Genomic DNA, 72089 nt, shown 5'->3' on the forward strand with positions numbered 1-72089 from the left:
CTCGTTATAATTGCTAACTTAAATGATTTTACGTGCTCCGACCAATTATATTGCAATCGCTTTCATTCGAAGTCATCCCTCGGCATGTGGCACCCTCAAGCGGCAGTTCTGCTACGTACACGATAATTTCTTGTAGTAATCCTGGATATTTATTAGTACCTTAAGATGAAAAGGCAAAGCCTTCATCGGCGCGACGCTACTTTGACGACATTAAATTTTATTGTATTTGCCTTAATGTAAAATACATTGGCGGCAAGGGGATATCTACAGCTGCTTTATATCAATACCACACAATTCCAAACATACACCTACCATTTGAAACATATAATGAATGCCGTGATCGGTTTTGTAATACTACATCTTAACCGCTTGAATTAAAGAAAAATGGTTCATTAAAAAAATCTGCAGGTGTGAGAAGATATGAGCATTTTCTGTAAATCCCTCACGACAAGTGTGGCTATTGTCACATGCAGCAAATTTTACATTTGTGAACACCGTTACCGTTATGTGAACATTTTTATACTCTCGCAACAAAAGTTGCTAAGAGAGTATTATAGTTTTGTTCACATAACGGTTGGTTGTAAGTCATAAAACTAAACGAGTTAGATATAGAGTTATATATATCAAAATGATCAGGGTGACGAGTAAAGTTCAAATCCGGATGTCTGTCTGTCCGTCCTGTAACTGTAACACACAAAATGGCAATAACTGAAAACACATAAAGTGCTATAACTAAGCCATAAATTAAGCTATTGAAGTAAAAATTTTACAATTTCATAACTTCCCATATCGAATATGTATACCGAATATTTGAGTCAAATTGTTTGTTATAATAATAAAATTAAATAAATAAATTGCGAGAGTACAAATTTTCGGTGACACCCGAACTTGGACCGTCCTTACTTGTTTTATTATACTCTCGCAACAAAAGTTGCTAAAGAGAGTATTATAGTTTTGTCCACATAACGGTTGTTTGTAAGTCCTAAAACTAAAGGAGTTAGATATAGGGTTATATATACCAAAGTAATCAGGGTGACGAGTAAAGTTCAAATCCGGATGTCTGTCTGTCCGTCCGTCTGTCCGTCCGTGCAAGCTGTAACTTGAGTAAAAATTGAGATATCTTAATGAAACTTGGAACACGTATTCCTTGGCACCATAAGAAGGTTAAGTTCGAAAATGGGCGGAATCGGACCACTGCCACGCCCACAAAACGGCGATAACCAAAAACACATAAAGAGCATAACTAAGCCATAAATAAAGTTATGAAAATAAAATTTGGAACATAGGATCGCATTAGAGAGGGGCACATTTGAATGTAATTTTTTTGGAAAAGTGGGTGTGACCCCGCCCCCAAATAGGTTTTTTGTATATATCTTGAAAACCAATAAAGCTATATAAACCAAACTTTCTGCAGTCGTTTCTTTTAGCCCTTTCCTTATACAGTCCAAAAATTAAAGAAATCGGATAATAACCACGCCCACCTCCCATACAAAGGTTAGGTTGAAAATGTCTAAAAGTGCGTTAACTCACTAACGAGAAACGTCAGAAACACCAAATTTTACATAAGAAATGGCAGAAGGAAGCTGCACTGACATTTTTTTACAAAATGGAAAATGGGCGTGGCGTCGCCCATTTATGGGTCAAAAACCATATATCAGGAACTACTCGACAGATTCGAATGAAATTCGGTTATAATATTTTCTTGGCACCCTGATGACACGTGTGGTAAATGGATGAAATCGGTTCACAACTACGCCTACTTCCCATATAACTCAATTTTAAATCCTTCTGATTCTTTCACTTTATAATGTATACATAAGGAACCAATAAAGATAGCGAAATAAAACTTTACACAAATACTGTATTTGAGCTGTGACATCACTTGTGGAAAAATTGTCAAAATCGGACCACGACTTTTCAAGGCCCCTGATATCAAACATGAAGAACTCAGTGCCTAAGGGTAATTTTACACAGAAAATATAGGTAAGTCCCTCAGATATTTTAATGTAATTCATTCCCTCTGAATTTTTTCTTATAACAGTTTCTCTGTGTACCTGAAATGGGTCATAACTTCCCCCAGATCCCATATACCTAATTATAAGTAATATTAAATTAAGGGAGCGTATAGTCCTCGATACATTGTATCTTGGTGGTGAAAACGAGTGAAATCGGTTTAGGAATTACCTCAGTTCTCATATACTATTTATGATGATTTTCGTTATTCTATTGAACTTTATACCGAATATATGGGTCGAATTGTGTTGTCTTTATAAAATTACATCAATTAATTGCGAGAGTATAAAATGCTCGGTTGCACCCGAACTTAGCCTTTCCTTACTTGTTTTAATTATTTTTATGACAACTGATGGTTTTTGTTATGTGAAGAAAATATGTATATCATTTCTTACAGATTCATTATAAAAGGTACCAGATTTTATTTAATACATTTAATTTTACATAAGTATTTGAGTAATAACACTTGCTAATATCGACTATCCAAAAAATGAAGTTGCTTTCTTGTGTGTTCTCAAAAAATAATTTGTTAAATCAATAAAATGACTTATAAGCAAGCATATATATATATATATATATAAATATACATATAAATCACCACAAACCCGTTGAAGGAGTATGTGGCACCATATTGTCTACAACACCATTTAATAGTCAATTCGATAATGGTTGTAGAAAGTGAATATTATTACTGGCCCATCAACACACAACCCTGGACAGTAGACTGCGACGAATTAAACACATTACACAATTGGAAATAATGCCACAGCGTTGAGTTGTAAATTTGTTGCTATTATTTATAACATTAAATTGCTACTTCAACAATTCATACAAAATTGATGGTGCTTTGGTCTTTGTCAGGCAACAATCGACGGCGCCCACACATAAACAATTGTGTATAAAAAGAGGGCTATGTAGACAAATTACTACAAATATGTATGTATTTCTGAATGTCCACCTGTTCCCATATATGTTTATGTATTATCTCCTTTGCACGCAATCTCACACCTCGGAAGGCTTTCCTGTCCACATATGTATGTATGTATGTACAGTAAAATCTCTTTATTCACGGGGTATATGTTCCATAAATATGCCGCGAATACAGAAACCGTGAATACGGGATGGTAATTTATATGGCATTATAGGAGATATGTTCCTATTTGACAAAAAAAAAAACAAATAGGTATATAAAAAATGATTTAATTGAAGTTCTTGAACATTTCAACTAATTATCTTAAGGCTTAGGCAATGGTTTAAAGAATTTTGTAATTTTTTCTTGGTTAGCAGTTTTCAAAAGCTCCTTCAATTCAGACTGATACGCAGCAGTCGCATTAGCAATTTGTCTCTTAAAAATTTGACTTCGTTCCATAGACGGATCAATGTTCATAAAGAAATCGCAGAGCTCATTTGCCATTCTTAAACCTTCACTAAGATTTTTCAAATTGAGATTTTAAGATTTTTCAAATTTTCACGTTTCCAGTGCTTGTTGAAGCCTCTTCTTCAATAGGTTGTGTTCAGTTCCATGTGAGCCCCTTCTATATGGAAATATTACCAAAAGTTAAAAAATATTGCTATTATATTATATTTTACTTTTTTATTAGTCCATTCGACAAGAATATTGGGTTGGATACCTATTGGAATAATTTTATTATTATGTATGTGCTTATTAGATCCGCGAATAAAAAAATTTTTAGTCGCGAATATAGAAATTGGGTCTCATTTTTTTAATCCGCGAATAAAGGAAGCGCGTATAAGGAGCTTTTACTGTATATACAATTAGAGGTAAACTATCCGTCAGTGTATTTAACGCATTCAAAGTGGAGCTGGAGTTCGGGTGTATGTTTAGATAGAGATCTTTTTAGGACCTATGAACGTTTTTATGAAAATATATTTGAACGTATCGTACCACTTATGGCTATTCAACCCGAGATTCGAACATTCCGATATGTTGAATCGAAGCCCGTTATCCGATTTATGGTATATATAAGCTAGAGCCGCGATCCTCTTCATATTCGGTCTCTGGGCTAAAAAAAGTCTAAAAGGTTCTAACGCTTTATGAATTATGTACTCTAAACTATCTTGAAGTCGGGACAATGTGCACTTTTAAAAATTATGTCTTGAGTTTCGCAACTTAATTGGTTACTTAGTTTCTGAGTTGGTTACTATTTTTCATGTAAGTTTCATATAAAACTTAAGTAAGTAATAAGTTTTTTTACAGTTGATATTTCATATCACTATAAACATCACCGACAAACCTTCTATTTTAGATTATTATTGCTCCAAAGACCACAAAACAATCTCACAAGCCAATGCAATGCTTTTTACTAACAATTTCTTTTACTGGCCATCAGTCCCTATGACTGATTAGCGCTACTCAATTCTAATACCTGCATGTAGGAGTGAGAAGACAGAAGGTGTCGACTTGGGTGGAAGGAATGTTGAAACATTATTCAAGACATTGATAGTCATCAATTGCAGTTTATACGTTTACACAACGCTAACCTACCTTGGGATTTTTCTTTCGGCTATCGATGATTCTCCTCCGCCTTCACAATCTGGTTGTGTGCTGAGAGTGAGCACATATTTAGTAGTATATGTACCTACACATCTTGTAAAGCATAGTTGGCAATGTGAGGACACTTGTAGACTACAGTATGGCACTGCCAGTTTGGAGCTTCTATTAGGCAAATAACTTTTAGGTGTATCCCATATTATTTATTCTTTTTCCTATCCCTATCAGGAGTGCCGACAACACCAACGCATTTCGTAATAAATACTTTTCACTACCACGGAATTACATACATAGCCAAATTCAATGTGCAGCTTCAAATGAGATTTTCTTCGCCTCAGCTATGCAGTGGGTATTTATTATCACGTATGACTTTTCCGCGTCCGTCGGTTAGTCAGGTTGTGGGCCAGAGTGCTGACGTACATTACCATGGTCGGCTTGTTTTGGATTGTGCTGTGAGCAGTCACTTCTTTAAATGTTGAATCTTCTTAACCGTTGCTTAGCCAGAAGTTGTTAACCATATTAAAGTGTTCAGTGATTAATTACACGCATCCAAGATTAATTGAAATCAATCAAAATTGAAGTTGACTAATGGCAAAGCGTTGGCATGGTATGAACATACACCCATCTCACTGCTGTTCACTGCATGTACTACTCAATATTTCTTAGTGTTGTAGCCACACATTCCTACATCTTATGAAATTTATGTATCTAGCCAAAGACAATTATGTTTCACCGTTTCCTAAAAGGTCAAAAGAGATAACTGTAATTGGCGGCATTATTACTTACACTTTTTTCCCTGTTTACCAACATCAGAGAACATTAGCGTAAGTCACACCGATATAATTGAATATCGTAAACACACTTACTCGGCTTTCTTTCTACATCTGTGACCATTTTAATTGCGTTAACCTGCTTCATGTCCCACTAATCTGACTAATATACAGGAATATCCCGCAAATTGCATGGATTTGCCCTCAAATGTGCTATTCAAAACGTCAACATCAAAAATATCAAAACAGCGATCCAATTTGGTAGTCAACCACAAAGCATCCGCCCTTTGATGAGGCCGCAAACAGGCAAATTAAATCAGATATACAGATTACACCCAGCTTCGCCGTCTTCTTCGCTCGATTAGCGTGGCTTAAGTTGTATTGTTTAATTGTCAATAGACATCGAATTGTTTGCCGCATATACATAAATAGCATGAAAGCCAATAATTTGCAGTCGACTGCGTAAGCGGTGATGTCTCCTCACCACCCTTTAACCGTCACATCCACTCATTGCCTCAAACATTACCACTAATCCCACCGGATATGCTCAATCAAAGTTCCGTGTGGTTCAGTGATACAAGTTGAACAAAGCGAGGGAAGTAAGGTTGAACTTGCCAACACTGGGGGTGGTTTGTTATTGGCAATGTGAAACACGTTTCATTTATCATTTCTTGCCGCAAAACGGCGTGCTGACACAATAACTTGGCTCCAAGCAACCCTCCCAGGACCTGTTTGTTGCGCACCGCCTTCGAAGTCAGGCCAATAAACCGCGATTGCGTGCACAAATTAAACCGAACGTCAACATACCTGCCAACCAGCAAACATACACATCCACATATATGATAATATATTTGTACTGAGGTGAGTTTATTGTAGTATGAGCATTTGTGTAGCCGGATACGTTATTAAAATTACGTAATTATAATTAACCACACATGTGAGATGGTTAAGTCCTCCAACCACTACGTTGTTTTTGTGTATTGCCGGAATGAATGAAGCAGAATGCTACAGTGAAAGTGAAATCGCAAGAATGGGTTATTGCCCATTGCGTAACCGGTGTAATGATTTGCGCCACAGGGGAATAATACATAGACTCCTTCAAAGTTGATAATTGATATGCGTTACTGTGTTGAGGGCTAGTCGCCTGGCTTTGAACACATTGTATGTGGAACAGATTTCAAAAGTAACTGTCATACGACTCTTAAGTATACGATATCAGAGATTAATCTAGTCGGAGAAATTTAGTTAAAGAATTCGGCATATTACAGATCGCATGAGGCTAAAATTTTTCTGTTTATAACAAACATTTTTTTACTTTACGTGCATTTTACTCGTTTACCTTTGGTTTAGATTGTCTCTTAACGTCATAAATTTCCCCCCTCTTTAGGTATTTGAGTTGTATTAGAAAAAAATCTGTGCATAAGCCGCAGATCAAGTGTAGAATGAAACGTAGGAAAACAAATGCAAATGAGGGAAATCAGTTTGAAGTAGATTTAGTCGACGTAATGAGATCTTCCACCAAATATAATATATGGTAATGGAGATTCTTTGAATTAAATATTCCAACGTTTGTATGTATGTACATAACATAACATAACATGAGAATAACGAAGTAGAAAGAATCTCCACAGTGAGTAAATTAAAATGTTGAAAGCTAGCAGTTCGGTCCGCTTCCATGAGCGCCAAACGCCCATGGAAAACGCGTAGCGGCACATGATGCATACAACTTATGGCCACGATCGATATATGTAAAACATAAATCAGTGAGATCGTTTGAATGACATACAAAAGCGGAATTGGCGGAAGATCACAACACTTTGATGGTGTGCAACAACAGTTCCCTTCAACGGTTCATCAGCCAACGTTGATAGCGACTTCAACAATTGCAGTGCGGTGGCAGTAGCACTGACAGCCCATGGCTGCAAATGTGTCACATGTGCTTTCCTTTCTGTCTGCTCGATCCAGCGATATATAAAAATATATACATATTTCAATGCTTTCCAAGTTTAAACTCGTCCGTACTTTCCCATGCTGAACGAGCAACGAGTGCTTCGTCCGTTGTGTTGATATTTCCATTAAAATGCTATTTCGCTGAGGTTCCGTAAATCACGTTCTTGTCTAATTTCAGAAAATGCTCACCATCCACTCAAATTCTTGGCATACTTCTCAAGTCAATGGAATTGCCAGCAGTTTTGCGCTTATTGCATCGAAAGAGACGGTTCTTGTACATATTTGTGCATGTAAGTGTAAGTTATGTATATATGTACATACAAATGTAGTAGGAAACATGTGCATATTGACTTATTTATGTAAGTGTATATCGAATTAAGAGCAAGTGAATGGCTTTGTTGCTCATCAGTATTCAAAGAACAATATAAAGATTGGATGTTTTCTCCCGTTAATATTGCAGAAATTATTAAGTTAAGCTATTCTCAACGTAAAGCCTTTATTCATTAATTTATATTGTAACAATACTTTTTTTTAATCCCTTGCAGTAATCTGGTGAATGTCTTATTTATATACTTTTACATTCTTCAACGTCTGGATCGATTGACACTTTAAATTGTTGTTGTTGTAAATTTATTGCCAAGTGAAGTGGAAAATACATATGAATTTGATATTTCTTAACCGAGAAATGAATACATTGAATGCTCACAGTCTATAAGAAGCAATTGCTATATAGAATATAATTCGCATTTAGACAATTGCAAAATGCATATTGTTGTTGCTCCATCCAGCTTTAGCAAAAATATTGTAATTGCAATGAATGATTGCTATGATTCCACCAAAGTATTCACAAAACACCAAACACGCTGCACAATTTTCATATTATCATAATTAATACAATTCAACAATCAGCGTACAAATTGACAAACATGAGCCATTCTTTCCGTGCCCCCATTAACCAGTCTCCACATTTTCTCCGCCAGTTGTGTTTAAAATGACAGAACATGCTGCCGTTGCTTTTCCATGTAAAGTACTCGTGTTCATTCACTCAACTTTTTAATAGGTTCAGACAACGGAAAATGGGTCGAAACTTGACCTCGCCAATAGAGAAAAGGCGACCTCGAAAAAATAAATTTCAGTGTGTATGTGAGAGTTCGTACATACACAAGATGTACGGGTGCTACTAGATCCTCTTTAATAACATCTTAGAAAACCAAATATTTCAAAAATAAATATTTTTGTTTACTTTTCGGATTCAGTGTTCAATTTTGTTGTACTCTCATACCGCCGATATCTGCTAATCGCCCAGTGACACTTGCGGCGTTGTTTGCCTGCTGCTGACACTCCCTACTAACAACTAATTATTGCTATAATCTGACATGAGCCACTTTGGCCACCGTTGCATCCGCGGCGTTGTGATGCATGCACGTGGGTTATGGGGTGTAGTTGTGGGCTCTTCACAATATTTCATTAGTTGCATGATGATCTCCTTCATAAATACATGTGTTGTTGTTCTCGCTGTTGTTGCACAGCCACCTTCACTGTGCGCACGGAAGCACAAACTGATGGATGCATATACTTACATACATACATACGTATTTCTCCTAATAACAACTTAGTTGATGCAAGCCCCAGTTGCCGTGTGATTAATGCAGGATTTCTATGCGTTGCTTGTTTCTAATTTGTTGCAATGCAATATCCAGCAATCATCACGTACTATTGTCATAATTATCGCTTAATATACGCATTTTATCATCCAGTATTGTACAAGTAGAGCTGCCAGCACACCCAGTTGCTGTCTGTATGCCATGTTTGCCCGGACTTGTCAACTTTTGATTTGCGATTGTCAACATGTGTGAGTATACACAGCATATACATATAAATACGTATATATGTGCTTAAATAGGCGTGTTTTGGGGACTGCCAGTACGACTCTCTGAGGCTGCGACACTAAAGGAAGAAAGTTAAAATGCATTACTTATCGCTGTAACATTTGCAGATATTCACATTCCCCTCCTTTTGTTCATGTTTGCGTAAATATCAAATTAATAATTGAAGTGGGAGGAGCTGTGGGGTATTTGAATTTCATAAGCTCCACCTTCCAAAAATTTCTTATTTAAATAATGTCTTAATTTTGTGAGCCAACATGTACAACACATTTTTGTCCATATATCTAGTTATAAGTGGATCAGTTACACTAAGATTATCAGCAAAGTATGGAAATATAAGATAATAAAAAATAGTTATTACGATTTCCTTGCATTGGCAACTCATATTTGTACTCTCAATTGTTTCGCACTTCCATTTTTAATTAATGTCCACAAAATGGTTTAAGTTTAAATATAATTAATATACTATTACTATAATTAATATACTTAAATACTGAGTTAACTAATTACATAGATATAAACTTAAATTTGATCTCTGAGCAAGAAAACCGGAGAAAACTAGACTATCATATGGCTTAGTAACCTATGTAATAAACAATGCCCCATATATGGCGCTGGATAAGTTAATATCACTTCCGATATGGGACAGTCTGTTTACAACACCACCTAATTATGAGTATTAAATTTATATTCAAATTTTTTTATAATATACACTGAAACCTCACATACACCTACTTGTTTAATACATATTTCACTTTAAGAAAACAATGGAACTAAGGAATGAAACCAGCTTAATACTTGATCGAAAGCCTGGAACATTGGTACGAGGATGAATAAAAGTATGAAGCACATTTGAGGAATGATGAATGAAATAAAAGGTATTAATGATAAGACGCTCATTAAAATTTCAATGCTTTTGAATTAAAACATGGATTAAAGCTTGTAATCATTGCAATTGTAATGAATTGGAACCGAGCTATATAAATATTATTTAATTATTTTGTAATGGTTTACTTATTAGAGGATATTATCTAAACATCTGTATGTATATAAAATATTATCAAATTTATTAAATAAAAAAATTATTGCCGATTGTTGTATGGTTGTGCCGTAGATACTAACGACATAAGTTTTCAATAAATCACACCAAGTCTTCATTAGATTTTTCCATTTCTTCACCTGTCTATTATTGTCCACGCAGGATTCTTGCTAAAATCTAAAAAAAGAAAATAAAATGAAAAAATGATAAAATGAAATCTAAAACTAATACAATTTACAATTTAAAAATATATAGCAGCTTTCCTTTTCTCAATTTTTCTCCACTTTAATACACAAAAACTTTCAGTTTTCAATTGAAATGCCATATGGCCTTTATAATTATTTCGCACTGGCGCAAAATGAAATAACGGTATTCATCCGTTATTGTGAACAAACATCAACAAAAATCTCGAGGAAAAATCGAATAAGCACAACTAATAAATTACAAAACAAAATTTTAATCTAAGTATGCCATTGTATTTGATTTTTAAAGAAAATGTGATTGCCTTTATAATTATTTCGCATGGTGTATTTGATATGAACTGTAAAACGATAGACCGATTTTTATCGAGTTTATCGTACGACTAGAAAACGACTTACTAATACATATGTTGCAATTGCATAATGGACTGTGTTCATTTGCATTAATGGTCGAACTGTTTAGTCAACTATGCACTACAATATCTATGTACATATGTATTAGTTATTTAAGCATTTTAATATATAGAAATATGTGAATATGCACATATACATATATATGTATATACATAGACACAAAGCGTAAATACAGCCCGCTCATTTCATGAATTTAAGGCCCACATATGTATATATGTACGCATGTGTGACTTTGTTGGAGCGACTGGACGCCGGGCTCATTGGCAATTCGGTGAAAATACATATAAACACAATTTGTGTGCGCATGTCAAGAGGTCAAATAGAATACGAAAGCATTACCCCACTTAACGCTGGCAACGAGTGACAAAAGCACTCCCAGCGAGCGACGACATCGCCCAACTTAATTTATGAGCTGTCAATAGTCGAAACCATAAGCGCATATGTGGACTAACAGACAATATGGCGTTTTGTTCATTTTCACGGGGCATGAATAAAACATATCATCATATACTAGTACGTTCACAGATATATTATGATGACTTAGGACGCTTATAGATATACTCGTATTGAACCGATTCCCGGATTTATATACACATTTACGATAAGCAGCGGTTTGTCTTTTTATTAATATCTCGAGAGTTTCTTCAAATAATTATCGAACATATATCTATTATTTACATACATATGAATTACGATAAACGAAATTGCGACCATGTTTGCATATAAGCGGTGTAATTATTCATATTCAAGCTCCAAGCCAAGGTTAATCAAGCCATTGTCCACAAGTCGAAGATCAAAGCCTAGGATCAAACGCACCTCGCTCGTCCGTCGCTCATCCCTATATGTATATAATACACAATCTTAAAAGAAATGTCAAATGCAAATTCATGTTTTGAGATGTAAAAGTAGCCACTGGTCTGACCTTTTGAACGTAAAAATATTTCAAAGAATAAAATCAAATTAACCTCAATCCTTGACTGTCATCTAAGAGTTCACATTCGCACTGAAGCTGTGAGGGATTTATTGTGATTTTCCACCCCAAGCGCGCATGTGCAGGGCATACATATGGTAATGTGTAGCATTTGCTTACCTAGAAAGAGTGGTCAGCGTTGGTCAGCCTGCAGCTGGCTTTTTGTACGCATACTGGTTGCATTTTATAAATCACCCAAAGAAAGTGGAATTAATTGCCAAGCAAAGACAGTTTTCTTATGATTTTCCGCTTGATTTCTGAAATTTTACACTATTTATAGGAATTTTGTGCGAAGGAACTTTTTGTGGGGTGATTTTATGGTTTTTACTTTTTCGTAGCGCACCTTCTTGTTCACGATTTTGTCATATAAATCCGCATCTGCATACCATGCCCTGGATTGTGTTTGCATTTTGGTCAGCGTGAGAAAATGTCGGTTGTTTGAGCTAATTTTGCTAGTTTTTCAAATCTTTTGTGCAGACCGAGGCTTAATCTACTTTTAATGAAGTGTAGCGATTTGTGGTAAGCAAATTTGTGTTTGTGTTTCTACTCGATAACTATTGTACCATAGAGCACTTCCTGAGGAAAATGCAAGTAGTTATTACATTTGAATCCAAAATATCGGAACATCATAGTTTACATCTACGCTTAAATAGAATTTTTTCTCTTCCAGCTCAGTTAAATCAAAAACACTTTGCATCAATGGAGCAAATCAGACAACAGACAGCAGCTATTAGTCACAGTACTGTATATAGGTATATATATTTGGCGTAGGAACCGCTTACGCGATTATAGCCGAATCCACCAGAGCGCGCCATTCATCTCTTCGTTTAGCAGTTTGGCGCCATTTGGAAATTCCAAATGCTATTAGGTCACTTTCCACCTGGTCCCTCCAACGGAGTGGAGGCCTTCCCCTTCCTTGGCTTCCTCCGCCTCCGGCGGGTACTGCATCGAACACTTTCAGAGCTGGAGTGTTTTCGTCCATTCGGACAACATGACCTAGCCAGCGTAGCCGCTGTCTTTTTATTCGCTGAACTATGTCAATGTCGTCGTATAAATCGTACAGCTCATCATTCCATCGTGTGCGGCATTCGCCGTTGCCAATGTTCAGAGGTTCATAAATCTTCCGCAAAACCTTTCTCTTGAAAACCATGCTTCTGCGCCAAACATCAGGGCAGGAATAATGAGCGACTTGTAGAGTTTACTTTTTAATTGCCTACTCAAAGTAGCACCTGTTGGCAAGATTGGTTCTGCCTGGGATTTCGAGGCTGACACTATTGGTGTTGTTAACGCTGGTTCCCAAATAGACCAAACTATCTAAGACTTCAAAGTTATGTTTGTCAACAGTGACGTGGGAGTCAAGACGCGAGTGCGCTGACTGGTACATATAAAACGCAAAAGTTGCAGCACTACTATTGAGATATATATATTTTTTTGGATTAATCACCCACTATGATGAAGTACTAGTGATTGTGGACACCACTTGGGTATAAGTATGTACATATGTATGTAGGTAAATGTTATCCATTCCTCTTTTTGTGCAAATGCAGCTGATATCTAAGGCTAATATATGTGAAAACAGTTTCCTTTGCATATACAATACAATGCCGCTCCTCCAAAGCACAAACCATGACAAATTTTTAAATTCATAACATTTTAAAAATAAAAGAGGAATGCTAAATGAGAACATCTAAAAACTTTGCACCCACTGTCTAACAATTGTATACGGAGTCTGAAAGATACAAATAAAGAAGAAAATAGAAAAGGGATTAAGCTCACCAATATGGGAGCATATACAAACTACAACAACACCTATAACCATCAGTTTAACCAGCATGACATGACCAGGTTCATGTGGTTCTGGACTTTGGCTTTTTAGCACTTATTCATATTGTGATTGCCTAGCTCCTCCTAACTCCCTAGTTTCATTTTTACATAGAAGTGTGCGCAAGAGCAAGGATGCAGCTAACACTACGAATAGGATGCTACAAACAGCAACAATAATAACACATGCGGTGAGCATGAAACTAACTTTAGAAGAGTGTACTCCATGGATATGCAGAAAGAAGTTGTTGAACAGTGCACTACTGGAAAGTTGACCGCGTTCAAGGATTCTCAGAATGAGTGTTCATGAGTATTACTTTTTATAAAATAGTGGATTGTGAATATCACTATGAATTTTATTGTCAATAAGTATCAGTTAGAGCGACGTTATGGTAACTTATTTGTTATACTGTTTTTTGAGTTGTGCTATATACTGAAAAACATTTGATATTAAATACGTTTCAAAGTGTAGTTAAGTTTCCAACATATGTACTAAAAATATGAAAGTGGTAACACAGCTGAAATAGTCCTTAATACGACAATGAGATTCAAAGTGTGAAAACGGAAACCAAAATTCATTAAGACATTATTAAGTAGTGCAATAATAACTTGCCCTCAACCAAGACATTCGAACAACACATGCAATCGGTTGTTATTGTCGGAGAGTCGGTACTAGTAAGTGAAGGAAGTGGTGGTGTCATAACCGCCCACAATAATGGCGTCCAAATATCTTCCGGTGAGTGAGTAGATGAGAGGTGTGCTTGGTTCGGTGACTGCCTTCAACGTTCATGAAGTGCAAAAAGCCGCTCAAATAGGGTTGTCAGTATTTAACCCGGAAGGGTGGAGGTGCAACGCATACATAAGAATGAACTCTGCTCACCGACGAGCAGAACCTCGACAACGACTATTGAGTCAGAAATAAAAGCATCAACCGAAGTAAAGCATATACACCCGATGGGTTGGTGCGTCTCCAAAGATGCTAAGAGCGCTGTGATTAGTTCCATTTAAAATAAAAGCACAAAGGCAATAACAATGCTCATCAAACATAGACAGAAAAACGAGCAATGTTAAGTTGGGCAACTCGATTCAAACAAACGAAACGCTTGTCGACGCAATTACAACAATACAAAAAACAGCATTGGATGCTTTATGGGATATTGGCTGCCGTCGGGTTCACAAAAAGATTATGCTCCAGCAATTGGAGCAAAAGAGATATCTAATGGTCCGGTAAACATAATTCGACAACGAATTCCTATACATCGGAGGTGGACAATAAGTGCTTGAGAATGAATGAAATAGAATAGAAGTGAGAGCGAGAGAGAAAAGGTGAAATGTGTATGGCCAATAAGGGCGTACGCTCAATGCACTAACATACTCAAGTAAATGCAGTTGAGTTTCCCAAAAGAGAAACTCAACGAAAGATTATAATGAGAAATTGGCAAGCGCAAAAGTGCTACATATGCGGGTTCTCAATTTAATATTTTGAGTGAGTTTTTCAGCCATCACAGAATACCAATTGGAATATCGTTCAAATAAGAAAAGTCTGATAGCAATTCCAATAGGAAAATGAATGGAATTAATATGGTATGGCTTGGCGTATGCGTTGAATTATTGAGGTTGCTGGCATAGTATGAAAATTGTAAACCCCATTGCTCTTTTGACATGCAGCAAAACTGATCCCTGTCTGTATGGGTTAGCAGATATTAGTACCTCTTTTCGTTATCGTGTCTTACGGCATCGGAACGAGGAGGAGCTCTGCGCAAAGTGAACCAAAGGTGGGAGAGAGAGCTGGCGGTTCAATAAATGAAAAAAATAAACTTTTAATCAACCAACCCTGTCCACGACACTTACTCGTTTATCATCCAATTGTATGTCCATTCGTCCTAGCGCTACGACTTAACGGTAAAAATCATCCAATACGATTAAATGGGTTCAGCGCTGACTCAGTGAAAATATTCTGACTTTTTACTTGGAGCGAGTGGCACTTTTCGTCCACTAAAAGAAGCGCAGCCATACAGTAAATATGTAAAATGTGACATTTTGCAATGTAGAGCAAAGTGTTATTACCAGTATTTGCCCTCTGAGCTGTCAATTGGACTCGAAAACGGCTTGCATTTCTGAAAGTTATAAACATATAACTGGCTACATATACAGTGATCCCCGCTTAAGTACCTCCCAGTTTAAGTGCCTTTCCGCTTTCATTCTAAAAGAATAAAAATCGATCGAGGTCTTTGAGAAAAAGTTTGGTAAGTACCTCGTTCCACTGTCCTCCACGACTTTTAGCAGAGTACAAATCTTGTATTCTTTACGTAAATACATACATAGTGGAACTTCTCTAACTCGAATCACCATAATCCACAAAAAAACTTCGATTTATAGAAATTTTCAGTAAAACATAAATTTTTCAAAAAGCTGTAAAATAATGATTTATACACTTCGCATAAAATTTTTTTTAAATACTTTTTATTCACCTCCATACGATATAAAGGGACATTTTTAAAATTGTGCCTCGATAGTAAAATTTTAAATTTTCTATTATGCCCTGGTCGAAAAGTTCGATTTATGGAAGGAGATTTGTATGACATATGACAACTATTGACATTTCAAGAGTTCGAGTTATGGAGATCTTCGAATTAAGGAAGTTTGAGTTATGGAAAGAAATTTGTATGAAATTTGATTTATAAACGCTATTGTCAATACAAAGCTCGAGTTATGGAGATTTTCGAGTTATAGAAGTTCGACTTATGGAAGTTCCACTGTAATTGTATATGGGCTGGATTGTTTTCAATTTACATATTATTTTCTTTCAGTTAATAAAATATAATAATAGAAAATATATTAATAAGTTTTTTGTCAGATCAGACTCTCATGAATTTCCTTGTACATACGCATATTTCCATATACATATGTACATAGATAATCTTATACTCACATAGTATAACAATAGTCGCGCAAAAATCCAATTACTGTGAATCAAGTCTACTCTAGTAAGGCCTAGTTTCTCCAATGGGCAGCGTTAAAGTAGACGGTTAGAGTGAACCAAATGCCATAGTTAAAATTAACAGAAGCCTTACATGGCTAACTAATTTTCATTGCTAATATAACATTGAATTAGTTAGAACGTACAAATTGTTAGGCTAATAGGATTTAAGCTCTAGAGTCATTCTAACAGTAATTCGATTATCCGCAGAGCGTATTAGACCACGATTTGAAAACAAATGTCAATGTAGAAAACTAGACTATATGCACATATAAATTTGGTAATGATCATTCCTACTTGTATTCTACGAATATTTGTCTTATCCTAATTGTCTCTCTAAAATCGTTGAACTTTCGATATCTTAATTTCATTAATAGTGCTAGAAACCCAAGTCAGGAGTGATTAAATAAATCCCAGAAGCTAATGATGGTAAGAGTTCAAAAATCTAATTGGAACTCTGTTGACAACGTATGGATTAGGCTTTTTATACCATGCTGATTAGATGACATTTTTGTCAAATTAGATTCGAGATTTTATGTGTATATATGTATGCATATTCAGTTTTAATATTAAAGATATATTTATACATGCACAATTCATTTAAGAAGAAGTGAGGACATTTCTCATTTTTAATTATTCTATTTTTTATATCAAAATGTTGCTTTCCCGCACTGAATGGAAAACTTGGCACATGTGCATATGTATGTATGTACATATATATATGTACATATAGTATAATAATATTTCAATATATTTAATTTCATTTGAAGTAGTGAAATGTAATGTGTGCATATGTAAATGTTCAAAGATATGGCTATGAGTTGTTTGTGTATTGGACTGGTTAACGGCATTTACATAAATTAACCAACCAAAAGCGAGCAGCTAATGCTTATGCTGTCTAAAACACACACGTTACAACCAGTGATCGCAGGGAGAAGCAAACACATCAACACGGCCAGTAAAGTAGAACGAACTATCACACAAAGTCATTAAAAAATTTGGGGAGGGATTTAGTGAAGTGGAGTGGAGCTTTTCGCTTTAAGTGTTTTTTCTGCTCTTATCGAGCGAACAATACTTTTTGCTTATCGTTTTCTTATTGTTTTGTGCTTATTGCGATTAATGGAAAAAATGGAAAGATGTTGCAGCAACAACAGCAACAGTACCAAACGCACTTAAAGTATTCAAGTAGCTGGAACAACAACAACTGGCAATCGGTATATTTAAAACGCAAAAAGCCAGCTAACAGATACGAAGTAAATGTACTAATAAGAAAAATGAGTTTAATGCAGGCCTTACTCTTTGCACCGCTCTATGGCGAACTCTATCTCACACAAACCAAACAAACTAATGTACTCATACCACAACTCTCAATTCGAAAACTCGAATAAACGAAAGAAAAAGTATAATAAACATGTCTACGAGCTCTCCCACCTGGTGTGAGTGGAGTGAAAATGCCATGTCTCCCAACTGCTCTGAATACCCAACACCAAACACACGGCGAGTGAGTTCTAATGGATGTGTCGACTCTACCAAACACTTTGGGGGTCTTGCCCGGCCATAGAGCGCAGACATAGGCCACGAAATCGCTTATACTACTACAAACAACACCACCTCTGGCACATCTGCGCCGCCCAGTCTCAGTGTCATGCGAGTGAGCGAGGCGGCGTGCAACTTCCACTCAAAAGCGGTTATTATCTGACGGCGAGAGTGCGAGCAGTGCAGACTAATGAAGGCACGATTTAGATTTCAGGGTGGTTGACTGGGGCTAGCAGCATTACTGCTGTTGACTTGGCGTATGGTTGTTTATCTTCGCTCAGAGCTCTGCGTCAGTGTGTTTTATATTGTGCTCGTGGTGGCAATGTGGTAGCTTTGAGTGGTGGAATGAGAGATTTGTGTGATGTGTCGTTAGGTCGAAACGGTCGAGTCGGGTCGGGTCGTGTACCTTTTGCCACGAATGTTTTGCCAGTCAGGCTCTAAAAGGCCTTACGAAAACAGCAAAAAGTTTTAAGTTCGCATGACGCGCATATCTTTCGAATCTCTGAATGAAGTTATTCTTATATCTACTTGCGTAGTTATGACAAGAAGGAGAATATCTCAAGTTATACAAAGTGTGTGACAATCGAACTAAATTGAAGATATTTTCTAAATAATTCAAGTTAATCGAATATATAAGTTTAAGAAATTCAAAAAATACGCGCGAATTGTGATTCAAAATATTTAAGCAAAAAAGTCTTTATTTATTTTTTGGTGTGTTTTCCAGTGCAGCAACCCGTTATCTATAAAAAGTGTTCGCAAGAAAATCTTTTCCAACCGCAAATAATGATAAAGTGAAAAATATTTATGAGTGTTGTGAAAAGTTAATCATTAAAAAATGAATGCTGGCTAAAAAATATTTTTACAAATAGCAAAACAAGATTTAAGAAAATTATCATTGAATTAAACATTTCAGAAGTTTTACGTGTTTAATTTTCTGAAGATAAAATAAGTATTATACAAAAATTACGCATTGCGAATAAACGCGCTAACATACACTAGCTAAAATACATAGTCTGGTTCAGCCAGTCAAACGGTATCGTCCCGTCTACTATTGACGGGATATTTGCAAAGTGCATACTTCATTTCCTTCTTACACCCCGCAAGCCGCCAAAATGATCACTCACAATTCATTGAGCGTGTATGGTGGCGGTGTCATGTGCGCATCACCATCCACTGCTCCTGGTTTCTTTAATCCTCGACCACAGTCCGGTGCAGAGCTGTCCGCCTTCGATCTCGGCCTACCCCGGTCTATGGCGCTGGGCGTTCCACCGCCCTCTGCATGGCATGATCCCAACCTCGGCGGTCATCTGCACGCTTCCGCTGGACCTGGCTCTCTGCCCGGTACAGCAGGTGCAGGTGGTAGCTCTGTGGGTACTGGCGGCGGCACAACTCCATCCAGCGTTGCCAGCCAACAGTCGGCCGGTATCAAGCAGGACATTTCAGCATTGACGGGTGCCGGCGGTCAGTCAAATACACACAACCAAAGTGGTCACCACGCAATCAAAGAGGATCTCTCCAGCCTGACGGCGGCTTCAGCAGCGGCCAGTGCAGCAGCCCACCATGCAGCGGCAGTGCATCACGCCGCGGTTGCTCAACAAAACCATGGACAAGAATTGGGAGTCATGATCAAAGGCCAACAGACGGGATCAAGTTGCTTAGGCGCAGGCAGTACAGCAGGCGGTGGAGGAAATAGCGGGGGCGGCGGTGGCAGCACAACGCCTAGTTCCCAGGCGAATAGTTTACATTCACAGGGAAGTAACGGCGACTCCAAACAGAATATGGACTGCAAACAAAACATCGAGTGTGTGGTGTGCGGAGACAAGAGCTCCGGCAAACACTATGGCCAATTCACCTGCGAAGGTAAGTGATCGCATATTTCGAATTATACATAGTTTTTAGGTTATGTTAATATAATATCAGATATGATTATTTAAATTAAATAAATGTTTATGACGATTACATTTGATTTAAATTAAAACGTGTATCTTACTATTTCACTTTGATACACTATGATTGCTCATAGATTTGAAATATAAACATGCATCGGCACACCGCATCACGCATCCAACATTACACATTCGTTGACACCGAAATAGAAAAAAATTTCCAAATCGCAAATCAAAAAATGTCATCCAATATGACAAACGTGTGTATGTAACATAATACAACAATGTTTTAATTGCCAGAGTTCAACAGATTCGCAAAAAATCGAACTGAGCAATAGATCATAGGCCGATAAATGAGCAGAATCCCTTGAAAATGCGGCTATCAAAATCTAGATGTGTGCTGTGCTTTTGAGTAAATGCGGAGTCATTACGGGCGGGTACACACTATTCATAACTTTAGCGTTATTTTTCTCTATTTTGTTAAAATAGTTAACAAATAGTTGAACGTTGCAAATCGGCAAAGTACTGGTAAGCGCGACCAGACTTGCGGTTTGCTTCGCCGCATGGTAGTACAGATGTACAAACGTGTGTAAGCTGCCACGCTCGCGATGATGACCAAACAGAAACCCTCCAATGGACGGACGACGGAAACCAGGCATTTGTTTAGGTTGATAGTTTGATAGCTCAATGGCTAGTCGTAAACGTGAAGCGGGAATACTTGGCATCATACAGGGGGCCGCAATTGCGGCGCTGTTCCATTGTTGCTGATGTTGAGAAGCGTGCCTGCCGCTTTCGGTGATTTTTGACAGTTCAGGTGAATTATGAGAGTTTGATGAGTTGGCGAAAGCCTTGGTCGACTACAATAAAAATAACAAGTAGTGATTGAATAACTGATCAGTTATTGCACAGATTGATTAATTTCGGAAATCACGAATGTTACTAAATAACAATACAAAACATTTTGTGCGTTTTTAAGCATGTTAAGTTATGTTTAACCGTTGTGGATTCATTTCGAAATTCTGCTTCAATTTATAAAAGCGTATGTAAATTACTGTTAAATTACTTCGCTTCAACTAGCAGCGATTGCCTAGAAAACTATCTATTCATGTGAATACGCATGGGTCTGAAAGTATAAACATAAACGCAATCAAAGTGAGACTAATAGCATACACATTTCTGTCGCACAATCGGTAGAACCGCAGTTATCTCCGCTAACTCACATACTAACAATAGATTTGCCGATAAGATAAGAAGACAGAGCCATTTGTCGGGCGACCAGCTACCAACCACGCTGTTGAGCAGTCAGCCCGCCTGCTTCGCGAATAAACACACAGTTTCCAGCACAAAGCTTAAGCTTAAACTATTCGCGGCCCTAAGTTCACGAATGTCTCATATTCATATCTAGATAATTGTAATTTTTCAAAAGCAATTATTCTGCAAACAAGCAAATTATACACTTAAGTGCTCGCCTTCGTTCGAAAAAAAAAACCTGAAGGAGAACAAACGGACGAATGAACAAGCGTATATACATGCATACATATGTAAATGTAGCCCACTTCTCTCCGCTTGCCATGTTGTAAACATTATGAGTGTCACCTAGCTGCAGATCAGCAGGACAATGAATACTGAAGAAGTCATTATTAATTACATAGAAATAAAAAAAGATATGGAGGGGCGACAGGTATATTCTTCATAAAAATATAGAAACAACCATTTTCAAGTTAAAGAAATACCTTCAACTAAGTCTATCTAGTGAGGAAGAGAGAGTATAATACGCTTTTGGAGTGTTCTCTTTTTACATAGTAAAGCATATTTGCTGTTGTTGTTGTTCTTCTCCTTCTTCATAAGAGGTTTTCCAAGATATGCCAGAGCTGATAGCAATCATCTTTAATGTATCTTTATATATTTTCTGGCTCATATCTCGAAAGAGCAACAATATCGCGCGCAACACGTACTAGCGGAACTCTACTCAACACAAAATGAAGAGCTGAGCAGAACGCGCGGATGCCGCGGCAATTCTTAACACTTACGCGAAGTGCATACAATAAGATCGCCAGTTGATAGCAAGCTGTAAGCAGTTATTGCCTCAGTCATCGTTGGGACATGAGCGTTTAGATATGTATTTTTTGCAAAAGTTATGCGCTCTTACAAACCGAAGTTTGCGTTTCTATGATTTCACACAGCAGAGCAGTTTTCGCCAACGGCTATGGATTTGCAAATACCAATAAGTATAAGTAGCAATCTGAGTAAAACATTTCTTCAAATATTAAATGAGATTATGTGATCATCGTGCCTAAATTGGTAATCACTTTGGGAATTTCAAGAATATCTCGAAAACTTTTTAATAGAATCTGAAATATGTATATTCCGGCAAACTTCTGAATATTTACCACCGATAACACCATGAGCCAGATTTGCACAGTTTACTTCGTATGCGTATTCATTTCGGTTTCTTGTCCACCACACAGGTATTCCCTAATCTATGTGAACAGCATAAAGATCCCGTCGTATTTTTTGCTGTTTTTGTGAATTCTTTGTATGTTCCTCAGAGCTTATGTTTGGCCTAGTCATGCCATTTGTGTAGATATGTGCATGTTCAAACGTTCATATGGCCAGTCAGTGCCCGTTACTACATCTGTTGTTCTTGTTTTGGTTTTTGTTGTACCTATGCTGTTATACGTCTGCTGCTTGCACACCTCAAATGCTTTCATGTCATGCCAAGCCATCCCCATCACGGCGCAAGACGATGAAACCTTACTGCTACGCTGCCTCATTCTCTGCCACCTAGCCCAACTGGCTTTTCTTAAATGTGCATGTGAATTTACATACATACACACAAATATATATGTATATAGATTCATACCAATCTACCGACATGCTCATACAAGAAGATTAATTGTGGCAAACGCGATTTCTTTTAAAAGTACCCACAGATATCTGGCAAATATAAGCACATAAGCGCACGTAAATGAAAATTGCAGCGGTGATGGATACACTGTACCGTAAAAGCGCTGAGATCAGTTGAGTAGTCGCGCCGGAGACGGTGTCTATTGCGAAAGGACATGTAGGAATAGATGGGGAGACGTGCTGTTGTTCTCCTATGAAGATAAACGGATTTCACTTTTTTCATAATTATTTTTTTTAGGCGGAAAGAAGAAAGCCAGTAGGGTACTTCATACTTCTATATCGCCCATTAAGAAAACTTATCAACAACAGCATTCGAGTGAACGAGCGCGGAGTGTTTCATGGAAGCGCCCCAAAATCGTCACCAAAACCTTAAAAACTCACTGACCACATCAACATACATTCGTATACTTTTCGTAAACAATCCCACACCTTCATCAAAATTATCTATACTATAGACCTTAAACCCAATAGCGTGCGCGTTCAAATCTAATGTGTTTATTTGTATTTATAGTAAATTTTGTAAATATCGTGTATCATTAATATTAGCCCAAATTAATGAAAATCAAAAGTGTTGGAAATGGCAAATATATGTTTTGAATGTTGGCGCCTTTGTTCTCCACATTGTATCACTTGTAGGTTGATTTACCGATTTTTTCGTAATTTTCATTTCATTTATTATGAATTCCAATTTGAGCACTTTTGTTGAGCTTTAACGAAACATCACATAAATCATATACATGTGTACATACCGATGTTCAAATAATTTTCATGCGCGAGGTTTAACTGAGGCGTAGTATCTGATCATGTGCGAAAACACTGATTGGCGTTAACATACATACATATCATGTAGCATGTAGTGGACGAACCATTTAAGTATTTTATAAGAAAGCAAATAAATGGGAAAACCCCAACAGATAACCAAGAGCCAGCAAAAAGTAAATATTGCAATGAGGTATACAACAACGCCTATTTATTACTGCAGATTGTATGGTTTATGTAGTTAACCGAAAGATGCTGTAAAAATATTTTAATTTCTGATATAACTCTGCTTTCTTTTCTCATCCCCTGATGTGCTCCAGGCAAGCAATAATTCGAAATTTTGTGGTTTGCTAGAATTTCATGTTTCTCTCAAAAATGATAAGTTCTATGAAACACCTATTGCATTATATTCCAAAATATCGTAAACAGCATTTTGTTGTTTTCAACCGCCGCAAAGGGAATCTTAAATCTGAAACCTTACTTGTTATGTATGTATTTAGTCTTAACTTATGTTTTGCATAAGCATAACAAATTTTGATAAATCGTTCTGCCAAAATAGCGAAGCTCTATCGACTATAAGTTGCATTGGTTTTCCTGCGTTAAGAGTTGCGAGATATCCGCAACGAAGGCAGCGAGCGTTAAAGTATCAGCATTACGATGTCTTTGTGGAATTTTTTTGTATTGAAATAAATCCAAATGAAATGCTGCTTTATATGCCCAGACAGACAGACGGAGGCAATCGGACGAACATGAGCACAATGAGAAGATGTGCATACATTAAGGGGGCGGGACGCATTGTCATGAGCATGTTAACGACCAAATAATAAGTCACCGAAGAAGATACACACAGTTTTTGCCTACAGAAAGCAAAAAGGCAAATCGCAAGAATAAAGATAACAATAAAAAATATGCGAATATCTTGTAAAAGGGCGAAAGAAAGCAAAAGTCGACTTTGGTAAGTTTAGACGCAACTGTTTTAACGTGGATGCACGAGTACTAATATGACAAGTGGATGGCAGGACGAGAGCGCCGTAGTTCAACATTCTGTGAAAGCCAAAACATGTCACTACCTCTTACGTTCTTAATTTGTCATAAAATGACTTTTGTTTCCACTTTTGTTTTCAGTACATTTAAATTCAAGCATAATTTATTTATCACAAGGAATTTGTTCCAAAAATAAAGCAAAATATATTATAGTTGAAATAAAATAAGTTTGTAAGCCCACCTATGCTCGGCCTCCCATTGGAATCATGATTCATGGTCAATAAAGTTCAGTTAATAAAAAGAGAACACTTACCAGAATGAGGCTACTTACCAGTTAGTAGATAAAGTCAAGCAATTATGATATTTCCCATTTGTGAACCAGTAATAATGACGAACATATTTCCGTCAAATTTAAGCATATGTAGAATATTAATACAAACTGAGAGGTATATTCCAGTCCTCTTTTAAGTCATTGATAACAACTCACAGAGCACACAAAATTAGCGATTACGGTCTACAATGGATTTAATTAAAAGGCCACACAAGTTGTTGGACAATTTTCGAATTAAACATAATATAAACCGACAATATTAAACTACATAATATTAAAAATCCCTAGTACACAATCAAACAGCCGCACATATGGCGCACTGCAACATCCGCGGTCTCCACGGTCAAAGCAGGAGGAGTGAGCCCATTCGGTCGTCGACTTGCATGACGATTCAACAGTCAAACTAACTAAAAGTACCAAAACATCAGCATATCTTGCAAGAAGTTGTAGGGCGTACGGTAACTCGTCGTCAGTGGCGTGGCATTGCCTATTGGCCGCACGTGATTAAATTAACGGAGTCGCGCTTCTGCACCAGCATGCCTTAGGGAACGCTTTAATTGTCGAACGTGGGAACTTGTTGCCATTGACTATATTATTTGCCCCTTTCAGCTTGTTTACTGTTATTAATAATAATTTTACTTGCAACATTTCGTTGATGAATGTCTCGCGTTTATATTTCGGGGCTATTCAGTATTTTACTCCTGATATTAGAAGGCTTGTTCCATACTCACTGGCTCGCTGGGTTGAATAATTTCTTTTGGATATAACAAAGGAGTTGTATGACAATTTACTATCTATGTCGCTTGTCATTGATATTTTCTATTAATTTCAAATGCATAAAATTATTAATGTTAAACATTCTCATCGCATCAGAAATGAAGCCACCAACAAATAATGGCTTTCGTCTGCGCCAGTTGACAATTTTTCCCTCGTTGCAATGGCACGCATGCGTCGCTGGCAGACGACACTGCCAACTAAATGGCGCAGCGGCAAAGCGTCAGCTACTAAGTAGCTGATTTATTGTTCGTTTTAATTCCGTGTGCTGCGCGGCCATCACTCATATACATTTCGCTTTGCCTTTTGCATGGTCCCCACTTTTCCATTTGAGCGCCACGTATGTATGTACATATGCAATGTTGTTAGTCAATGCACACTCCCGATCGCTGCCTGAGACACTGTAGTGCTCAGAATACTCTACAAAATTGTGCATATTACTTTGATGTCGTTTCTATGTTGCTTTTGGGAAAATTCCGTTGCATTTTAATAATTATTTACACTTTTATCAATTAACGTCAATGCTTGTATGTCTGTAACAATGTTATGTAAGTGTATTTACCATAAGTATAATGCATTGCAAAATATATGATTGCCTTGCGGGCTTGAGGCCATTTCCGAGTTGCGAGCGCATGTGCAAAGTTTAGCTCCACTTCTACTTCCATACATAAGTATGTAGTATATTCGTGACGTTTGCCTGCATAAGTACAAACAATTTAGTTGCTTTATTAGAACGTATTGTATTTTGAATTGCGTAAGTGCGAAATTGGTAAAGTAAGGAACCCTGTGGAAATAGTGCAATATTGCCTTTCGAAATAGTGAATTCAAATACCATGCGTCAACCGCTTTCCATTTCTTCAGCCGGTTTTATTTGCAAATGTTAACTTTTATTGAGCGTGGGAAAATATTTAAGTTAAATTCCCGTTGCAACAACGCCGCTAATTAAATATTGGCCATCATTAAGAACATTACGAAAAACTGTTGATTAGCTATGGTAACTCGAAAAGTAACACACAAAATTACTTTAAATTGAGTCCGACCCCCGGCCCAACCCCCAATCATCAAACAGAACCAAATAATTGCCAATGTAGAATGAAACCCGAAATATCGACAACAAACAATATAACAATAAAAAAGCACAGTCTGCGACAACAGTAATGCAATAACAATAACACAGACCCACAATCGAGACTGAAGGAGAAACAGGCGCGATAACAGTGACGCCAGGCAAAAACTAACGCAGCCGCGAAAGCATCGAACCTCCACTGCACTGATACTTCCTCGTACATTGTAGTCATTTAACCGAGCTTGTAGAACAAATAGCATAGCAACAACAAATACAGTAATCGACCTGAACTGAAGCTTAGAACTTCTGAAAACAGATCTTAAAATGATTTTTACTTTTTATATCGCGAGAAGACAAACCCTCTTGGGCACGATTCGTAGCCGACACTGTCACCTCACTGGGTGCTTTGAGAAAATAGTCTATGGCAACAAGTCGTGATCGTTTTCTTGCTCAGCTACTCCCGAATCGCCACAAACTTTTGTGTAATATAACGGTTTAATTAATTATTGCACGTTGGGTCGTCGCGTTGCACGAGCTACAATACCACAATACAACAACAGCAAAAGCGATACCACCTACTATTTGACTGCTGTACTTAACGTCATACATACGGTTGGCGTCTGCCTGGTTATTTAGTGCAACTGTTTTCGACTTGTGATCGATGGAGACTTTACTCCATATTCATTGTTGCAATACTCACTCACTACCAAGTGATATTGCTGCTTCACTTGGTTTGCATTAGCCACAATCGCTGGGCAATTAAGACGATTCGGTCAAAATGTCAGGATGCTAACCCTAAGTGATATTGTAAACTAATATCACCTTAAATTTTCAACAATGAAAATGTGTAATACTTTTGGATATTTGAAGCAAAACTTATCCTGCTAGCTTTTTGATTATATTTACATGCATACATTTGTATATATCTATGCTCATCGAATTTTTATTTGGTAATTTGGTTAAGATAATTTGTGCGCTTCAGTGTTCATTTTGTACACATTTATTGCCATTTATTCTTTCGAAAAGAACTTAAATAAATCCGATTTTCATTTGTTTCCTCTCACTCACCTTTCGATTGAAGCATTTTCTGTGAATTTTAACTGTTTAATTTCGATTTGCCATATTTGATTGCATCTATCTAATATCGCACCATGACACTCTGCTTGCCTGCGCTTCCACACAGCCCATGCTCGAACAGTTGGAAGGAGTTTCCCGTACATTTGTAAACCAAGTTTGGTGGGCCTTGTATGGTGCTGTTACTCTATAGCTGAGGATATATTAAAAACCAAATCCAACGCACATTTGCACACGATCGCATACAAACGCCCTGCGTTACAACACATGAATCAAAAATGCTGTTACTTATGCTTTTCGATTTTTCTCAATGATTTTGCTGTTATTGCTTTGGCCGCGAACGAAGCTAAGGCAATGTCCACGAGTACTTACAATTGGAGTTGTTGTTTTATCTTATATGTACACGTACATGCATACATATACACCGTATATCGGTTATCTGAATGCCAATATTGTTGTTCTTGTTGCTGTTGTTAAAAATCTCATTCTATTTATTGTTCCTCCAATAGCCATTATTGTTTTTGCTGTATCTATCTATTGTTGTTGTTATTTCTATAGTCCATTCACTTGGCACCTGGATAATGATAGCATTGTAGATTTGTTTGTACATATTTTGCGCCGATTGTCTGGCATGGCTGCATGCTTGCTTTCCTATATCATTCCTTCATTCTCCTAGTGTTTTTTTTGTACTAGTCTCCGATTGCTTTTAGTTGCACACACGCGCCCCTGCAAATTCATGCTTTGTTCCGTGCTGGCAACGCGGCTGCCACATACCTCATCTTTGGGCATACACTCCATAGTACTTGTCGTTCCGGTGCGCGCGCGCTGTAAGCTCAGCTCAGTCTGTGCGGTATGGATGCCGTGTGAATAGTATTCAGTAAGGCTGATATCTGCGCACTACGTGGCCACATAGCCATCTATCTGTCCCACAGTCTCTCAGCCCACCTATTCCCAACTCCATCCGTCCGTCAGTTCGTTCGTTTGCTTGCATCTTTTGCTGATTTAACGCTTTAGTTCGTTGAATTTTATTGCATGAGCGTAACTAACGTTTCAGTGAGACGCTCTACGGCTAGCAAAGAACTTGGCGGATAGAAGGGTGATCGGCCAAATCATAAGCGTAAATAGACATATGTATGAGCAAGTCTCTTATTCATTCCGTAGTGATGTTGCAGTTGTACCTTTAAGCTTTCGATTTACTTAAGTGGAAAGTTCTTAAGCGCATTTTCAAATTGGCCATACTCCCGCTTAAAAAGTCAGTTTTATGCCGCCAAGGTTGGCATGACTGGAGCGAGCGCCGCTATGATTCACGGTTTCGCTATGAATGTTAAGCGAACGAAAATTACATTTTTACAAAATGATTATTGTTGCTTATAAGTTTTCATTTGATACACTGGAAACGCTTTGCTCAAAATCATCTGTATATACATATCTATCTAAGTGTAAAGCAAATTCAAAAGGATTCCGTGTCGGAGCTTCTGCCCCCCATTTAAGTTAGATTACTCAAATATTAATTAGCTAAAGCGATTTTATGAGTATGAGCGAAAGGGCACATTTCCGTTACGTTTCCTAAAGTTTTTTTCTGCCTGATTGACGTTTAAGCTCAGCTATGGCTAAGATAAAACTTGGTAATACCATCTGTTCCAGTTATTATCAGACAATAGGTCGCGCCGAATAACGCTTACAAGTGTGCAAATACAACAACATCAACAATACCTCCCATATGTTTGTTTCAAATGTTGTTGCCATACATAGTTACAACTATCGCACATCTCTCATGCCTAACTACCTGCGGCGAATTTATTCCCTCACTAACTTGACGTTAAATTAGCTAAGTTCATGCTCGTTCATATGTCATGCTATCACAACATTTTCCACACTTCCATTTACCGATGTGCGATAGGGAAGAAGCGGGAGCCAGTATTAACTGCAAAATGAGACAAATATGCATATGTATTTATGTGTATATTACTTGTATAATATGAATATTTACTTTACGTATGTGTCTCTTATATAGAATGGGTAAGACGACCTTAAGGTCAGTATTATTGATAACGTGTATGTACATATATACTCAGATATTGTCTCTACCTGAATCAATAAATTCTGATTTTTTTTTATTTACAACTAAAATAAAACTTAAGAGGTGTTGCTTGAATTGAGTCGAAGCTGAATCTAATACATTGATTTTCTGCTAGTACCACATAAGCAGTAAGTCTTCTGTTACATCACATGCACAACAAAATTACCACAAGAAAATTGTATGCACTTCAGTGTACGACTTTATGCTTGCCTATCAACTTGGTGCCTATTCCGCATAATGATTGCTACGACGATCGCGGTGAAATTCGGCTTCCGTGTTAGTCGCTTAGTTACCTTCTGCATTAATCTCGACTGCTAATTACTTTGGCTGCAGTTTAGTAGACTTATGTGGCAATTACTCGTATCAAATAATGTGGCGGTATGCCTTATGTGGGGGAGTAGGTGAAGTCAAGTGCCGGTGCAGTTGTTCTCGTTATTATTTATAATACTCTATATCTGTAGAGTGGCGCAAGCGCAGTGTGTTCACAACGCGTGCGCGGCACTCCGTTGTTTCTGCCTTTCTTTCTGTGTTATTGTTCTTAGTTAAGCACCGCTATAATGCTGATGTTTTGCCACTCTCCTCTATACGTTAAATTGAATTTGCTGCTGTGCGCTAATTACCAACGACGTAACTGTAGAGGCATTTTTCTGTTTGGGTTTTGATTGGGGCAACATCATTATCAGTTCCAGGCCATAAGCTCTGGGTTTTGACTTCGAGCATTCATGAACACATATATCCTTTGCAACCTGCAAACGTGGCATAATCTTCTTTATTTTGAATATTGGAAATTGATTGCTAAGAAAAATCGGTGACATTAATTTTTAATTGTTGCCGCTACATCTTACAATAGTTGCGATCTACTTTGTTGATCTGCCACTTAAGTTGACCACAGCTGAGATTACATCTACATCTTTCTGAGCGTGTTCTACAAACATAGTAAGTGCTTTTGTTTAGCATTATGCTTGCTGAGAGGTGCTCGGAATATTATTAGTATTTTGTATTGTTGTTGTGACGCAAGCAATTTCACGCTTTAATTTGTGCCACGATGCATTTAGAGCGTTATTGCATGTGCTCATGCGCGTGCTAAAATATATACACTTTCATTACCGGATCACGGTACCATGGTCATGGACCGTAAGTCCACATCGCTTGAGAACATTCTTGTAACACCATTGATGACATCCATTGACGATTGGTGTCGTCGCGCTAAGCGAATTTCATAGTGGTGGGATTACACACGGGCCCGACTCTTGCGAGTGAGAGTAATCGGCAGGCAATTAAACTCTAGCGATTCGTCTAGTTTTGAAAATTCCACGAAATACGCGATACTCACGAATCGCTACCAGTTAATTCAGCATCTCCAAGTTCAATTACTTAATAGCAAAGTTTTATGCGTTAATTGTTGATATGTCGTGTGGAGGAATTGCTCTTGTGTTATTGTCGCAAGTTGTAATAAAACACTTTTATATTTAGTCAGTTGTAGGCTAAATTCTGGTTGAAAGTTTTGAAAACTACTATTTTTAAAATTATTTACGAGAGATCAGGTTTTGAAGATGTACTCCAAATTCCAGGAGCATTCGCTCTTCGTAGGTTGCGACATAATCGTAATGACAATAACAAAAGCAACAGATTAAACACCAATATTGTGCTTCTTTGGAAAGCATTGCAGATACTACCATGCGTGGCCACTCTACTGCCTTCTTATCAGCTGTTGACATCTAAGCGTCGCTTTCGTACTCTTTGTTGTTGTTGTTGTCGCTGCATTTATTGTTAGCGGTGCGACCACAAAAACACTGAAATTAAATGGAAATCACAACTGAACCCTGTTAACATCCTTTTTTCGACCTTCTGCAGCATGTATGGTATATCTTTTTTGTTGATCTTGCGATTCCCTTCACATTTGGACAAGTTTATTTGTTGCTTTGAGTGATTTTGACAGTTTTATTGCTTTGCGCCATGTTTTGGTATTCTGCTGATGATGATGCAACATTTATGTGGCAAACTGTTGTCTACTTATACTCCTTTTGTAGAACACTTTCTTGGTAACTACTCGAGAAGTTGTCATTAACTGTGGCCAAATTACCGCAATATAAACTAATTTAGGGAAATGGTAAATGGAAATTGTAGGTTTGAGCCGGCTGAACTTAATACCGAATGCAGCATAGAAGGCTATAACCCCCACAGTGCCCACGGTGCATTTCGTGCGTTATCTCTGGTGTTATTCTATCATTTTCGATATCTTCAATCAGTTAGCTAAAAGCTAAACATCTAAAATAATTTCATCCTAAAAATGTGCAATTCCTTCGAGTCACGTTAATGGGCAAACTTGCTGCACACGTTTCTTGGCTTAACGCCTCCTATAAAATTACCTTTAATGGAATTCAATTAACCAAATGTAACTCAGAAATATGTACATTCAACCGAAACCAACGCAGTTGGTCGGCTGATCCACTACTCATTGCCAGAAATGTTGTTTGTGAGCGATTGATTTTGTCTGCGGTGGCTACGCATCACGAATTTTTTGTTAAACGAAACTTCATCGGCTGTTATGCAAAGTCACTATTTAAGTGAGCTTAATTTTGTGTCGTCACATATCTGAACATATGTATCTGAAGACCTCTATTGCCGATTGTCGATTACCGCTGACACTTTGTTTGAAGAAGGACTAGGGTTTATTGTGAATAAGGAATAAAACAATTGATGTTAATATGCCGAGAGTATGTAATGACATGCCAAAATTTAGATGTAAATGTTGTTGTTTAAAGAACAGTAAACCTATTCCCTATGCATTGCAAACGATTGCCTACTATGTAGATACATATATGTGACTCCTACCCTCTCTCACTCGCCATAAACTTACAAACTTTTCTCACAATATCTCAAACAATAGTGGATCCTCATAAAATTCCTTTTAAGCTGTAAAGTCATCATCAAAATACTGGTAACTGGTATTTTGCACTATCCCTTTCACAGCGCACAACCCGCTATCATTTCCAATATGGGCTCGCTATTTGCTGGTTAAAGCCAGCAAGACATCCATACTAAATACTACATAAGCTTGCCTCTTCGCCTTGTAAACAATGTAGTATACCTATATGCTTATGTTCATACGTGCCAGGATGTTTGTGTCGGCATCAGCTGTTGGGTTAACTACGTAGCACTTCCTATGTAAGTACATTGCTCATATAGCACCGCGAAGGTGGGGGTGCTTTGAGCGCACACGCGGCTCCTAGCGTTTGATGCACACGTACAAACAATAAACGATCCATACGATCGCGAAACAACGATATTTCTTAAGTCACGATTTTTTCCAAGCCATATAGCCATCGCGCCTTGTTTTTTCCTTGCAATGAGCACACTCTCTTAGCTATGTGAGCAGCGGGACAGCTTGGCTGCGGATGCTTACCTCTTTTACTGTTTTGTTGTGTTGAATTCATTTTTTTTTTTCATTTGATTATTTCTAAACTTTTAGCGCATTACGTGCAGCACTGCCCATATGCGCCCAACATATCAGAGCAGCATCTGAAGTTCTTCTTCCTTGTGCTTTTGTGCGTCTGTGTCTGTTTGCTGGTGCATTGCTCATACCTATTGATGAAGATACCTCGCCGCAGATTCAGATACTGCGGCTCAAGATCTGCCCGCGCAGTATAGTAATCTGAAATAACGATAAAGAACAATGGATAATTCAGATGGCAGAGAAGAAAGCACGCCCGCATGATAGGGAAATGGAATTGGTAAACAGATGGTGGATTTGCTTGTGGGCATTCATGTAAAGTTGACGTTCGGCAATTCAGTCTCGCCCTATAAATAATTAAGGACATGAGTAGCGGGTCTTAAGAAAGCAAATCATCAGTCGAAAATAGTTCGAGAGTGCAATAGTGATGAAGTAGTGTCATATTTCCGCTGGTCAGCGCGATTGTGACTTTCGTCGCTAACCAATTCGGATCTACTTCACACAAATGGAACGCGAAAAACGTTATTTTTATTTTGTAGATGGTGTTATTGTTATGCGGAGGGATCCTGCTAGTACTATGCCGGTCTGGCTTAATGGAGTCGTATAGTAGCTTTGGTCAAGACGATCTTGATAGCAAATTCACATTGCGAATTGTATGTATGGATACTTTCATAAAATTTATCTATATTTGATGAATGAACGACGATCCATTCATCCTTCAAATAATGAAATGCAGCACATACAATGCGTTGACGGGGTTTTGCGCAGTCTTGCGTATTTTCCGCGTTGTCAACTGGGAAATGGCTGCCCAGAAACCACAAAAGTCGGCGCACACTCACTTGTGATTTCCGAAGCTTATTCCCTTACATTTGCTTAATCGCCTTACGTTTTTACAGCTTATTTTCCTTAAAGTAGATAATCGTTGAGCAACTCGTAGCAAAATGGCTTCGAAAGGATTCCAAGACTTTAGTTTCTCAATTTTCAAGGAGTTTTCTGTCTTGTTCGTTTGTTATGTGGTGTCTAATGCAACTCGGAGCGAAAATTGTAAGGCTTCAACTAAATGAAATTCACAAGGCACATTTAGGGCTTAAACAGATGAAAAGTTAAGGACTTTTCCCTATTTTCACATATTACCGAAAAGTATCTGCTTCGAAGTATTACTTCCTAACTAATCTACTTGTGTTGTCTGACAGAGCAGGACTTACTCAACTTTTACTTCAAATTGCAATCAGATATTTTAGAGTAATCTGATGCCTAGGCAAGTCGAAATATTTATTTTATGTGTTTTACTGCCTTTTCATAATTTTAAGTTTTCCGAATTATGAATTTTATGGTTTTTAACAAAGTTTTTCTTTTCTTTTTTTTAGGCTGTAAATCGTTCTTCAAGCGCTCGGTACGACGAAACTTAACTTACTCGTGTAGGGGGAGCAGAAATTGCCCAATCGATCAGCATCATCGAAACCAATGTCAATATTGCCGTTTAAGAAAGTGCCTGAAAATGGGAATGCGACGCGAAGGTAAGCAAATATTTTAACCAATCATTCTGCCTATATATGTTTCATATGTTTTTAATTTCAAATTAAATGCAATAAATAAAGTACGAACAATTGCATGTACATATTTATGTATGCACTTGAATATGAACAGAAAAAGTTCCGTATGTATTACACACACACGCTTCAACAAGTATTCTCTCATCAAGTGAAGAAAATCGCGAAAGCAGCAACAACAAATATTATGTCAACAACATTCTAATGAGAAGGGTCAATTAAAAGTCAAATATAGGGGATGAGTGAACGAACATACTCGTACATTTGCATTATATATGTATATGTATGTACATACATATGTATGAATGTTTTGAGCAAATGTGTAAAACAAATTACAAAAACTATAAGAAGAATTTGAGCATCGAATAGAACGTCATTGAGAGCAAGAAGTAGAGAATAGATAGGTTACTCAAGAGTCAAAATGGAAGTACAGACACGACTTATGTATGTGTAGCAAGTGTTTACAACAATTAAATAAAATCCAAATATTTACAATTCGCATTTTATTTGCATTGACTTTGCCCAGAGAGTTGATTTCAGTTTGTCATCACCGTTAGCCACTCGCACTTCTCAGCCAGAAGCCAAATCGACATTTGGCTTTCACTATATGACAATTTCGTTAGTATAGTTGGTTGCACCCGAGCAATAGGTCTGATCTTCAAATGACCTAAGCTAAATATAGATTAAAATCGCATATAGGTGAATACATATGCACATAACATAGGAGTAGCGGAACCTATTTTAAGTGGGCGTGGTTTATGCTGTGGACGCAAATTTCATATTCAATATAAATGGCAGAATTTGCGATAATGTCAAATCTAATTAAGAATAAAATAGACAAGAATTTGCGGCACAGGTACTATAGGAAAATTAAAAGTTAATACTATTACTATGCGAAAATGCGAATTTATTAGTGTTTCTCTGGAATTAAATCGCCAGCTGTCCATATAATGCTTCCATTCTTTGACAATTTGGTATTAATTTTCGACAGTTCAACAACTTACTTAGCAACCGACACTAAGCGTTCATGAATACTATGTGCATAAAAACATGTATTTCGAAAATATGTATGTATGTATATGAACACATTTTTTAAAATAATGGTGTGTGTGCAGTGTTAACGCATTACTTAAATCCAACCGACAGCCTGTTGCTGCTTAATTATTTGCTATTAAAAATCAACTTGGGGCCTTTTTATGACATTTTGTTTCTCAATTTGTTCATTTCCATTTCAGTGTTAGTTAATTTTTTATTTGCTGCTAATATTAAAGTTTAAAACATGCGTAGTAGTTATGCATTTTTATTGGCTTCCTCAAAATATGCACCGACTCGAGCTAAATGCCGCTTGTTCTGGCTATTGTAGATAAACTTGTTGACTTTGACAATATTACAAAGCCATAGTGAGTTGGTCTTTACATCGCGCAACGATTGCAATAAGTGTTACTGTGGCCCGTAGTAATTATCCGGCTGTCAGTATCGGTCGCAGTCACTGTCGATGCAATACACTGAGAAAAGTAGAGCCAAACTTCTGCTTTGAAGCCAATAAACAATGTTAGGTGTACTGAATGAAGATGAGTAAAAATACAATTTTAAAAATTCTTTACTGTTCGGTGGGTGCGGAAAATTGTTATTAACGTTGTCATTTGTCATGTTTTTGACACAAAATTCGAAGATTTACTATGTCAAATACGGGTATCTACATTTTAATTCGTTCAGTGTGTGTTCGATTGTCAATAATTTGAGCAAATTTTGAATTTCTTGTAATCCTTCATTAATGAATACTCAAGTAATTTCTGCTGCTGCCAAAGCTGTTTGGTGGGACACTTAAAATAGCCGTTTCATGAGCAACAGTTAAAAGATATGTTTATTTTTGATTACATGCATCGATTTGGGTTAAGATCGATTGTAATTTGTTGGAAACGCAAAAGCAGCAGCAAATGACAAGAATGTTAACGCAAACTGAACCGCTAAGCAGTCAGTTGGTGTTGTAATTGAGCCGCAGTAAATGTTATTAAAAATAATTCATATAAACATAGAGCACATACACGGGTATTTAGTAAGACCAACATATGCTGTTAGGACAAGTGCAATTAGTCGCCTTTATAGCTAGCTAGCTTTACTAACAACGCATGCATATACATATGTATGTATGTATGTGCTAACAAATATATGTGAGTGTGTGTTCGGCTTAGAGCACTAGCAGCGAAATATTACCACTTAAGCGGTCATATAAACCGCATTAATGACATTTTACTGCCAACTGCTCGACTCGTTATTGTCATTCGCAATTTTCATTTGCTGACGTTGTTGTTGTTAAGGTGCCATGTAAACTTGTAGAGAAGAGCACGTTTAACACTGACATCCGAAACGGTCGAATGTCAACAGTGTTTAGAAAAAGAGTTCAACACCTCCCCACAGCCCCGCACACCCCTCCACCGAACTACAACACAACTGCTTCTCATCAGCAAAATTGACCATTTTTCATTTAAAAATTGTAAATTTCGTTTTGGTTTTTTCATTCAACACATGTACGCATCTACATATGCAGATATGTATGAAATTACACAAACATAGATAGCAAAACTGGTTCAACATGAATCCAGTAGTCTTCTGTTATTCGTATCACCACCGAAATATCGTGAGAACTTTTCCAAAAAATTGAAATGACAACATTTTTTAGCATAAAACACCCTTTTATCAAACCGAAGAAGAGCACATAAAAAGTTCCAAAACGAAAAGTTTAGTTTTCTTCTGAAAAAGACAAATGAAAATACATAATCAGTACAAATAACAAGCGATAAAAACTGGGCAGAGGGCAAGTCTTGACAACCCAGTGTGAGGAATGGTCAACAAGTTTAAGGTTCATCGCCAAAGTTACCACGGTGGTAGGTTAATACAATTAAACTGTAGTGTCAATTGTTGCTAACGGAAGACGCACACTTGTATCTAAGCGCAACACCAGTACACAAAATGCACAGACGCGAACTACACACATACAAATATGGTATACGCTCACTTGCATGCGAAACAAGTTTGCGTTATACAACACACATACACATATAAAATATTAAAAAATAATAAAAAAAATAATTGTGTAATACAGACAACATGTCTTAAAATAACAGGCACTATTTGGAGAATATGAAGTTTTGACTGCACATAGCTTTTGTCAGTGCGCTTGTTTTCTTCACAAGGAATAATCACTAGTTGCGAAGTGGCAATATGTAAAGACAAATTCACCCCATTTGGTTAAAAATTTCCTTAAACCTTAAGCGAAAATACGTTGTCCTCTATGCAATGCTGAAGGTGAAGCCATGGCGCTGAATATAAATCTGCAATACATTTTTCTTGAGCACGGTCGGATGACAACAACCTCAGCCTTAATTAGAGTAAACCAATGACCTAAGCGAAGTAATGAGCAACGAAGTTAGGAAAATAAAAAAATGTAGACTTTCTTTCAGAAGAAAGGGTGTTGTGTAATCTCATATGACACTTTGGCGCGAGATGTTTGTTGTTTCTTCACCGTTTAGATTTTCAGAGAGAGTACAAATGACAAAATATCAAAGCCAAATATGTTGTCATATTTGCATAAGTGCGTAAACCACACAGCATCAGCTTAATACTAACGCCGATTCAGAATGACTCGCCGCGTGAGGATCAACTGATTGTGGTTATGGTCACAAAGCGCGGCGACAATGACGTACAAAGGCCAAAAGGTGCCAAAAGGCCACCGAACGATACTTTCCCAGGCTCATTTATAACTTAGTGTCCGGTTGGACGGACAATTGACAGAGGCGGTGGTCAACCGGTCAAAAGGCATTAGAATGTCTCTGGGTATGTGTGTTCGCTCAGAAACCAGTTTTGATGTCCAGTTGGCGAAAATCTACCTGAGCTTGTCACTGAGTACAGTGGACGGCAAAACAGCTGTAAAGCGCCCGATCGCTCACCCAGTCCTAGGTCACAGCGATGCAAGCAACATAGAGAGACAACGGAAAGAGGAACTTAAATCAAAACACTGTTACATAAATGCATTGTCGACATAATTGCCGGCTTGCATATTTCATGTTTTCCTGAAAGAGAAAGGGGGAAGAATGAGAGAAATAATTAAAAGGGAGAATGAGCTGACCAAAACAAAATATTTATAAAGAAAATTTATTTCACTTAGTTGCCTGCCTAAGAAACTATTTGCCTTCGAAGCAAATTCAATCCTACAGAACTCGTCAAACCCGCTTCTTCAACCCTTATTTGCGCACAAATTTGCATATACAATTTTTAATTGCCATAAATAAAAATGGAGAGCCAAGAAGGGTCAAAAATGACCAGCACGCTGACCATCGTGAAGGTAAATTCCACAATCATTACATTATTTAAAAGATCGCTTAATATAGAGAATGAGAAACGTGCAGATTATGAAAAGTCTAAGGAATAGACATGCCTGCTAAAGTGTAACGATCAAAACTCCGTCGCTCAAATCGCGCTTGTCTCTTTACGTATTGTTCTTGTTTGGAATATAAATAAAAGTTGCGAAATCAATTGAATAAATATAAATGAAATTTAATAAAAATAAATGTATTATTGCATGGAATTGTGAGAAATCCATTTGCCCTACTACTGTAGTGTTTCATGATTTGCTTTCAATATCCTAATACACACTCGAACACCTCGGATCCCATTGTTTACGCATTTACATATATCAACTTTTAATAGATTTCCACAAATGATAAAGTTTGCTTATTTGAGCTTCATTGTGGGTGCGTACTTTTGCACCATATATATATGTATGTATGTACTGGTGGTAAAGCGGTTCCCACTTAACTAGGGATATTCTTATCATTCTATGATTTCACGCAGTGCTGTTTTGCGCTTGCGCAGTGAGATCGTACAGATGACGTAAGAAATCGATACAAAACAAAAGATATTCGCAAGCACGAACTTTAGTTGACACTCTTGAAGCAAAAACTTCGTGCATTCGTAGAAAATGATACTTACTTTTCTGAAGCACTCAAGTTAATATAATTGTAAGGACATATTTGCTTAGTCGAACGGATACTTCTGCTGTTTGTCAAGAATATATGACAATAGGAAACCGGGGTTCAAATACTTCTCCGCCCCGCGAGATAATTAACATTGAATTTGGGGGCGCTATCCTGATGACTCAATTTTCGTTTGCAAATTTTTGTACTTTTCTGGTTGTTAATTCATCAAAATTTTATAATGAATCGTATTATGTCCTTTTATAGCTTATTTTAAGGAACATTGTTTCAAGCATGTTAGAAAAATATTTTGTAGCTCTAACACAAATACTTGGGGGCGCTATCCGGTTGACGCGCAGTGTGTGTATATAACATATGGTTTTTGTAAAGCTATTTCACGAAAGCTTCACGTGTTGCAAATGATTTCTTGCTTTTCTTTCGCACATCTGCACTTACAATAAATATAAAATATACATATGTATATGCAGATAACGACGCATGTATGTACATATTGTATAACACTAACGTTTGGGCGTGTGAGTGCACAATATCGTTTGTAAATTGTGCATTTTAATTAAAAGTAAATTCACTCAGCACTCAAAATAGCAATACAAATTTGTGTTGTAGATTTGTTGAAAATATATTTTACAATATGCATGTAAATACACATTAACACTTAGACAGAAACTTAACTGCAGGCGTTCTGCTGAAGTAAAAGCGGTTGGGGGTTGTTTCTCAACCTCATCCCCACGTCACAAGCAAAGGCTGTAACGTCTTTTGCGTTTTCAATGCTCACAAAGTATCTTGCTTAATGACGCAACGCGCGTCTTTGCTAAAAAGTATCTTTGTATCGTCAGTCACTCGCTATTCTCCTTGCCAAGGGGTTGCAATATATGCTCTTCGGCTGTTTGAGCTCTGTCCTGTTTCTTGTTAAATCCTTGAAACCTTATTATTTACCTTGCTCTGTCTTCTTGTGGAAGCTTCCCATTACAATGTGCTCAGATTGAGGTTGCTGATATGCCTTTGTTTCGCCTGATGGTTAGGGGTTTCTGCATTGTAAACGTCTGAATTTTGTCGTCGTCGTCGCGTCCTTTGTGCATGTGACCGCGCCTGAAAACATGCCACACTCTGAATGCGTATCTACGGCGTTATCTGGCAGCCGCATTGTTCTGCGTGTGATGTCGTGGTCAAAATAATAGTCTTGTTGTAATTGTTCGTATTTGAAAATTTGAAAATTAGATATTTAAATAAGGTATTAAGTTACCAGCTGAGCCACAGGCAATAGACAACCTATTGCACTATCTATCTTACTTTTAGCCCCTCAATACTTACTTTACGAATACTAACGTTTCTTTTTCCATATCTTTTTTACAGCTGTTCAACGTGGTCGTGTGCCTCCCACTCAGCCCGGTTTGGCCGGCATGCATGGTCAATACCAGCTCGCGAATGGTGATCCCATGTCTGTTGCCGGATTTAATGGTCACTCCTATCTTAGTTCCTACATTTCACTGTTACTGCGTGCTGAACCCTACCCAACGTCCCGCTATGGTCAATGCATGCAACCGAACAATATTATGGGTATCGACAATATCTGCGAACTCGCCGCTCGTTTACTCTTTTCTGCCGTCGAGTGGGCCAAGAATATCCCGTTCTTTCCCGAGCTGCAAGTAACAGATCAAGTAGCGCTGCTACGTCTGGTCTGGTCCGAATTATTCGTCTTAAATGCGAGTCAATGTTCAATGCCGTTACATGTGGCGCCACTATTAGCTGCTGCAGGTCTGCATGCATCGCCGATGGCGGCGGATCGAGTGGTTGCATTCATGGACCATATACGCATCTTCCAGGAACAGGTGGAAAAATTGAAGGCGCTGCACGTCGACTCAGCGGAATATTCCTGTCTCAAGGCGATTGTGCTCTTCACCACCGGTAAGTTGTTGGACATCCTTTACCGGGATATTCCGGCGCTGCTAACTAAAGTTTCAGCAAAAGTATGTGCGCTGGCGTCCGCGGTAGCCACAAGTAACTGCGAGAACTCAGATAGTTCAGCGGCAATCAAGTCTGCTGGATCGGTGACGAAGGGCTCCAGTGCAGAACTGTCGCACGAACAAGTGTTGTTGATAGTGCGTGATCATCTCGAAGAGCTTAATAGGCAAGAAGCTGAATCTCAACAACACACTTCAGCGGCCGCATTTCACCTGGCCGCATTTATGAAAAGTGTTGCTGGTGTTGAAGCGGTTACGCAAAATGCATCCACGGTTACTGAAAACGCCTCTCTCACACCATCTACAGCGACATCTAGATCAACTTTAGATCAGAATTCCGGAAATGCAGGACCCACTGAGCATTATATTGGCAATGATGACCGCAAGCCTACGTCGCAGCAGCTGGCCACAAGTTCAGCGAGCGGTCTAGGACACTCGGCTACAAGTGCCTTTAGCTCTTGTGCGCCAAGTCACAAAACCGCCGCTCACTTGACCAGCACAGACGATTTACTTGCTGCCTTGTATGCCAGTGCAAACTCTGCGGTGCCAGTCACCACCAATTCTAACACTACCAACACAACCACATCTACCTCGAACGCGAGTCATAACAATAGTAGTGGTCTGGGCGCTTCTATAAATACTCAATCGCAAATCGGTTCGTCCCTTCTTAATAACCTAACCGCTTCGCCTTTGAGTAATAACGCCATACATACCACTGTCGCTACCTCCCCCAATACCGCAGTTAGTAATCATGGTGGGACATATCAATCGCCACTTCAAACTGCTTCTCAACAGCAATATAGTGTACATTCCCATTCACTGATGGCCCAAGACCAACAACAAGCCGCAGCGGCAGCTGCCACAGCAGCTATGTTCTATCAAACACCGCCTCGATCTGCCTTCGGTTCGGCTTTTGATATGTTCCACCATAGCACACCGTTCGGTGTCAGTAGTGGCGCTTCGTTCGGTAGTCCCAATTATAGATACTCCCCGTACAGTTTTGGAAGTAGATGGCAATTGTAGTTTGAACTAGCCACATAGTTGCTAACATGAGGCTAATCGAAAGTTGTTAGATCTGCCGTAGAATTCGGACCACATAGTGTTTAGTCTAGTCTACATAACATATTATGTGTTAGCTGTACTCATATGTATCATAAGTGTAATATGCGGCGAAGCGCAGCCGAGTGTTGAACTCGGTCGTTCAGTGCATAGAAGCAGATCGTTCGTAACGAGCTGTTATTAGATTTTTAATTAGCCATAGAACGCTGTAATTTAAAAAGATTAGTTGTATACTCTGTAAGACGTTGCAATCACCTTATTTAATTTTATATAACTTAATTAATATACGAACGTATGTATTAGTAACTATAATATATCAATATAATTATACGTATAATGTACGAGTATGTAAGTATGTCTGTATGTATGTATATATGTCAAAGTGATATGCCTTCAGTGTGCTCGAAATATTTGATCGAAGATTAAATCAGTTTAGTAATAAGTGCCAACTAATTTATGTACTTAGTATAGTTAAAATGTATGTAAGTCTAATTTATTCTAGAGGTAGTTTCGGTTAAAAATCTCGAAGACTATGAAACGGATGATAAAAATGAATAGTAAAAATATACAATTTTGTTGTTTAAAAATTAAATTTTAAAACTCTTGATCTTTTTATTTACTAATTGAGCTCAGACTTGCTGAGCAAAATGAATCACAAATTTTTGGCTTAAGATCGGTACTTCTATCGAAACCTAAGTTGAGAAAAGTTGTTCGAGGTGATTAAAAGTTGAAATCGATATTGTTAATCGAATTTAACGATTTAAAATTTTTGACTATTAATTTTTTCGGAAATAGATGAAAATGTATTCAAAATAAAAACAAAGTTTGTTAACAGGTTAAGTAAATTTGAATCTATATTAGATTTAATAAACTATTAATATTATTACAATAGTAAATGTATATGGAATATAGTATATTAGGATATAGTATCGGAACAAAAGCATCTTTGAAAATAGTATAGTTTACAAATACTATTTTCAAGTACGTTTTTAAGGTTTCCTCATTTGTCTACAAAGAACAAAGCTGAGGCAAAGAAGTCGCACCCTTCTTTGACTGGCATTTGTTAATTGTAGACATTTTGTAGTTATATCTGTTGTAGTACAACTACTTGACTGTATGTAGAATAACTCTTTATTTGCAATTTCAACATTCATATTCTCTTAATTGTTTTTGCATGGATTATCAATGGTAAATGATCTAGATCTGAGGAAAGTGCCATTGCAAGTAGTATCAAGTAGTGTAACGAACACTTAATAGTCGAATTGCTATAAGTAAGGAAGTAGCAATTTAGAATATCCTCCGCTGAGGCAATGTACTGTCGCAATATTAGCTTTATTATTTTATTAAGTACCTGCTTGTGCAGTAATGCATTGTTGTAGTTATTGATTCCTGAATTTTTTACACTTTAATTTCTTAACTAATATATTTTCTTCATTTCATGGATCAGAATTCGTTTATTACATTTCAAACACTCATGCACTCATATCCATGTACACTACACACACTGCACTAACACACGTCTCTGGATTATATAAATTGGTGCAACACAGTACTAAGTTTCTAAACCAGCAAAAGTTAAAGGCCATATGAGGAAGAAAACACCTGTTGGACCATTCAGGCATATTAAACTTATTTACGAATTTATGAAACTCTTACATATCTATTTATTTGAATTTTATATACATATTTATTATTTTTAATAAACACTACATATCATATAAACATTTTCAAGGAATTATTAGAACTTTTATTTATTTTTAATGTTTAGGATATACATAAGTATTATTTTTTTTAAATTTCTAAAGTATGTACGTATAAGTATTGTATACATATAATTATTCACTTTAAGAATTGCAGAGAGAAGTTAGTCGGTTAGTCCTAAATTTTACCAGATACCTAGAAAATGTACTAACATGACAACTTTACAAATATCTAAATCCACAAGGAAGTACTTTACTTTTTCACTTAGCGATTTCACCGAATGCGCGTAGTAAACGTAGTGAATTTGTTGCTATGTTCTGTACTATGTATTTTCTTTTGTACGTATTAGTCAGACGCGTCTTTGAACAGCGGAGCATGCGCCACAGACTTGTCCACAGAGGCAGCTCTTTGGCTGGCTGGATGTTGGACGTGCGACGTTTATTGACGTCAAGATACCACTTTATGAACATTAATACAACACTCGTTTACGGCGTTTATTTACAAGCTCAAGGGGTCCCAATGCTAATGCCAAATAGAGGTACGATTGCTCCATCAGCAATAATAGCATGGCGCTCCGACAGGTCGATAAAGCATACTGTCAGAAACATAACTTCCATGCAACCTGGTTAAAGAGTAGATAAATTTGCGTAGAAAATGTACACGAGGAATCCCTGTTAGAGACATGATATGGTCTATGACTAGACTGGAACAACTTTAGCTGAGGTAACTGCGGCAATAAGTCGAATTGCTGTATTGAGTCCATAAATTTCAGCCGATCAATCATTCATGTACTCACTATTCTACACGACGTTGTTCAGTGTACAATTGGTGGATGTTGGAAAGAATGTTTTCCTGAGCCTTGGATTACGCTGATATACCGTATCTTCACATACAAAATCTCTAGTGGTGCTTTTTTTTGGGTTGATCAGATGGACGGGAATGCACACTGTGGCTATTCCAATCGTAATGCTCTGCTACAGCCGCGATTAATATTCACTTCTACATATATCTTGTTTATTTCGATCACATTTTGCTAATCTACTAAGAGATCCGTGGCGAATAATCCAATTGGATCATATTTTATTATTTAATTAATTTATTCAAAAGTTGTCAAATATTTCCCACGTGTCCATCAAATAGGGCCCCCTTAAAGGTGTCAACACTAAAATGTAACCTTTAATTTGCATCCAAAAAGCTGTACAACCATACCAACAACGTTGCATAAATAAGTATATAATCAAGTTATTAGGATTTTCAGCATGGCAATAAAGAATAGTTAACGAGATATGCCAACAATGCCAAAATTATGCCACAATTCAGAAATCAGTAAATTTTCAATAAGTAAATGACTTGCGGTTGCTCGTTTGTCTTTAACCTTTTCTCCGTCAGCTGCTAATACATACATAAAAATAGGTCCATGTGCTGTGTTTATAGGCGCCCTCGTACTCTACTCCAAATCACTAACTCAACTAGCTCGCTACACACACTCCGCCCGTTTGTCAGTCTGTCTGTCAAATCTCGTCCGCGTGCAACAACAAGTCTGGCTTTTTCGGGCCAAATTATTTAAGGTTGAAATGTATTGGCTGACTTTTCTTTTCTTTCACGCCGAAGAATTTATTTTCGGCTAGTTTCGAGCGTACTGTAAGCACAGGCGATTCTAGCGACTCTTTATTGCTGCTGTTTTTGTTGTGGCCGTTGTTGATAGCTGCTGCTGCTGCTGCAGGAACTACTTTACGGTCATTATGCATTTAAGACATGCGGTCACGATCTTTTGAGTTAGAGACTGATTTTACCCTCCCCGCCTCTATTGGTTTTACGGAGCCTAGCCATTGCACTCGTTCACTCACAACCTATTCCTTTGTGTACTGCTAAATACAAACGTACATAATCGCGCTTTTACTTCGAAAACTGTTCACAAGAAATTTCTAGCAATAGCACAAATAACAAAACGCTACTCTGACATCACCGAAAATCGGCAAAGTGGTTAAACACATTTACTTAGGCTTGGTGATCTCAGTGTCGGAGAGAAGTTATCTGAGAAAAACAATATTTGGGAATGGAAATTGGACAATTTTAAACTGTACGGAAAAGTTCTTTAAAGTATACGTGTAACGTTATATTAAAAAAAAAAGATTGATCACAAATCTCATCAGTAAACGAAGTTTTGTGTATAATAAAAATCCATAGTTAAATTGTGGCTGTATGTATGTATGGCAATGACAGATCCCTATTTTTTAATTCATATATCAAAATTGAACGTAAAAAACGATACGATACACTTATGAATAGAGTAATAAGATTATTCCTTAATTCAACCCCCTAAAACGACTATATGCGCACAATCATACATATATGTACTTATGCAAACTTGCATATGTTGTAAGTGTACGCTAGTACATACAGTATCTTATTGGTTGTTATTGTCAAATTTTTGTCGTGACTATGAATGCATTCTTTTTTACAAGCTCCAAGTTATTTTTTTTTTTTTTTGTTGCTTTCGCTAATATGGGGTTTTAGTGTCTTTGCCAATGAAAGCTAGTTTATTTTCTCCAAGCCTCCATGAAAGAACTGAATGTTATTTTTATAAATTTACAGTCGACTTGAGTTTATTGGTCGCTTGACCGCGCCGTCCATCGACTAGACGGTCCACCAGGCGTCTTTGAGCGCCATAAGGAATTGTCGTTACAACAAGATAGCATTAGAAGCATTGGGAGCATGTTGCTGCCATAGTTAATGGAAAGTCAATTGACAATTATTTTATGTGAAGTGATTTGATTATTGATGCTCCGAAGGCTGTACTCGTGGTTAATTTGCAATTAAACGGTTAAATGTTTGACGCCGCTGGCGACAAGTCATTTTAGTAATTTTCAAACAAAGAGAACTAAAAAATACATACTACATAGTGCAGCTGTATCATGTGAAAATCAGTTTGTAGGAAATTTAGAATGCCAATATAGACCACAAATCTCAGGGAAACACACTAAAACAAGCAAAAATAACTACACAAGCAGAGTTGATTATTTCCGATGCTTAGCATCACGAAATACAATAAAAAGCTTCTTCCGAATGGCTCTGAGTTTTATACAACTATTTATGTGAAATAATTTTCTGTGTAAATAGGAAAAACCAAATAGATGTGTATATGTTGAATTTGTTTATGAAAAATCTCTCGGTAGGTAATTTAAATAAATTTTTCATTATAAGTTGTTGTGGTTGGCGGGAAACATTGGTTTTTAATAATAAAGAAGGATAAGCAGCAACTATTCATACACTTGATGGGACTGGGCAACCCTCTCCTCTCGGCAGAGCTGTCTTACGAGGCGCATACGCATCAGGTCTTACTTCATTTGACAGGCTCAACAGATAAGCTCATCGAAAGCTCATTCGTTTTTGTGAAGAAGTAGCAAGCGTTTAATGCATTTATATGTTTGTACTTAGTTTTGTTAATGGCTACAACTTGATACAAGTTAGACATATACCTATTTACATGTGCTATATGTATTTATGTGCATATGTACACATAAGCGATTGCATAGTCTGGTGGCCTATGGATCATAGACGAAACGTGTTGCGAGATGAAGCGAAATTCCATTAGAAATATAAGAGAGAAACATAAAAAATGGGAAAACAAAAAGCATTAATTAAATACTTGTTAAATGTTGAGTGCTGTATGTTGATTGTTGTTGATTACTGACTGTGTCAATTACCGACGACGCGACTGACGCAGTCAATGTTCAAAACAAACATACTTGTATATATACTCTATATACATAATCGTATGAATGTATGTATATACATATATGTATGTATTAGCAGTACTTATGATTTTGCTCGTGTCGTTCGCTCTTGTGCCATTCGCTGCTGCAGCAATTGAAGGTTGAGCTATTATCTTTAGGAATGTTTAACGAGCGATCAATGAGTTGTTGTTTTTCCATAAATTTATTACAATAAATTAAGCTTTTATTATTTCGAGCGTTTTAGGTTAATACTGTTGTTTCTTGAAAACGATGTACACGAATATATATATGTACATACATATATAGCAATGAATCTTTGAAATGGTTGGCAATTTTCACAACGGATAATTTGGCAATTTTGAGTGTTAAAGTGACTAAGTACGAACTATTTAAATTTTCTATACTATTAGAATATATGTAGATTTTCATCAAAAGTCTGTCAGAGACAAGAACTACTCGTATGTCGTAAATAATGTTCAGCTTTGTTAAAAAACGTAATAAATATTTATATATGTATACAAAAATGTATTTGGTAGAAATCTGACATACTTCGATGTAGCGCAAAGTTTATTTGTGTTAATGATTAATTTAATTAAGTTTGATTTTTACCTATTTTAGATGCATGCGGTCTATCTGACGTTACACATATCGAATCACTGCAGGAGAAGTCACAGTGCGCCCTAGAGGAATATTGTCGCACACAATACCCCAGTCAGCCAACACGGTTTGGAAAGCTGCTTTTAAGATTACCCTCCCTGCGCACCGTTTCATCCCAGGTGGGTTTCCAAATTTTTATATAACTTTCCTTTACCGACTCGTCGACATGATTATACCAAATAAATATATGTATATTATTGTTTGTATCTACTTAGCTTACAAAGAGTAATCCTGCAAATAATTTTCGGAAATATTTTCCACTAAGAGAACTATTAAGAAAGACAACAGAAGGAGAAAACAAATTATTTCTATTATATTGTAATAAATTTCTAATTGCAAAGTTTTTTCATAATTAATAATTAAAATTTACATGGTCACATAAATAATCGTTGGATACCACCTCTGCTTCTTTTGTCCCTCTCAATAGGTCATCGAACAATTGTTTTTTGTACGTCTAGTCGGGAAAACCCCAATTGAAACGCTCATACGGGACATGTTGCTGTCCGGCAACAGTTTCTCTTGGCCTTACCTACCATCGATGTGACACACAATGTGGCGCCAATTGACAACGACTTGATCATCCGCTGCCGCAGCCGCCGCCGCCGCTGCAGCAGCAGCTGCTGTCAGCAACAACCACAACAATCACCATGACCACCACAACATCCATGCTACGACTTCATTCAACAGGAATGGCAGCAACAACAGTGATTATCCCACGCATAGAGACGGTAATGTGGATGTTAGTAACAGCCATACAGGCAGTAGTACGAGCAGCAGCAGCAGCAGCAGCAGCAGCTTACTGAACTACAATAGTCATAACAATAGTGGTAATGACATTGGAAATGGGAGTAGTGTGCAGCATTTTAATGGGGAGGTTGGTGTGGGCATGATGAGCGGAGTGGGTAGCTATGGAAGTGGTTTTTTTGGCACTGCTGCCACTGGCGTGGTAGGCAGTGCTACATCGACGGCTAGCGACTACAGCAGTAGTAGCGTCAACTGCTTTTACGCCCCCAATGCTGCACAGGGAACGCCGACTACTGGCGTTGTGAATCCAACAACAATGTTGTCCAATTACTGTGACGCAGCTATGATGATGGCAGCGGCGGCAGTGAATGCCAATCAATGCCTTCAACAACACCATCGGATGATGCTCGCCAATAGCGCTGGCAACAGCCACAACCTCGCGAACGAACACAATAACCACGACTGCAGTGACGATATTGAAACAGCCGGTACAACTGCGAACACAGGTGCGATCATGGCAGCACCATCCATATCATCGGTGGCTTCAACAATAACTTCAACGATATCCACGAGCGCTCCGTCATTGTCAAATGTCAATTCCTCCACTAGCATTAGTCAACAATACCAGCAGACCCAAAGCAGTTCCCCACACGCACAACCACCCGCCCAGTCGCATGTGCTTCACCAGCCCCTTCACCAACTCCAGGAGCAACAACAACTGCATTCGCAACTGGCATCACCACCAAATCTAATCGATATCAGCGAAGTTCCTCTCGTTGTCGACGTCAAGTAAATATAGTGTAGTTGTAATTGCGGTTCAAAGGAAAGCTTCTGAACACAGTTTAAAAAATTTACCTTAACATTGGAAATAAACAAAATGCAAAAAAAAAATAAAAAAAAAACAAAAAAAAATAGAAGCTGATGTGAAGACATGAAAATTTAGCATAAATTTTTACTCTTTAGAGTTGTTAAAGCGCAATTTTTGTTTAGAGGTTTAAACACTGTCATGCATTTGTAAATATTTTAATAATTAATATTTATAGTAATTTATTTATTGAAGTTATACAAATGTTTCCAAAACTATGAAACTTGAAGCCAAAAATTAAAACTTAAAGTATTGACTCGCGGTGAAGCTGTAAAAATTACTCCAAAATAGTAAATTGTCCAACCGTTTTGAGGAGAGATCTCCTAAAATGAGGCTGTTAATATTTACTACCAATACACAAAATATTAATTTGCTTTTAACCTGACTTGGGAGAAAGATTTGGTGGCTTCAAGTGACATACCGTTTGAAACAAATTGGACTTAAACTGAAGGAAGCTTCAGAGTCTCGTTAAACGATACTTTGAATGTTGTCTCCAAATGAATAATGCAACAATTTTTATAGACTTAGAAGAAAATAATGTATAAAATGTTAAACAAAAAAAGTTAATGAAATGGAATGGCACTGAATCTTACTTAATTTCAGTTTGAATTTAAAAACTACTTTAAGTCTATAAAGCACGTTTTATTTATCTCATGCAACTTGTTCGTTCTACACATGATTTACATACTAAATTTATTTAAAACTATTTCAAGTGTCTTCTATTCGCAACTGTGGCAATTGTGTGCTTTAATAATTATTTTTTAATGCGTAAAATTTAAAATTTTACAATTTACAATTAAATTAAATGTCCAGGAACCTTATTTTTATTAAAACAGAATTTAATTAGCAAATTTTTTTTTTATATTTAAAAAAACAAAACCAGTGCAAGTTAGATTTAAGCTGAAAAGTTCTTATTTATTTTACAACATGAATATACATACATATTTTGAAATAAAGTTTGATATTTTATATGAAACGGCGTTTTGATTTGTCTCAACAAAGGTTTGTGTTACTACTTTTTTATAGCAATAAGTACGTAAATTACTTTTGTTCTTGATGTTTCTTTTCATTATGGATACAAGTACAACAAGAAAACGCAATCAATTTCTAAAGTAATCTGTAAATAATAGCCGAATCGAAGTGTGTTAAAGAGGGATGTAGTTTTAGTTCTACTTGCAATAAAATCTTGATGTAAATCGAAAGTATTCCTGAATATATAACGAAAGCCAAAAGACATTCGATAAATCACTGTGAAAGAAGAGAGAAATTGAAAAATTTGCTTTGAATTTTATGTACGCGTGAGTTCATATAATCATATTGTAAAATATATAATAAATTTTGTGGATAAAACCTAATTTGGAGATTTAATATGTAAATTCAATGGAAAAAATAATTTTATACAATTCTAGAAATTATGTATGTATGTATGTACTTTTGAAAAGAGCAATGCCAAGAATTTTCATATAAAGAGTTGTCTATGTATATTTAGAAAACCATATCACAGTTATTTATCGATGAATTGTATGTTAGATATACATATACCCTACATGTAATATTAATTATTAATAAGCACATCTTTGTTTGAACTCACATTTTTTACAAATTTATTTAAACGTGTAAAAAAGCAAATAGAAACAATTTAAACTCAAAGTAAAGTAATTAAAGGAATTAAAAAATAAATTTTTAAAATGACAGCACTTCGTTTTATTATGAAATATTAAGTAAACGATAACCATATGATCTATGATATGCTAATATTATACGGTACGTTCTTAAGTCCTCCAGTCCGTTTGTTCGTTCGTTCTTAAGTCGCTCTTAAGTCGTTACTCCAATCTGCATTGAATGAGACAGTTGCATCTCAACTCAGTTTTGCACCTCACGTGGGAGATCGGAAAGTGTTTTTCTTTTTCAACTTTTTAAACGTAAATGACAATGGCATGAAACTCACGAGACTAGCCTTGGTAATGGAATGCAGTGCAGGAGTTCAATTCAAGGATAAATTCAAAACATCACGCCTTTACTAAATGCAGAGAAAACGATATCGGAACCGAAATGTGCGATTAGTAGGGTTCCCTAGATTGCTTGAAGGTCAGCTTCAGATGTGGCACACTCCCGTAACTAAACGGCATGTCGTCGTGTTGAGTTAAATTGTGTTAGACACAAATTACACCTTAAATGACGACGTTAGCTCCCAAAATCGTGGCTACATATGTACATATTATTATCGTCTACCATTACCATTAATCAAAACTCGACAACTCTGCCGTACTATGCAAAGTGCGATGCATCGAACTGCTTTACAAAACAGGCCGCATGAAAATGTATATGTTTGTATTATTTGTGCATATCGCGTGCGAATGAGATGGTCAAATTAAGGGAAGCTACAGTCACCAACTATTGCGGTTTGTCCAGTGACTGTGTGGACTCGTTGAGCGAAGATCGATGCTGAGCCATCGACGGTCGATGGTGTTGAGTTATTGGCGTGAGGTGTTGATATGATTACTTCAAAATATAATATATATGAAGTCGTATGTAAGTATGAGCTGTCCGATTACGTTTAGTTCACAGAGGTAAGCAGATCGTGATATAAAACAGATTGGCCGTTAATGTTTTGTATTTGCATGACTTTTATTGCTTTTCCCGCGGCACTTCGTTTGTATGTGAGGTGTGAAACCTATGGGTTAGTTTAAGCAACTCTGAAATATAAATGTGAAAAATGATTTAACTTTAATAATCGCCACCGACTATATGAGTGCCAAGACCACAACTACATAATATTCAGCAGCTTATTTCACTGATTTCTGTTTTGTTGGGCCCGCGGTTCGTTTTATGATATCCAGCATTTGGCATCATTTTGCGGTAGTGAAGGTGTTAAAATTACCAATAGCCAATGGTTTTCGCCAACTCCATTATCTTGGGAAGTAGAGGAGTTGATTGTTTGCACACAACTATCTGCTTGCAGGTTTAGGGCGGCAAACATACTGGCAAACATACCAATGCAATTGTTAGTTGTGAGCATAGTGAGCGTGAGAATTGCCGAATCCAACGATATTTCGAATTACATTAATTCCAATCAAAATATTAACAACGAAACTGTAGTTAATGACATTTCCATTCAATTTACGTTATATACATACAAATGTAAGCTTATGTAAGGATAATAAGTAACCTCAAATTGAGTTATATTAAGTCGTAGGGATTACAAAGTTAAGAAAGTGGAAGTAGTTGAAGATGATTGATTAATTGATTATTTTTTACTATACAGATTCTGTTACTGTTTCACCGTTTTTCAGACTTTCTATTCGGAATACAATATAGCACGGAAGTGCGATCTTTGGCCAAAAATCCGTTCATTAGTCCAAAGTTATTATTGTAATTTATTTCTTTTAAATTTTGCTCTTGGGTTGTCAGTATAAGTCTGTATATGTATTGTATATATAATCCCCGATAAGATTTATAGCCTTCCGTAGTGCTTTAGGATATATTTTGTATCTCCCACAGTAACTATAGTGTTCCACGTTTCATGATTTTGGTGATTTCGGGCACTGGTGGCAGCTTTCGAGTAATAAATTGGCATTTAATTTAATTCGATTTGAATTACGCTTTTATCCGCTTACACTCAAATCACAACAAACACGGAAAAACAAGCAAACGTACGTGTAGGAGCGTATCCATGCGCACAAATGCGGGAATGCCCCCCAAAGCGCAATTCTTCGTTCAAACCAAAACCGGTAAAAGCTTTGTGCTTAATAAAACAGCTACATTCAGTATCTACTTTTTCACTCGGTTTTATAACATAATATAATTCCCAAATAAATCCTGAACTGTGGTCATGTAATATTGAATTCCACTTCAAACTCAGTTTGCATCAATAAGTATAGGAATTGTGGCAAAGCTAGTATCTTCTGTTATATATTGTTTAACTTCTATTCATATAGTGTGGTAAATTTTTGAACATACATGAGCTTAATTTCATCCCATTTAGTTCCACTTTGTATGCACAGATTATAAAATTGATTTCCATTAACACTTGCCACCGGAGGAATCGTTATGTACTTCCTGGAGAATTTCGGATAATCAATAGCAATAAAAAAAGAAAAATGAGGAATACTCACACCAACGATCACACTTTCTGCATTCCCAATTTGAATTAGCGCATTCACGCATTTACACCTCCACTGCTCGATCTGGTCCGTCCTAATTTATGTGCGTGTGGTCATAAATTTGGTTACCAATCGAAATGACAAACGCTTGGCTTTTGAGTATAAATGCAGTTTAAATAATGCCACGCGGATGGTGGCGGTGACTGCGTGGCTTCGCCGTGCTCTCACATGTGCATAGGTCGGGTATTCGGACCGCGTAAGCTCTGCACTGGACTTATTGGCGACTTTCGCCATTGGCAAGACAACAACAGCAAGTATAGTGGTAATACAAAGGCTATGATGTTTCGGATTTTGGTAACGATGCAAGCGTTTTGGTTCAGCGCAGCTCGTGTGAAATGATAAATAATACACAATTTCATATGGCATTCAATGTATTTTCCTCTCTTTGTGACACATAAATAACGTATTAAAGCTTTAAGCTGCGGCACATGGCAGAATACAGTTTTGCAAAAACATATACACATCTTCAAGTATGTACATTATTTGAAAGCAATCAATAGGGGTATTCAGTAAGTTCGGCAATAACTTTGGCAAACTGCTAAAATACATCTAACAAAAAAACAAAAAAAAAAAAACAAGTAAGGAAAGGCTAAGTTCGGGTGAAACCGAACATTTTATACTACCCCAATTTTTTGATATATTTTTATTAAGATAACACACAATATGACCCATATATTCGATATAAAGTCCAATAGAAAAACGAAAATCATCATATATAGTATATAGGCTCAGTAATTTCTGAACCGATTTCACTCATTTTCATCACCAACATACATTATATCTCCGGCTTCGCACGGGATTGCGATGCGAAGAGAATGACTTGCAAGCGATTTTCAGTTTCAGATTAAGATTCTCCATCACGGAAAGTCCATTTTTCCAAAAAGTCCAAAATGCCTACGTTACTCAGGGTGAACGTAGCTTTCCAATGGTGAAAGAATTTTTGAAATCGGCACAGTAGTTTTTGAGTTTATTCATTACAAACATACATACAAATCTTTCCTCTTTATAATAGTAGTATAGATTAAGCCCATCGTGTTTTTGAAAATCCTATAATTAGGCATATGAGAGCTAGGGGAAGTTATGACCCGATTTTAACCATTTCTGGTACAGAGACACACTATTAGAAGAAAAATATTTCCTCTGAATTAAATTAAGATATTAAGATATAAGATAAGGGAGGTGGGCGTAGTTATTATCCGATTTCAACCATTTTCAAGGTGTATGGTGAGGCTCGAAAGATGACAGACTGCAAAAAGTTTGGTTTATAGAGCTTTATTGATTTACGAGATATATACAAAACTCCTATTTGGGGGCGGGACCACGTCCGTTTCCCCAAAAAAATTACATCCAAATATGCCCCTGCTTAGTGCGAACCTTTGTATCAAATTTTACTTTTCTTTAAGTATAGGTTAGTTATGACACTTTAATTGTTTTCGGTTTTCGCCATTTTGTGGGCGTTGCAATGGTCACCCATTTTCAATAGCAACCCTCTCACGAACCCAAAGAACATGTGTACCAAGTTTCGTCAAGATAACTTAATTTTTACTCAAGTTTTCAACTCGTCATCCAGATCATTTTGATATACTATATAACCCTATATCTAACTCGTTTAGTTATATGACTTACAAACAATGTAGAAATGCATATAGATTTCCATAACAACATGCCTTTGAAGCTCGTCGAGTTGTAACTGAGTTGCAGTTTCCGGAGCGTGGTCGCTGTTTGAATGCCGCTCAGCAAGCTACTTAAGATCCCAATTAATTTCTTCACCACCGCTTAAAACTAGGACTGCGTGTGGCTGTGCAGATGTACATAAGTGCTGTAGGACAGTGGTAATGGCGAGGACATTTTTCAACCTTTTGAGGAACTTCCCAAAAAGAAAAAAAGAGTGAATGGTTATTTGCTGCGTTAATGCGTAAAAATAACCGACTGAATTCATGTAACAAATAACAGCAACGAACATTCAACATCTACACTGTTAGTGATGGTGGCACATACGAATACTTGCGAATACACGCCAATTTGGTTGTGGCTTTACGACGATCAAACCAGTTGGACTGCGAACTACGGCGGGTGGACCCTCCAGTGAGGTGTTGTGTGGTGAAAAATTATGATGGGATTGGTGTACAATAGCAACAGCAATGGAATTCGCTAAAATTGAAAAACAGCGATTCCAACAAATGAATTCGCCAGAGACTAGCAAGAATATGTTCACCTCTTTTCATCTCAGTTTCCTCTAAATTCACCGACTCATCGGTGTTACATGTAAAGTGTCTTGGACTTTCCTACAAAATGCTGTAGTTGAATGCGTTATGCTGGTTAGACACTCGGTATGGCCATCTGCCATACGCTACTGCGCCATGGGTGGCCTGTTTCGCCCTGGCTTGCTCAGGGTCCTGCCTAATCGGCAGACTTCGAGCTAGTCAGGTCGCCACGCCGCGCTTGCGCTCCATGTGGTATATCAATTGCGATTGTAGTGAAATTTGTTGCAAAGAAAATTCATTTTGAGATTTGACAATTTGTTAAAGTCATTCAGCGGATTACTATAAATTACTAATAGACAAATAAGGAAAGGCTAAATTCGGGTGTAACCGAACATTTTATACTCTCGCAGTTTATTAATTTAATATTATTAATATAACACACAACTTGACTCACATATTCGGCATATACATATATTTTATAAAGTCCATTGAAAGTTTAAAAACCCTAATATTAGGTATATGGGCGCTAGGAGAAGTTATGACCCGATTTCACTCATTTTTGGCACAGAGACATATTATTAGAAGAAACATATATCCTATATACATATTTATGGTCCGATTTCGGCGATTTTTAGAAGGTCGATGCCACACTGTAAACCGATTTGGACTATTTTCATAACATATTATTGGGAAGCCAGGAAGATGTTATGAACCGAATTTCGTTAAAATTGGTCCAGAAGTTTCGGAGATATTACCATTTATATTTTTGTATACCATTTTGAGTGCAGCTCTTCTGTACCATCTTTATGATGAAATTTAAATTTTCCTGTGGTTTTCCTTACTGAATTAAAGCATTTTTAGTAGTTTTGAAAATAACCATTGTATAGAAGGTGGCCGTGGTTGTAAACCGATTTACTCTATTTTTAGCCTGTATAAGGAAGTGCCTGAAGAAAATGACTTCTGAGAGTTTCGTTGATGTACAGTGGAACTTCCATAACTCGAAATTCTATAAGTAAAAGATCGCCATAACTCGAACTTTTTAATTGGCAATAGCGTTTAGAAATCAAATTTCATACAGATTTCCTTCCATAACTCGAACTTCTGTAACTCGAAGTTCTCCATAACTCGAACTCTTAAATTGGCAATAGAAGTCAAATTTCATACAAATATTTTCCATAAATCGAACTTTTCGACCAAGACATAATACAAAATTTAAAATTTTACTATCGAGGCAGAATTTTAAAAGAGTCCCTCTATAACGTATGGAGTCGAAACAAAAAATATGACATCCGGATTTCAACTCTACGTTTCATTCGTTTTAGAACTCACAAACAACAGTTATGTGAACAAAACTATAATACTCTCTTTAGCAACTTTTTTGCGACAGTATAAAAATGCATAGTATTTGTGTTATATGTTTGCTATTTTTTATTGCCATAAGCTTGCTTAACGCTAACTGTATCGTGGTGTAAAATATAATTGGAAATTATTTTTGTTATTATAAATAGTTCTACTTCCAATGAATCGATTTTTTTTTGGTTTTCGACGCATAACTCTGCAAAGCCAACCAACCAATATTGACAGATTGGTGGCATTCCAAATTTGCCATTGGCATGTGTCGAAGCCGATTGCCGTTTTATAACGGTCAAGAAGACATAAAATGATAGGGCATTGTAGAGTTACATAGTATAGAGTCATCAACTAACCCCTTCACTAATTGTACTCCGTCACTTCAGTTTGTGTGTCTCCATGTAACTGTCAAAACTGTGATTCAGCAGCGCAGATAATCGAGCCAATTGCTCATGTAACCAGCAATCACACATGAGATATCCGCCATCGATGACACCCTTTTATTATACCCTCACTCCTTCACTCCATAGACTGGCAAGAAGTACGTTGCGACAATTTCTGGCTCTAATTAAAATGTACGCGTCGGTGTGGTCATATCAATGTCACCATTTGTTTAAATTGCCACAAGGATACGTGCATCCTTTTCCCCACGAACTTGATTAACATTATGTGTACATAAGTGTGTGAGTGTGTGTATGGTATGAATTTGGTCGCTTTGCCAATTAGGGTTAAATACCGCACACATGCACGTATAGCAACCTTTATGGCATATCGCATGATGTAATTTGCATAATTCCGGGCGTTTTAACTTATTCATAAAAAGTACGCAAGAAATATAGAGAGAGCTGGTGTCCAGCAGAAATCACGATTCACACACATATCTGAATTAATTCATATTTGGTCTTTTCGAGGCGTCAGTGTCGAATTTCCTCTACGAGCATAAGCTGATTCTATGGTGTGTACAAAGCCCCAGTGTATGTCCCTTGTATGTTTGTGTGGTTCAGGCTGTCGTCAGTTAATTGAGCATGTTCTAGCTACCATTCTGCCATTCTGCCATTCACCCCATCCTTCAGCTCTCTTGTTCTCGCTGAAATAAATTTTCAGCAAATCTGTCATTTAAATGTGACAAACTTTGTTTAATTTGCATGAAATGTCGGGTATAGCGCAAGCGCTGGAAATCGGATATCTTTCAAAGAAAGCTACCGCACACAGTATACACAGCGGGGCAGTACATACACCAGATAGTCGAATATAAATAATAAGGTAGGTATGTAAGTATCATGAGCAATACTCCACTACAAATCATTCAAGTTTTCATTATTTTACAAGCAAAAGTTTACAAATATCATATCCGTGCACACATGTATGCTATGTATATATTTGCATGTACAAACATTGATTTTTGATTTCCTTAATTCAATTATGCTTAAATAGGAATGAAAACACAAATTTACACTGTGGAAATAGCGTGAGCGAGTGATGATGTCCGCACAACTTTTATTTTGAAATAAAACACTCCTTAACAGAGAAAATAAAAGAAATGTATTATGAAATGTCTTGTTTAATTCATTAAAAAGTTAAAATGGTAAACTTAAATTGCTTTAATGTTAACATATATTTTTAAAGCTCTTTGCCTTCTTCCCTCACTTCTCTTCTTAAGATTAATTAAATTGTGGGAAGAATGTTGGAGCGCTCAGTTTTCAGTTTCCCCAGAATCAATAAGCTCGACGGTCCTTTTCACTTCTTCAACTTCTGAACCCTCACATTTCTGCTTATTCAAAAACTCTATGTCAGCTAATTCATCATCAGCGAAGTGCAACCACGAAATTAGAGGACACACCGACATTAAACCAAAAATGAAATTATGCAGAAGATTGTCTTGCTACTTGCTGGCCCTGATTAAAAACTCAAAAACAACCAGAATTAAAAATTTGCATTTAAATATAAAAACAATTGCCATCACCACAGCGACATCGGTACTGCGATTTAAAAACCAGCAAATCCACCACATCCGGCACAGCTTCCGCGTTGAAAATGAAATGTTGCTGCTAATAATTTTATCACCAGCCAACAGTTGACTAAATCAGCAGTTACAAAAGATACCGAAAAATTAAGTCTGCGGACTGAAAAATTAGAGAGTACTGAAACAAATCGGCCCAGTATGCTAACTTCAGCGAAAAGCAGACCACGCACAATTTTCATTTGTCTTTGCCTGCGAACAGGATACAGTGGCATTTCATTTCGGCTCAAATTCGGTTGCATTGCATGAGTATGTGTGTATGTGTTGGTGTACATGACAAAATTATTAATCATTTTGGGCGCGTCATGACTTTGTTTGCCCGCCTGCCCACTCATAACGCATTTATTCTGTTGGTACACATAGGTGTGCGGAAAATGTAAATATGTATGTGACAAACAAAAAACAAAAACATATAATAACGGATGCTTGTACTATTTCCGCTGGAGTCAAGCTCCGGGACACATACAGGGGGTGTTTGATTGTAATTCACATAACTGAAGAATTCTAATTTGTACTTCAGACTCGCTTCGCTCGATGTTGACTTTTGTTTTACACTCGTATTATTCAAGCTTTTCTTGTGGCGTTTTCGCTAATGAATTTTGATGATAGCGGACTTAATAAATTCAAGTTAATTACCTACACTTTCCAAGATTAGTCCATTCATTATGTTTTAATTATTCTATTTTGTACTCTTCGTGGCACTGCACTTTCTTCTTTCCTTGGTGGGGAATGAAGAATACTTCAAGCATCAAAGAAATTCATTTCACATTTAGGAAGAATGCAAAATTCACATTCGACACAGAAATCAACATACGATTTGTAATACATTCTTGCTTACTCCATCGGTAATTTATAGAATTGAAGCAGATGTGTGCCAGACATCCCGCCTTTAAGCCGTGACCGCCACGCATTGCCATTTTTGAAAATCACTCACCTAATTCGCCAAATCCCACAAATTACGTACTTATTGATCGTTTGAGAAATCCGATTGCCTGCACTGCAAGAAGTCCAAGATAGCGTCCAGCTTGAAAGACACTCTTCATGCAGTAAGAAAGATGTGTTGAAGACTACTACAAGAAGAGGACAAGGTCTGTTTTCAGGATGAAGGAATAAATGTCTAGAAATTAGGAAATCACACAGCCGAAATATACAAATTAGGTGCCCCGTGCCACCTTTTATAAGAACATGCAATGCGAAAACAAAGCAGCCGTCACACGCCTATTCCTTTGCTTGGTTTTCTTTGTTTGTGAACGAAAAAGAAAAAAATAAACAAAAAGAAAGTGCTACGTAATTCTTCCTATTTTCAATATTCCATAAATTGATTTTTACTTTTCCCTTGTCCTTTAGAAAGGACTATTGTGGGAGAGTAAAAAATGCAGATCACCTAGAGAGATTATGTGCAATAGCACGCAAGCAAGGCAAGAGGCAATGTGGCAAGCAACTCATCATACTATGCTCTGGTGGCAAGAAGCAAGGCAGCAGTTGTAGCCGCCGCCGTAGTAGCAGCAAAACAAAAACAATAGTGTCAATGTGTTTAGCCACATTGTTCGGACCTAGCAACGGATAATGTAGAGGAAACATTCGAAATGAATATGTGTGTGTGTCCGTTCGGAGTAATTCAGGAAGACAAATGTTGCGTGGCACAATGTGGTAAGTAGCTGTAAACGTATTATGCAAGAACTCCTCTCGCCGATGAGATCGTTGCACTCAATCGGCATCGTTGTCGAACCGATCTTTGTGGTCATTGTTACCACGCAATTCTGCGAGCGTCACTAGTCACTAGCTACCGGCTGCACCATTCTCTCTAGCAATGGCTTCTACAGCCGATTCACTGTCTCTGCTTCCTCAAAATCGACCAAAATTAAAGCCAAGCGTTAACAACAAACCATCTGTGAAGCCGTCGTGTGCGCATGCGTAAATACTTACACACACTCGTGTAGACACCAGAGAAGCGACGATCAGAGAACTGCCGGTCGCTGCGTTGCTTAGCCGATTAGGCGAGCACAGGCTGGGCTATTGTTTGTGCAAATTTGTATCGCCTTTTAGAAATCTATTTAGCACACAATGACGTGACTGCTGTAGCAGTGTTATTGCTTTTTGAGTGCCAAAGTACTGTTAGTCAATGCACCAATTCAATGTGAATACATACATACAGGCATAAAAAAATCATGTGTGTTTATTTTTTTTTGTGTAGTATAGTTGTTGGTCAATATTAGTGGAGGCGTAATATTTAGAGGTTCTCATTGCTGGTAGAGGGTATGGGAGACTTTTAGCGTTTAAGGACTGATTTACATATGTGTGTGTACGTATTTGTTTGATTTTTAATCCACGGCTAATTGTTCAAGAGGTCTTCGAAGGATCCCAACAATACTTTCCAATCTTTAGAACAAGACCCGTTAGGCTTAGGAAATTATAATTAATTAACATTAAAAGACCAGAAATCTAATATTCTGGTGTCGAAAAATGTGTTGATGTTCAGCAATTTCCACAAGTATGCTATTTCTGCCAACTTGGAGAAAGGCAAAGTTCAGAGAAGGCGTCAATTAGGACATGATTTACATTAATTGCGGTTGAAACAAAGCACTTAAACAAATTTACGGCCACAGAATTTCTGCGAACGCGATTTTTAAAACTTTAAATACCATTTCTCTTACATAGGGTGTTTCTATGTAATTTTAGAACTAATAAAGCTAAATATTTGTCCATTCTATTATATGTAGCATGATTTGAAACATTTGGCCACTGCGGCTGCACCTGAATATCACGAATTTACTTTGCTAATAAATCTATACGAATCTGCTGTTGCAGAAGTTTACCGAATCTAAATGTCAACATATGTATTTAATTTGACAGCTATTTTGACAGCTATCCAGGCAGGAAATCATTTACCTCTACAAAAACACCCATGTACATATGTACATAGGTATAAATGGCTGTCATTTGCGTAAAATTATCTTGCAATAAATCATTCAGTGAACGTAATACAAAAATTGACTGAAATCACGTACATACTGTAATAATTTATTTCACGCTTCCAATGCGCCAATTACCAATTCCACCAACATCTCGTCATTAAACTTAAGGTGGATATTGCCGCCGCTCATGATCAGTGCCGATGTCTGTAAGAACAACAAGTTAACAACAACAGACTGGCTATGCAATCAACACCTGTCAATCATGTGTGTTTCACCGGTGGATCAGCAACAACAACGTGTCGCGATCAACGCGCCACGGGTAGAGTGTGATTATCAATACGAGACAGCACGCCCCAGCCCAAAGCATTGCGAATGTGGTAGAACACTGACATCCGTGGTGGCAAATGGGACGGCTGCTGATCAACAAGGTTTGTTGCAACTTAATAACAAATTGCCGCACAATTGGCTTTCCGAACTCTCTTAAGCTTATAAGTTGCGATTTGATAATCCCCTATCGGGTTCGAGCGATCAGTTGTCGTTGATATCCTTGCCACTGTAACTGTGGACGATGCACAGAACTCATTGCGAAATGTGCAATTATGTAACGTGCAACCACATAATTCTGTCATTTGCTCCAAATGCAGTTGAAAATGTCGGCCCATGCTTGCTACACATGCCGATGTGAACTCAACGAAACCTGGAAACCGGTTGTAATCTGCCCCTTACTTAATTTGTTTATCGCCATCTGATTACGTCCGTAAATTGGTGAATTGGCGATTATTCACATTTGGTTTGAAGTAGTTCGCCGTCGTGTAAGTTTTTGTGCGATTCGATTGCGCATTAGTAATCCAGCAGCCGGTTTATGCCACCTAAAGTAATATATGATCTTTTGAATGCGATTTTCTTTCCTTGCAAATGCAAACTGGTCGGTTACTGTCATTGCTATTTCTCCCGTTAAAGTCATGTGCTTCTTCAATATCCTGATAATATTAGTTGATTTAAATCTGTGCTTATTAAGAACTTACTCCATGTTTTATACAATTTGTATTTATAAATATTGAAAATTTCGTGATCTGTTGCATCATCCTTACTTTTTCATTTTCTGATTTCAAAAAAGTCGTTATAAAACCTAATTTAATATGAGTCCAAATATGGCATCATCCTTAATCCACAATGAGCCATTCACACTAATGAACTTCAGTCGCTTCCTCCTGCTGAGTGAAGAGTTGAAAACGCTAGCGATTTGCCAATCCGAAGTTAAAACAAAAAATGCTTAACTGTAAACTCTAAGGTGCTCTCACCTCTGACCACAAACGGACTCTACTAAAAATGCTGGCTGAACCAGGCGAGACTACGAAATGATTTCAACAACAATGAGCATTAACGGTAGAAGTAGTGCCAGTGAAAAAAGCAAACAAAGCTTGGAAATAAAAAGTGGGAGATGTGAATAGCAACCAGTTGGCTGGATGCTAGCAACAGCATGACACGACCGTAACAACACATGTACACACACCTTCAGACCTATCCTCAGACAGACATGAACGTCAAGATCGATGAATGTCCGCTGAGTGGTGGCAAATGAAATAAAGTGCACCGCTGTGACGACCGCCAGTGGATTCGCTGGTTTTCTAGTAAACCAATGGCTGGCAAACAGAAGGCTACCTCCTCACTAACAAATGCGCCTAATGGTCTTCCAAAAGATATCAAATACCGCAAATGCAATAAATGCAATAAATGGAAGGCATCGCCAAAAAATCCAATTGCTGTTAAAAATGCCTACTTTCTGCTTTCCTGCTGACTTTCCATCCCCGAGCTTTGGGATAGATGGGCTATTGAAGACACATTAATACGCCGTTCGCGAGTAAATCATATAAACACCATTAGTCCCTGATTTCACTGCAGCAAGATCAATGCCAACAGAGGGACGGAGACGATCCGCAGCGGATACTTATAACACTAATACTGATATGTGCATGAAAACAAGTCAGAGGGAAACAGGGAGTCGTAACAAGAATTCGTTGACCCACTGCCGGGATATATGTGGTTATGATGTACGACTATTTCTGAAATTTTCGCTTCAGCAATGATTATTCTTTTCCTATTATTTTCACTGTCGAAATGAAATTCCTGTTGCAACATCGGCGAATATTGTTGTGCAATGTTGGTTGCATTTCGTCGGTTAGCTGATGATGGTGTTAACATTGTTAATATGAACGTTTAAATTCCTTTTGTCCCCCACTTCTTATTGCATTTCTATCCGATGTATTCGGTGTGTGCGATGTGTCGTACGGTGTTCGGCGCGCTTCGATTTTGATGACCGATTTTGCCTTTAATTCGCTTTATGCACGCTCGTGTCGATGGAAAAATTGGATATGGCATGTAATCGACGAGTATAACGACAGCGCGTACAACGATACCTGGTGAATGGTGGCAATTGCAGCCGTGATGGTGTTGAAGTTGCATTCGAAGGTGGGTGAGCTATGTATATAGAAACTCACATGTCCAGACCTAGCCCGGAGCGTGCACTTCGAGGGACATTGTTGTTGGCCTGTATTTAAGGTGTAACTATTGTTGTTCTTGTGGGTGTTGGACATCTTCAGGCGCTGCTTTGTATTTGTCGCTTGTTATTTGTTGAGAGTGTGAAAGGCGCAATCGGAATGGTTGAATTACAATTAAAGATATTATTCAAAGGAAGTGCACTCTGCAAGTACACGCATGCATTTATGAAATACAAATCTTAAACGATAAACATAACTAATCAGCGTACTTGGCGTTCAAAATGAGGAAGCGAAGTTAAAGTGAATGCATTGCATCATTTGAAGAATAATCTGACTAATCAAAAATTATTTTCCAAAATTTGATATAATTCTTTTTTTTTGGTTTCGAATTCTCTTCGCCGTTATTCATTACTCAAGCTTTATCCACTGTCCACTAGTGAACGTCAGTGTAAACCGCTTTCACATTTAGACACACTTTCCTACATACATACTACTTACAACAACAAATATTTGAGAGCTTTGCACGGATATATTATTTTCGCTTCGAGTTTGCATGTTTATTTCGATTTTTGCCACGATTTCAATTCAATTAATTTCGGCTGCGGGTTCAAGCAAAGTCAAGCGCTGCTACTGTTTGCAGATAACGAAAACTATTGTACAAATTTACAACAGCCAAAAGCACCAACCACAATTTAGTCACCAAGCAGCCAATGACAATATCGAAACCAAAAATATTTTTTGATAAAAATCATCAGTTAGATGCAAAAATTAAAAAAAAAAAACAAATAGCAAAATAAAGATATGCTTGGAGATTGAACGGAGCAACGTGCCAAAAGTTTGCTACTGCATTTTCCAAATATCCCCTTGTACGGGTATGTGTGCGGCATTCTACTGCCAAGCAATATTTTGTTGAAGAATGTATCTTATTTGCAAATTTTGTATGGTGCCCTGAAGACTGAGAGGGTTGAAGTGTAGAGAGGTTGTCAGCCAAGCTCACGTTTTATTTGTACCAAAAATTTTCTAGCAAGAAAATATGTTGTTAAGATTTTATTTCTTAGATAGACCCTGTGTAAAAAACTACAGCTACAGCTACAGCAACAACTACTACACTAAGTAAATAAGCAAGCAGGCAAGTTGCAAGTATGGTGGACTTAATTATCATTTTTATGCAGAACTTTGTAGAAGCAGTGAACCAACCCGAAAATTATCAATGCAAATTAATAGACACATATATTCGAGTATAAATAAGAACATTAGTTAATTATAAATATAATATATGCACACATAAGGAAATAATATATTAACTTAAGATTTTGAAGAACAAGAGACAGAAACAAGCATATTTTGGTCGGTAGTTTGGGAGAAGTGTCAAATAATGTTTCATTAGATATGTGTCTTATTACAACTCAGTGGTTAGAGAAAATATTATTATAGCGAAAAGTGGAAAGCCACTAAAAAGCTTTAAAGCTACTTAGGTTTTCAAAAGTGTTATTACTTAAAAGTATCTGTTAATAATTTATCGTCGCTATTATATATATTCTACGTATTGTACTTAAGATACTCAAGTCACCTGCAAAGTCATTTACGGTATACCCACTACACTCAATAACGTGAAATTTGCACAAACGCGCAGTCGACAGTATCACAATCTGGCACAACATAAATTCATGTCGCACAAAATATTTTCAAGCACACTCCATCCAACACCAACAACAGCAACAATAAATTCAGTCTATGTAAGTCTAAAGGCAACAGAATTAAGCATTCATTTTACTTTGGCCACTGGCGCATCTTCGGCCGCAAGGTATGCCCGAAAAAGTAGCATCTGGACGGCGCAAACATCGAATGACTGGCTCGGCGAAACATATTTTCCATGTCGATACAATCGATTGCGTTATGCAAAATATATGCAAATACCATATTGGCACAATATCACACACGAACGCAAATACACACCAACGAGCCATGAAATATCCTCTTAAACAACCAAAACATAACAAAAAAGAAAACATTTAAAAAGTTCAAGATGAAAGAATTCCAAATTGAAAAGGCCAACAGATTTGAACAATGCCAACTTCCGCAGTCTACCCTTCGCAGCCTTTATTTCAGTTTGTCCAACTTGCAGATATTTCCAAAATAGTACAAATCCACAGGCCAACGCCAGGCGATGTCTTCTTTTGCATTAGAAATAATTTCGATCCGCCGATATATGCGATGTGTGAGTGCACTGAGGCGTGAGTAAGCACCGTGGCACCATTTCAAATGCTGTTGTGCGGCAATAGTCAGAGCTGCGAGGGCGTTAGAGATGATTCGTATTCAGTTAAGTTCATTTTTGTGTCTAAATGGGCCACTAGAAACTCACTATGAAGACAGTTACCGATTGGTCGGTTGATATTCGCATTCAGGAACAAGAAGCATTCAACATTTAAATTACTCCCGGCCAAGTCGGTTATGACCGAAATCACGAGAGCGCTAAATTATGCATGTAATATCACTGAGTTAATATACTCCAGTCAAGTGGATAGCTAGATTGGCAAATATCTTACTGTTATCATACTATTCTATAGACTTTAGCAAATAATTATTTGATGGCAAATGTGAAAAGATTTGAGCAACGAATAGTCCAGATATCGGAGCAAAATCCAAATATTAGGAGAATCTTTATAAAATGTGCATTGGTTCTCAAAATAGAAGAGATTCTAAATTGTAGGGAGTAACGTTTTGAACTAAGAACTAAGATAATTCATGTTTTGAACTAGGTAGGAGATCGTTGGACTTTGCTTTAGTTGCCGAAAGGTTATGGATTGAGCCTCTAATCACTCCTTTATAATGAACACCTTAGACGTACTTGTCACTATTATGTAATTACCACTTTCCCTAAATCTTTATAAACAAATCAATGTCGTTGGTCTCGCTCTTCGAGTCATGAAATTAGTATTAATTCGAGATCTTCAAATATGTCGTTTCACCACATGCATAAAAACAAACTGCATCATCAGACCTTAACTTGAGAATTGCATTTGTTAACTATTGCTTTTAATTTTTGTTCACTAATTTTTGTGATCCGCGCTTTTCGCTTCGTTTCCACAATTAAATGTGAAACGCTGTTGCATGTCAAATTATTATTTGCCACATGTTTGGTTGCTTTGAATGTAGTAGCTACTTGACAAGCCACACAGCGCCACAATGGACTGCACATCATGTTGCATGCAACACCGTGGTCGACATCGCATTGCAGACAGTTTAAGAATTGTGTAGAATTGAAATCACAATTGACATATTACGAGTACATTGTCGCAGATATAATTCTCTCCTCACTTCGGCTATCCTCCAAGCAATACAAGCTGAGCTCACAAATTAGCCAAAGAGACTTGCAAAGTATGGAGGCAGGCGCCTTTGAAGTTTAAATGTAGATATGTATGTATGATTCATAGCACAGAAGCTTTGGCGAGTGCAGAATTTTAGATAAAATAGAGTAAATGTATCTGTCGCAGGCCTGTTGTGTTTGTGCTTGTTAATGGGGTGATGCGGCAATTTGCTTCCTCGTTCTGTATCATTACTCAGTGCCGCCCATGATGATTAATTGCTACAAGCAACTTAGTCGTCGGTAACACAGAACCAGCAGCTACCACAATTGGTGACGTACTTTTTGTAGTGACATTTAACTACTGTCGAAAGCAATATGCAATATGCTTGGCTTGGTATACGTATGGTATGTTCATGTACCTGGGAGCCCGGATTTGATCTCCGATAGAACTTCTAAGACAAGTTAGAAATCATTACAATCCCAGCCGCTAGATCAACAAATATTTGCATACTCGTACATTATTATCGTACGTTTTTTAGGTATGCAATACCTAAAAAAACAAGAAAAAACGTTAACTTCGGCTGTACCGAAGCTAATATACCCTTCACAGGTACATTTCTTTTAGTAACTATGTGTTTAAGCAAATCTTAAGACGTAAGAAAAAGTAAGTAAAAAAAAGAAAACATTTTACTAATTATTTTTAGCCGGGTTGTTTGCTAGAAACATTAAGGTTATATAATTAACCGATCTGAACAATTTCTTCGGAGAATATATTATTACCTTAAGCAAATTTCGTGAAGATGCCACGTCAAATGCGAAAATTTTCCATACAAGCCATTGATTCCGATCGTTCGGTTTGTATGGCAGCTACATGCTATAGTGAACCGATCGGATTGCGGAGAGTAAATTATTTCTATCAACAATAACTCACACCAAATTTCGTGAAGATATGTAACGGGTGATTTTTTTGAGGTTAGGATTTTCATGCATTAGTATTTGACAGATCACGTGGGATTTCAGACATGGTGTCAAAGAGAAAGATGCTCAGTATGCTTTGACATTTCATCATGAATAGACTTACTAACGAGCAACGCTTGCAAATCATTGAATTTTATTACCAAAATCAGTGTTCGGTTCGAAATGTGTTTCGCGCTTTACGTCCGATTTATGGTCTACATAATCGACCAAGTGAGCAAACAATTAATGCGATTGTGACCAAGTTTCGCACTCAGTTTACTTTATTGGACATTAAACCAACCACACGAATGCGTACAGTGCGTACAGAAGAGAATATTGCGTCTGTTTCTGAGAGTGTGGCTGAAGACCGTGAAATGTCGATTCGTCGCCGTTCGCAGCAATTGGGTTTGTGTTATTCGACCACATGGAAGATTTTACGCAAAGATCTTGGTGTAAAACCGTATAAAATACAGCTCGTGCAAGAACTGAAGCCGAACGATCTGCCACAACGTCGAATTTTCAGTGAATGGGCCCTAGAAAAGTTGGCAGAAAATCCGCTTTTTTATCGACAAATTTTGTTCAGCGATGAGGCTCATTTCTGGTTGAATGGCTACGTAAATAAGCAAAATTGCCGCATTTGGGGTGAAGAGCAACCAGAAGCCGTTCAAGAACTGCCCATGCATCCCGAAAAAAGCACTGTTTGGTGTGGTTTGTACGCTGGTGGAATCATTGGACCGTATTTTTTCAAAGATGCTGTTGGACGCAACGTTACGGTGAATGGCGATTGCTATCGTTCGATGCTAACAAACTTTTTGTTGCCAAAAATGGAAGAACTGAACTTGGTTGACATGTGGTTTCAACAAGATGGCGCTACATGCCACACAGCTCGCGATTCTATGGCCATTTTGAGGGAAAACTTCGGAGAACAATTCATCTCAAGAAATGGACCCGTAAGTTGGCCACCAAGATCATGCGATTTAACGCCTTTAGACTATTTTTTGTGGGGCTACGTCAAGTCTAAAGTCTACAGAAATAAGCCAGCAACTATTCCAGCTTTGGAAGACAACATTTCCGAAGAAATTCGGGCTATTCCGGCCGAAATGCTCGAAAAAGTTGCCCAAAATTGGACTTTCCGAATGGACCACCTAAGACGCAGCCGCGGTCAACATTTAAATGAAATTATCTTCAAAAAGTAAATGTCATGAACCAATCTAACGTTTCAAATAAAGAACCGATGAGATTTTGCAAATTTTATGCGTTTTTTTTTTTTAAAAAGTTATCAAGCTCTTAAAAAATCACCCTTTAGTAAAATGCGGAAGTTTTCCATACAAGCCCTTGATTCCGGTCGTTCAGTTTGTATGACAGCTATATGATATAGTGGTCCGATATCGGCAGTTCCGACAAATGAGCAGCTTCTTGAAGAGAGAAATAACATCTGTAAAATTTCAAGACGATATCTTAAAAACTTAAGGACTAGTTCGTATATATACAGACAGACGGACGGACGGACAGACAGAAATGGCTAAATCGACTCAATTCAACATACTGATCATTTATATATATACTTTATAGGGTCTCCGACGCTGCCTTCTGGGTGTTACAAACTTCGTGACAAACTTAATATACCCTGTTCAGGGTATAAAAATACATATATAAAGTATTTGCGATATAAAGAGAAATATGAATGCAATCATGAGTTCGCCATATCAGTTCGTCCGTCGCTCGATTAAAAGCTCTATTAAAGTAGCGGTTATGCAGTGTCTGTAAAACTATAAGCTACAACCACTACATTTTATTGTAAAATACTGATTATATATGAGTATATGTATATTACAAGAATATTTTAGAAATCACCCATAATCCATAAGAATCAAACATCAGAGTTCTGTTTCAATATGAGAAGCCACAAAATAGAAAGTGAATCTATAGCAGAAAAGTCAATTAATTAAAAGCAATCAACAACCGCAGTTTACAAACAACACCAATTACAAACATTCACAT

General features: G+C 37.3%; 2 protein-coding genes across 5 annotated transcripts; both read left to right on the plus strand.

The window, feature by feature from the left end:
* Positions 1-18102: 18102 nt before the first annotated feature.
* Positions 18103-50038, plus strand: LOC105208462 (steroid receptor seven-up, isoforms B/C). 4 transcript variants are annotated; one of them, XM_029037737.2, is made up of 6 exons: positions 18322-18663; positions 18816-19951; positions 34774-34923; positions 41304-41855; positions 49027-49184; positions 49493-50038. In XM_029037737.2, the coding sequence occupies exons 2-6, from the start codon at positions 19204-19206 to the stop codon at positions 49607-49609; spliced, it is 1725 nt and encodes a 574-aa protein (XP_028893570.1). In that variant the 5' UTR covers positions 18322-18663; positions 18816-19203; the 3' UTR covers positions 49610-50038. The 4 variants fall into 4 exon arrangements, with proteins under 4 accessions (XP_011176619.1, XP_028893570.1, XP_028893571.1 ...); XM_029037738.2 differs by having other exon boundaries at positions 18961-19951; XM_029037736.2 differs by having other exon boundaries at positions 18322-19951.
* On the plus strand, positions 49949-51707 carry LOC105208424 (uncharacterized). Its single transcript, XM_011178255.3, has one exon. The coding sequence runs from the start codon at positions 49952-49954 to the stop codon at positions 50600-50602; it is 651 nt and encodes a 216-aa protein (XP_011176557.1). The 5' UTR covers positions 49949-49951; the 3' UTR covers positions 50603-51707.
* The last annotated feature ends 20382 nt before the right edge of the window (positions 51708-72089 follow it).

Source organism: Zeugodacus cucurbitae, chromosome 2, assembly GCF_028554725.1.
Source record: "Zeugodacus cucurbitae isolate PBARC_wt_2022May chromosome 2, idZeuCucr1.2, whole genome shotgun sequence".
NCBI classification, from domain to species: Eukaryota; Metazoa; Arthropoda; class Insecta; order Diptera; family Tephritidae; genus Zeugodacus; species Zeugodacus cucurbitae.

Excerpts from the sequence above, each read along its gene's own strand:
- LOC105208462 (XM_011178317.3), top strand. The coding sequence starts at position 19,204 with ATGATCACTCACAATTCATTGAGCGTGTATGGTGGCGGTGTCATGTGC. Across the intron at positions 34,924-41,303 it reads AATGGGAATGCGACGCGAAG|CTGTTCAACGTGGTCGTGTG; the intron begins GTAAGCAAATAT and ends TCTTTTTTACAG. Across the intron at positions 41,918-42,007 it reads TAACTAAAGTTTCAGCAAAA|GGCTCCAGTGCAGAACTGTC; the intron begins GTATGTGCGCTG and ends TCGGTGACGAAG.
- LOC105208424 (XM_011178255.3), top strand. The coding sequence starts at position 49,952 with ATGATGAGCGGAGTGGGTAGCTATGGAAGTGGTTTTTTTGGCACTGCT.